A 72089-nucleotide genomic window follows, 5' to 3' on the forward strand; every position below is an offset into this window, starting at 1 on the left:
ATTTATGTTTTTGCTTTTTGATGACGTTATATCACCGCTTAATCAAAAACGTTAAATTAAATTTGAGATGACTCTCCGAGACAAACATTGTCTTTATAAACCTGTTTTGAGAACTGAGATAAATAGACTTTGTATATGTAAACATACAGGATATTTATGCCCAACTCCTGTTACACTGCATTTATCTTTGTTCAAATACAGAATATGTTTAGGCTACTTTGAAATATTTGCACATGTTCCTGGCGTAAAGTATATTGAGCAATGAAAACAAATACATCAACCGAACATCTTGCGAACGGTATTATCAGATCATCTACCTGCCATATTAGGAAATCTGTACACTCAGTAACATAATCGGTCAACTACCCGTCTCTTTACGGACTACTTTTGTATATGCGAACGACCAGCGTCCGTTTAATGCGACACGTAAGTACAATTCATAACTGTTGCTTGGGATTATATATCTCGCACAAGCCGAAAGAAGATCAGCATTAAATGAAACAAGAAAGATTTCGATCATTACGCAGAGAAGGATTTCTTTTTACGCAATGGCTGCATTTCCCCACAACTGTGTCATAATTGAATCATTCAAATATTCAGCATTTGAGTATTAATTGTTTTTACAAATGCGAAACGTCTAAAAGAATTATTTTAAAAAATCCCTGTACACTTACATAACATGATGTATCGGCTAAAGTAAAATATGCTCATTGTCTTAAGTATACTTTTCCTGTTTGTTAGACTAAATGTGTCGTTCATTTACAGTTATATCTGGTGATATAATTTTCAACACTTTTCCCAATATGACTGTGGGTTTTTTGGGACGTTATTGTGTGACTGAACTGATTTTCTTTTTTTGTTTGCGGAGATCATATGCACGTTGTCCGACACTAGAGATCGGAAAAAGATCGCTCGTCAAAATCAATGATGACACATTTTTGTTCTGGTTTGCTTTTCAAAATTTTGTCGTGTTGTCTGGTTTTTCCGATGTTTCCTGATGAGAGAAGGCTGCGTTAACATATCCGTTATTGTCAGGTTCGTATGATGTATTTGTTCCCCCATTCGGCAGCTCGGGTGCGGAAGGTTCTGTTGTAGTTCGAGTGAAGGCACCATTCCCGTAGCCGCGTGGTTCTCCTGGTTCAAAAGATATGACCTGGCCTTTTGGCTGATATACGCCTCCCTCCAGATCTACAGGGGACATCTCGACCGTTTTAGAATATCTTGGACCGGTTCTATTTTCAGGAAGAGCAGGTCCCCATGTACTCGAAGGCGAATTGATTTTTCGGCAGAGCTGTAAACAAAGACACAATTACTTCCTGTGAAATTAATACATCATCGTAAATGTGGATACTACTGAAAAACTGGACAAAAATATATTTTATAGTTAAAAACACGTTCTACAATATACTCTAATGCGAATTACATGTTGCAATACACATTGAGAATTAGGTACAGTATAGAGAAATAAAGACACAGACTGATTGGACTTGTCAGTGACGTCAGGGCATAACTGTTGAAGTCTAGGTGTCAATTTAGAAGACTCTAAATTGGTCAAAAGAAATAATGTGACATTGATGTGGAAGTACATCATCCGCATATATAATCACTTTCATGATTCCCTGTCATATACACTGTACAGTAATGAAGTTATCATACATTATCAATTAATAAACTGCTGAATAGTACTGAATACAATTATTCTTGTATATAAATGTATTCTGATATCGCATTTGGTTTTCCCTTGTAAATTATATGTTTGATTACTTTTTCCCAGTGGTACCTATTGTGAAACTACCATGTGAATTGAAACAATACTAATTCATTAACTTGTTTTCAAATTTATTTATAGAAACAAAATGCATTAATATTTTTGATAATTCAAAATGATAATTGTATGATGTTTTGAAGGAGAATATCATTAGTCCAAATTGGCTTGTGTTCTTTTGATAAATGACATTTATTTCTACCTCACTGGTACACTTACCGAACCCAGACCATTCCTCCACAAGTATACAATATACCAAAGGGGCATGCAGATAAGAGCGGCAGCAACGATCATCCATCCTATGGCCTGGGCCCAGTCTGGGTACCGATATCCGTCGGACACAAAAGGCTCCGACTCAATGATCTTCGCTATTATAACCGTCTGTAAAGCAATCGTAGTCAGGTCATGTCAAACTTCTATACATATATATTTAACTTAAAAACCAATTTGAAATTTAAAAAGAAAATAACGGTTTTTCATAATGTAATACAGGTTTGAAGTAAAAAGGATAAATACTTATTAATAGCAATCGTAGTCAGGTCATGCCATACTTCTATACATATATATTTAACTTAAGAAGCCAATTTGAAATTTTCAAAAATAATAACGGTTTTTCATAATGTAATACAAGTTTGTAGTAAAGAGGATACATACTAGTATATTAACGTTCTTATTTCAATGGTATTAGAATTAGTGTATTTTATTACTCAAACATCTCCAATTTACAGTACCAAAATGTAGCAGCAAATTACATTTATTAAGGGTATTATGTGCACCGTTAAGTGCACTATGTGGGATATTTGTTTTGAGGATACAATAAATTAAATATAATGAAAACGAAAACGATCCGGATACCAATTTGTCATACACTGTTAAGCAGGTAGATGTTATTGTATAACTGTAACATAAAATGATTTAATTTTTATATGAACTTACCGTCAAACCTATAGGAGAAACAACACACCACATCAGTCCAAAGAAATAAAAACTAATTGTGACACAGATGTTTCTGCCAATCATCATTTCAATGTCTTTTTTAAAATTCCCAAATCCTGAAACCGATTTAGAAATAAGAGCTTTAAACAAAAACTACAAATATTTCTTTTCAAAATGTATTGAAATCAGAGATGAAAGTATCGCTCTTGGTGATATAATTTGATGGGTACTGGTACTATTTGTCTTTCATTTATGACTAAAATTATAGAAAGAGATAAAAAAAAAAGCATAACTTGATTAAACGATAACACGTGTCTGGAACAGTTAAATAACGTCTGGCGCATTTAATTAATTTATAATGTGACGATTGAGTATAAATCTTTTAGCGTTCATATGTGAAGACATAGTCATGAAAATGATTAACTGAGAAAAACACCTCCCACTCTTATCCCCCAAAATAAAACCAATATAAAAAGTAAAAAGGAGTATTTTCAATAAAGCATGTTGAAGTTAGGAACGTTTTATGGTAATCGCAATATTTTCATTATGAATATCAATGCGTGGTGTGGATTTCGAAGTGGCTGAGAATCGTTAATATTTTTTTCTTTTAATTATGTTTGCCTTTGTTTCGTCGATTTTGTATTAACGTGTCTATGTGTCATTAATCAGATTCAGTAATGCGTATGTAAAAACAATAAAAATCGACATTAAATATATAAGACGAGGTTTTCAATTAGGTATAAGGTTATGAAGATAAGTTACAGCACATACCACATCAAACATTAACTGATGATCAAATAATACCTACACTATCCAAAAATAAGTAGCATACATATATACATATGAATATGAATAATAATAATGTATAAAGATTACAAAGCACACACCTATCCTGTGAACAGTCTAACAAATACAAGTCATTAGTATCACACATTTGTAATACGATCTAGTGCAGCCTATTGGTTTAGGTCCTCTTTGCTGCCGTAATGACATCGTATTGTATCATATGTTTTTTGTTGTTTTGCAAATAATCCCCCATTAAGTTTCTGTATTAATGAATTTAAAATTTTGTAATATGTTCCAAAGAGTGAACTAGATTACTGAACTAAGTTATATGATAAACAGAGCATTACATTCGTTTCCGTTTCAAAAGAGATTTACAAACCTTGTGATGAATTTGACTTCGGAAGAGCATGTGTTAACTCTTAGACTTGTTTGAACAATCTCAAATGAATCAAATGAATGGCAAGGCACTCTATGTACTAATGTGTTTCATTTTTACATACCGTAAATATAATTAATGGCAATCAGCTCAGTAAGTCCGATGAAAAGCATGGGGAACCCACTGATGAAATGGTCTGTCAACTCAAACATGTAGTAGCCCCCCTACAAATGGAAATGTCAAAGTGATTGCAAAAGAACATTCACATATATTTGAAGAATAAAACGTATATTCTGTCTTAGAATAGTGCGGGAACACCACGTAAAGCTAATTTGAGTTCGTTCTGCAATATTAGGAAAATACCGACATATCAGCATAATCCTATATACTTTTCGAATTCTAAATTCTACAACAAAATATTGAAAAGAACGGTTTACAAGGAGACGATTAAAATGCTTTAAGGAGATTAAGACCTGGTGTTGATTTTTATATGACGGCTGATCGGTTATCATATTTGGAATCTTATTCGGTTCAACTATGAGGACATTTCAGTTAGTGATTTGTTGCAAATTTCGATGTTATAACTGGTTATCATAAGTCGCTAGACCAATATTTAAAAGCCATGTTTTCCTATTATCAAGTACTCAAAGGCCATAGCTTATATTTTGCACTTTTTGTTTACAAAAAGACTCCGTGGAATTCGCTTCAATATCTACTGTTATTAGCATTTTCTCGTTTCAACGTTTCTTTGAAGTTTGGTGTCTAGCAGTATTATGTTGAAATGTCGGTATTTTCCTGTTTAAGACCCCTGGATGTGTGGTTTTCAAATCGCTTTTGTTTGTGGTACGCTCTAAACATACGTGATATTTTTTTCTTCAGAAAAGCTACATTGGTCATTCTCAAATTTGTTATGTAGGTTTCCCTTGGTCCTAGTGGTGTTCCGTAATTTTGAGATTATTCAGAATAACAAAGACGACCATTTCGGATGCTGAAAGTTAATTATTTACCGCTGCTTGAAAACAGACGATCAAGCACAAAACAAGACACAACACAGAAGATCCAACATACGAAGAATCAGCAAAGCTCTTGAATGAGTCGGCGTCAACATCTCTTTTGGAATTCTGGTGGTTTTACATGAATAGGTATTTTTCCCAGAACATTAAATCGTATTGTTGCTTTGCTTTCAAGTGACAGTGTATTTACAATTCATGAGATTAATTAAGTACTTGTAACCATCGATTTTATGTATATTAATGTTTGATGCAATAAATTATTTTCTGTTTTTGCTATAAACGAATTTTTAAAAGACTAACCTCTGTAACCATTGGAAGTCCAAGCAAGAAACCTGTCAGGCATATCAACAACCGGAAACCAATTTTTCGCCACCGAGTGTTAAGGGTACGACTAAATTGATCCATGAGACCGGTTAAAACTGCTTCCACAATCGAAAACTGTAAAATAGATAGATGCAACTTTATCATGTCAATAATGATAATGATAAATACAAATCATACGAAACAACCGGAAGTTAGAATCAGTAGATAATACAGAAGCATCGTGATAACATCCGGAAATAGATAATGAGAATGTTAGAATGAATTAAATAAGAAAGATCACAATAACCTAAGAATGGGGAATATTTCTATTTTCTTCTCTATTGTAATTTTGTTATTAACGAAGTGGTAGAAAACTTTTGTGATATATTGAAGTGAAATTTGGTTTCAATTCCGTAAAATGCCGATAGCCTACTTTGTTCTCATAGTACTTGCCGCATTGACAATTATTACATGTATATCGAAAAGATAGAATATAACTCAATATATTTAGAGAATTTACCTGAGAGCTAAAGCCAAGGGTCATCATCATGAAGAAGAAGAGGATGGCCCATAATGTGGGTACGGACATCTGTGCAAGGCCTTCTGGATACACAACAAATACTAGACCTGGTCCTAAAGAAACAATTTTAGTCATTAATGTACGATATCCACATTATCATTATGAATATACTTTTCTCTCCTCTTTTAAGCTGATGTTTTGAAAGTTATGAAACAACAAGTCATTTTCGGGTAATGTTTTGATTACATTTTGTACCTGCATGCGGAATGATTTTCTACGTTGGTGTTTCAACATCGGTGAATGAAGATTATTATATTTAGGGTCTTTTCAAATATACCCTACTTTCCTCATTATCATGACTCATTAATACGTATGTCCTCAGTAGGACGTATGTCTGTCTTCATAATGTACCTAGACATGACATATCATTGACTTTTCCTTCAATTCCACATTTCATACATTAGCTTGAGAAAAATAAGATTGAATTGGATTATCATTGTATTTCTATGATCTGCCGCTTGGTAAGCACGGCCTGTAAGATTATTGTTACATTGCCAATTTATCATCATCATTAAAATCGGATCTTGTGTAACTTGACACTTACCTCCAGCAGCAACGTCAGCAACAGACACGCCTTTGGAATAGGCCATGAATCCCAGAACGGAGAAAATGGCAAAACCGGCATAAAAACTCGTCAAACAGTTGATGATTGGAACAATGAGTGCATCCCTGCAATAAAGCAATTACTTTATCTCTATTTTTGTTTTCCGTTTGTTTACTTATCGTTTGTGTTTGTTGTTTGCTTTTTGTTTGTGTTTTATATTTCAATTAATCATATACAAGTAAAAGAGAAATAAGCTGATATCTGTGCGAGGCAGAATAATTGGGAACCTGCTTTAAATTGTCAACACAAACCTTAGGGTAAGGTTGTTGAATTTGTTATAACTAGCCATCGCAATAAGTCCACCTTGACAAGCGCTGAGAGAGAAGAAAATCTGTGTGGCTGCATCGCTCCAAACCTAAAACGGTGGAAAGTAAACTTATCTAAAAGCTCACATCAAAACAATATTACTTCTTTATATTCGAAATTTCTTTTTTCCGTTATGTCACTGTAAATGACAATATATATATATATATATATTTCTTAAAACAAAACTATCGAATATAAATATGTCAAAGGAAAAACCAATGGTTATAGAGTATGTAAATATAAAAACCATAATATAAAAAATATATAAAAAAAACCCATGATTTGATATGATTATGTACACAACAAAAACACTTGTAATGTAATACTGGGATAATGGTGATCTTAATGATCTTTGTCGGTTGTCTATATATAGTATCTACATATAAATTTAGGTCTTTAGCATCATTGACGACTCCTTGAAGAGCGAAGCAGCTGTATGATGCAGTTAAATTCATGGGGTGGCTTTACTGTATCTAGCTAAATCAGTAAAACACAGTGCTATTCACTTGTGTGTCTTTTGTACATTCTACAAATAAACACAAATAATATTTAATGGAGATTTGAAAAAGGTGTGAAAGTTAATGAAAAATTTCTTTAAGTGCTAATGATACATATTATCTCTTTGAAAGAAGGTTGAGGTACATCTCTTATTCATAGCACAATTACTTTCTGTCGAAAGTACATGAACATATTTTATCCGCAAATAATATTAGAAAATTAACACATATATAATAAAAACGGCGGGTTTCTGTATGATTAAGAGATAAATATTTCTAAATAAGATAAGAAAGCTCACATTCGGATCGCTAACTTTATCCCAGTCAGGGGTGATGTAGAACATAACACCATCGTAGTAACCATCTAGGGTGAGTCCTCGGACTAACATAACTGTCAACAGGACGTACGGGAATATAGCCGAAAAATAAACAACCTGTAATAAAAACAGCCGACAAAATAAACAGCAAGTAATATATTAGCTGACAAAATAAACAACCTGTAATAAAACAGCCGACAAAATAAACAACATGGAATTTATTATTCGACAAAATAAATAACCTGTAATAAAATACAAGATGAAATAAACTATCTGTAATTAAACAGCTGAAAAACAAACAACCTCTAATAGAATAGCCGACAAAATAAACAACCAGTGATAAAATAGCAGATAACATGAACAACCTGTAGAATAGTTGAGAATTAAATAAAGTATTCCCTTGATCAATCTGCATGTTGGTATTACTTTTATTGCCATGCATTTCAGTACAATAGTGGGAAATCATGTGTCGTTCATCGGTCGTACATCGGTAGATTACACTGTCAAGAATAGTTTGAAATGTAATTCTAAATTTCGGTGTAGTTATAAATAAAATAACTAAAAATAAAAAACAAAACGAAAGCAAGAATCTAGATTTGTTAAAAGAATTTTCAAAAACAAGAAAAAGATTCTGAAGAATTTGAGAATAAAAAAGAAACAAAATATATTGTATTAGATCTTTATAAAAATTACCTTTCCCAGAGACTGAATACCCTTGGAAAGCACCAGGAAGACAATCAGCCATGCTAGCAGGTTACATAGCATCACGTCCCATTTCACGTTACCGGGTTCACCAACACCACCCGTCACTCCTAGTACCTTCTCGCTAAGTGACAGAACAAGAAAAACTACAGTAACGCTTGTATATTAACCAGTAATTCTACTTTACAGAAGGGAAAGAGGTATTTGTATGCCCATATATTAACAATAAACTCAATGAAATCCACGCATGAATTTTCATGTGTTTTTATCTATGTCTTCCATTTTCTATAAGATAGTGTGTGATAATTAAATCCTGATTTACTATTTCTACATAAAATACAACTATACAGGTGATTGTGTTTTTATTTAATATACATCTACTGGAGATATGATAATTAATTTTGATTTTAAATCGATGCGAATAAACATTTTATTATCTAAGCCTTTCAGCGATGTAAATATCTAAATTAGTAGAAATTCAACAAAAACTGACAAATAACATTTAGATGAATTTATACTTACAAGAAATATTCCTCGCTCGGACTCGATGTTTTATTGATGGTGTGATTTACTACAATGATAAGTACATAAACTGGTAACAACGCAATCTATATACCCATTCGTACGTTGTAGTTCCCAACCAGGAAATTTAACATGTTAGAGACTCGTCTTTTGGTGATCTAGAATTAACATATTGTAAACAACTACAAAAGCTGTGATTGTCGTACGGGAACATTGAAAATTGAAATAATCTAAACATTATATTCTAATAACATTATTTTTTTATATCAAATACTATATTTTACAAGAGTTTGAATTTCATTCTTAGCAAATACCAAGGAATAGTGTAACTTTAATGTTATTTGTTGATTTTTTCATTAGATTCACAATGAGAAATCATTCTGCAATTTTGGTATTAACAGAAGAACGAGGGAAACAAATATTTCTCCAATTTTCTTTGCTATTTCAAAGATATTGTTGGCATTGTTAGACTATTAAATAATATTGTGTTGCAAACGAGTGTAACCCCATATCTTCAACACAACATGAGACATACATCAGAACATAAGAACAATAATTACAGGATAAAATCTACTTACAGCAGTCCGGCCTTGAGCCTTGCCATGGATCACTTAGGGATAAATTTAATGAACCGTCATTACAGTCACATGTGTTCCAAGTATTGTCACACGCAACCCATGGAAGTGATGACGTCATCGACGCAAAGAAGAAATAGATGCAGTAAGCAATGACAACGTTGTAGTAAATGGCGATTATGGCAGGAACTATGACCAAACACATACCGAGACCTAAAAAAATAATGAAACAGATAAGAGAGATTTCGCATTATATGCCTACGAGTTATGATCAATAGAAGACGAAAAAGATTCGTTTTATTTAGCTTGGTTGTCCAAAACATTAAAAAATGCAATACAGGAATCAGTGCAGAAATACATGTTATATACATATGTTATTGCTGGATTTTGTTCGTTCAATTTCTCTGAATCTAATCATTAGTATTATTTTTTGCTTTTGGTTTGTTCAGTTTATCTATTTATTTATCTATTTTTGTTCATTTTTCTTTTTATCATTAGTATGTCTGTATACCTTTTAGTGACGGGTTTAGACTCCATACTTTTAGAGGTCCAAGGCTTGCAAACTGTCCCAAACTGAGCTCGAGATAAAATATAGGGATTCCAACCAAAAATAGACAGATGCAATATGGAATCAAAAACGCACCTGCAACGACAATGACAGCGAATATAATCTTTGACTTCCAACGAACAAACGATTAAACATCACTTTCTTCTATATCAGCTGTCAAGCTAAATCACTGGCAGAGTTAAACGAAGGGAAATAACTCTGCGATATCAAATTGCTTAACATATGTAAACAATACAAATTGTAATACAATTCTTCTCGGAGATACATGTATATCTTTTGTTTCCTTGCGAGGCCATACATTTTTAGGAAAATAAGTACATTCTACAACTATCTTTTCAAAACAAATACTCATAAACTGTTTAGACAAATTGATACCTACCTCCACCATTCTTGAAACATAGGTACGGAAACCTCCATACGTTACCAAGTCCAACAGCGTATCCTACACATGTCAGAATGAATTCCAACTGGTTAGACCACGCCTGTCGCGGTTGATCGGCCTAGAAAACACAACAAAGCATGAAGTTAGACCTTATTCAAGAAAGAGAAAATATTTTGTAACTAGATCCAATAAAGGAGACTTAATCTATGATAAATGAGGTCCAAGCAGCAAAACAAATACTTGAGCAATCAAGGATTACATCTTTGTAGCAACGAGTACATGAGAGATGCTAAAATGTTCTTCCAGGTAAGAAAATGGGTTCATCTCAGGAGACCGCGAGTACACCGGATAGAAAAGTAGCAGCGCACAGTGCATCTAATTAAGCTGACTGCATCCAAATAGTCAAAAGTACATCCTATTGAACAAGAATTACATCCTACTTCTCAGAACAGATTCAATCCAAATCTGAAGAATTTGCAGACTATGCAGAATTTGTTCTTTAGACCTGAAAGAAATTCAATCAAAAACATAATTTCAACAAATCGCGTTAACGTGATATTTCAATTTCTTGTTAATAAGGCAAACCTTCATGATTTTAATCAATACTTCGTTATTTTTTTATTTCAGTTTAAACTATATATAAAAAGCGTATTAGATTACTGAAAATTAGTTACAAAATCTAGATTATATGATTAAATATAGAGATTTCCTCAACAAATTAGAATTTATCAATGTATTGATCAAACATGTTTCTCTTGTATAACAAGCGGGGTCAAATATTTACAAGATTGATTCCTATATCTTATACATATAAGGAGAGGACAAAACTGTAATCTGATGACATGTTGTAAATAGAGAATATTTAATCTTGTCTTCAGTAATAACAAATATAATTCACAAGTGTGTCTAATATTTTATTATCAGCACGAGTGAATGATGCAAAAATATTAGACATACGAGTTAAATATATTTGTAACTACTGAAGACACTATCAAATATTTTATTTGTTTCATTTTCATAAGAAAATATAGTCTGTTTATATTACAAATCATCAAAAATATGAAAATACAAAAATTAAATTAAACGTACATTTATTTTTATATTCATATAGAAAATGTTACTTATTCATGACACTAAGAGTAAAAAATACATCCAAAGAGACATTGACTTGTGACAAGTTACTACGCGGCTGAAAATATGGCGGTTACAGATGTCGTTGTTTATAACACGAACCCCCTTGAAATGACAAACGTGTTAGCTCCACGTTCAAGACGTTTGGTTTGATATTTGATTTGACCTCTGATAAGGTAATTCACATTGCGTTGTTTGCTGACTTTAATGGAAATAAAAGTTTACAATGGAATTGAAGGTCATGTCACTATCAGTTGACTTGTGTTCTTTCTTTCCAATGGTGTAAGTCTGCAAACGTTTTATTTTTCACTATTGTATAATAACAAAACTAGTGAAAAATAAGATTTTTTATCCATGAGATATTTCCTTATATTTCGCTGGTAAAATTGAATTAAATACTGTTTTATTATAGGTTTTTTGCTCTCCTTGTTCTTCTAAAACAACTTGTTCATGTTGCTGTTTTGAACCACCAGAAAAACTTGTATCCATTCTTTGAAGCGCTAAAGACATTGGTCAGTGAACTGAAATAAGGAAACTCTGACCTTTACTACACGGCCAAACTTTCAGAACATTCTTGTTCGGAGTATTACTATCGAAGCGTTAATAGATATATGATAAACTGGAAAATCGTCTGCATCAGTGAAGTACACTCAAATAAAGTCACTGTGGTATTCAGTTCAAGATCAAATACCTGCATTTTTTAAATAAATAACTTTTGAAATAACAACTGGTAATATGCAGTGCAATATCATTGGGTTGCTATGACCTTCACTCAAAAATCAAAAGGTCGATTTGTACAAATTAAGCAGTATATTCTTGTCCGATGTGTAACTTTTGGATTTAGACAGCCATTGATATCTTTATATCTAGAAACATAAATTGATCATCCACAGTCAGTGTTTTGAAACTCGGTCAACACAGATCATTCCCCAAATACCAAAGTGGCTAGCTTGTTCAGTACATTTTATCTGTACCATAGCTTTCAAACCATCATAGATAACAAGTTGATAGAAATATATCTGCACTAACGCCAGATGGAATACTTTTTTAGGTCATCGTGAGCTTCAGATCAAGGTCAACGGTAATAATGATGAAGCCTTACAACACATCTCCATCCCTGTCACTGTCACTGTGATATTCATCCCAAGCTGTTAAGTGAAAATTTTTACCGTGTTACCTCTTTTAAATCATAGAGATGTACTGTTAAAATTGAAAATCACCTGATTATTAGTGGTCAAGATCAGGGCAAAGTTTTGAACCATTCATCGATTTAAAACTTATTTTGATTTCTATAAGTAAATTTTTGATATATCAAAATAGAAAATATGATCGTGTCAGATCAGTGGGGAATATTAAATAGATTCAGTTCTAGTTAAATACTAACTATCAATAAATATCCATATATGTCATTCTAACTCTGACCTCTAAACTTACGTATATCAATTACTAGAATGCATTCGTCTTACTCCAACGTTGCCATTTATGAACATACAGATAGTAAACCCCTAATCAATAGCAAGGTTAGAGATTAAGGCATGATGAAATATCTTATTTCATCTTGGGGTCACAGGTAAAATACGTTCACGGCATATCAATCAGAAAACCGGAAACAACTGCGACATGTGTATACAGTGACATTTAAGGAGCTGTAGAATTCTCACATTTCCACTTCATATGACGTCATACTTGACCCTGACATACTTTCCATGTGATGATTGCTTTTATAGTGTAACTGGGGACTTTTCGAATTTCATAGTCTCCTCATATCTTGATAATAACTCACAATATATCGCTCTCAAGAGCCGTACACTCCACTTATCTGAAGCGTACACACTTCATTCATTAAAAGAAACATATAGTCGCACATTGTCTCTCTAACTAGAGCCAGTCGCAATTTCAATGCGTTGCAATGAAGTTGTAAGTTATGTCATTTTTCAGTAACACGTGGAGAAATACATGTTTTTAAACACAACAAGAAAATACCAATATGTCAACATAATCGTAATCCAAACTGCATCATAAAGCTGTTTTGTCCTTTAGGACTCGTTATGATGCTACATTATACAACTGTTTTTGTTGTACTAGAACTCGTCAGTGATGCTACATCATACGCTGTTTTTGCTGTACTAGAACTCGTCAGTGATGCTACATCATACAGCTGTTTTTGTTGTACTAGAACTCGTCAGTGATGCTACATCATAGGCTGTGTTTGTTGTAGTAGAACTCGTCAGTGATGCTACATCATACGCTGTGTTTGTTGTACTAGAACTCGTCAGTGATGCTACATCATACAGCTGTTTTTGTTGTACTAGAACTCGTCAGTGGCACTTACGGTATATTTTGTGAAAATCTCCATAAATCTAAGTGACTACAAAAAGTTTGAAAATCTAGTTTGTGATGTGCCCTTGTCCCGTATTTAAAACAATTCGTTATTTACACGTTTCTGATCATTTTAAAAGAACCTCAAATTTATGTGATAATTCTGGCTTACAGGTTACTGCAAATTATATGTCATCTTTCTTATATAATATTATTCAAACAATTTTCCTCACAAGACGAGAATTCAGGAGATATGCCTATGGACCTCACGTTAAAATGCATAGGCTAAGCATGCTTGTACATAATGCACAAATACATTTATCCATTCAGAATAATTAAACATACTTTCATTTGACATACATATATGAAATAAAAGGGTTAAACTCTTAGATCTACTTTGAACAGCACATAAAACCGCACATGAATATTTATAAAGCATATATATCGGAGCAGCATGTATTACGGTTTTCCTTTTTAAACAGAGCGAAATGTTAATCCACCATGAGACATCACACACGAAATGATATTTCCAGATACTACTTTCTGACTTTAACATCAAATCTCAATTAGTTTCATATTTTTTCAATATTAGATGCTTATATTTTGATGTGTCCCAAATTCTAATGAAAGAAAACATGGTAAATTAAACATTAACACGCCGTGTCCATCCTCTGTGAATATCGAAAATTGTACAAAAGTCACACAATATAATAGCACCTTTCAAATCAAACTACATTCGAGCCAAACCATTCTTTAGCCCATCAAGGATTCTGAAAACTAACTATCTATCATGGTTTAGTTCCATACTGCTAACGTCTGGATACCAGCTAGAGTCATTTGGCCTCCCTTTGTATGACAGGTGAGGGTATATGTCGAGTGCATTCATGGTTGACTGACGAAGGCTTACAAGGGACATGAGCTTCAATCTAACTAGATCCTATCAAGTTGTTGGTAGGCATGTCTTGTAATATTGTTTAATGTGATTTAAGTTTATCTTATCAAATTCACCTTATGAACATTACTTTAACCCAATTCTAGTTAACAAGTTGACATGGGTTAACATTCTCTGCATCAGACGAAGAAAGGTATGGGGTTATCTGCCTTATCTCTGATAATTCCCCGGGGTTTTCCCACATTTCAGGACATAACGCGTTCCAATTCATACCAACAGGAGTCACTTGTATGGGTGTCAGCCTTCTACCGTAACATACTGTGTATCGCAGTTATTGATTTCGTAAGTGACTGTGATGCATCATAACTGACTTACCAATTTCCCGTATACTATGCCTGGACGAGAAGTGACTTTATCGTATTGGTAACATTTCAGTGTTTGACACAATACAAGCGCCCTGCAATTGTCTGTCCATATTTACGGACGTGAGCCTAGGTGACAGTATTATCTTCATTGTAAAACCGTATCTCTCGATCATAAGGCGGCAAGTAGATAACTCAAAACTTTTCTCCAAGTTAAGTATATTACATGTATAATCTTTCGTCTCAATCACACATGGTGTAAACATTCGATGAAAATATATATCTATTTATACATATATTTGCTTTTAATCGTAAATCTTGACTTCAATGTATTTGCTTAAAACGGCATATCATATTTACGTAACTGCTTAATTTTGTCTACGTTATCGTGACAAAATGTTTAAAAAAAGTCTTAAGAGACTTTTCATGTGTATTCTTTTAAACTGATAAAAAAAAAACTCTACATTTCCAAACGTGTTACGACGACAAGAAATACCGACATGTAAACAAAATCAAATATAAATGACGATTAACTATGAACAAAGGAAATATTTACACTCAAATAGAAATAGAACACATATACATCGTCCGCATCATCGACGACATTTGTCATGTACATTCAGGTCAATACAAGTAAAAAATGTCAGGTTCTGAAGTGAGAACAAGGGTTATAAGAACAATAACACTGCAAAATACAATAATCTTACCTCGGGATCTGGATCTTTTGATATAATCCGATGTGCAAATGTCTGATCAAATGTTCCAAAAGGTGTTGTTTTCTGATTACGAGAGTGCGTGAGCAAATTCTGTTCCGACATGACAGTCAAACACAGTCTCACGTAATACTTTGTACAAGTTATATGATGTCAATCGCGGTCGAAATTCCCCGTCTGTTTATATTATTGTGTATGTAACCGCTAAAAGATGTGAGAGCTCTTGATATGGACTATCACGCATGATTTAAGACGATATTATTAGTGAATGATTAGGACATCTATGACTCGGAATAAATAAACAATTGGTTGGTGAATAAAGTTTAGTTAGCTTGACTTCACGTTTCTTTGTCGAAAGTTTAACCTGCTGTAACAGTCAACAGTACACTGACTCTATTGTAAAATAAGATATTTTCAGGTATCGCAATTTTCGTTGTTTTCTAAAAACAAAAAATACTATTTCATGGATAGATTTAACTTGATCAGTCTATTTGTACTAATTCAGAGATATTAACACATATGAATTTGTTACCCAGAATACCCACGAAATGAACTAAAAGATTCTCTTCCAAAATTAATGATTTTCACAGAAAATAAAAATGATCCTTTTAGACTCAGAATCATAATGAATTTAGATTCTACCCGTCAATCTTATTGTTCTAGCTTTTCGCTTGATTTTGTTCGGTTACTTTAACTACGGCAGACAACTAACAGTCACTGGATAACAAGGGAGAACACTGCTCGTATACAGACAAGCTGCTGTATATAACATGTGCACATTAATCAAGATCTCCGATCGCGGAATTTGTCAACAACGGTGCAACTTTGAAGTGAAGGGGAAATTTGATTTAAAATATACAAGCATAGGTTCACACCTTTACTGAAATAACATAGGTATACAAACACAAATAACGAACCAGTGAAAGTTTTCTCTGATTCTCTTGGTAACAAGAAATCACCAGGAATGAAAATTATATTATTGTTGCGATTATTTCCAGATAAATAAATCCATTTGATACAGATACGAAACTTATTAAACTTGATTTTGAGTATTTGTTTCAAAATATCTGAATATTACTAGAAAAAACAAAACAAACAAAAACCAATTTAATAAAAAACCAAAAAAACAAAAACAAAAAACAAAACAAAAAAACAAAAAACAAAAAAACCAAACAAAAAAAAGAATGTTTAACCAAAACGTTTGATAAACTTTGAAAATAGTCAGGAAAAAAACCAAAAATACCAATGGATTGATACAAACGTTTCTATGTGTTAGACTCTAGGACATTTATAGATGTGCTTCCTTTAAACAAGAATTCGAGAGAAGTAAAAAAACTAGCACCGGTTTATTGCATTGATCTGTTAAGATACTCGATATGATTTCTTCAGTAAATTATCGCTTGCTTTCTATGAAAAGTTTGCATAAATTTTGTAGTTTATAAGTGAACAGTCTCATCTTATTTTTTAAACTTTTTTTAATCCTAGAAGTAAACATCTTGAGGATTTAGATAAACATTTTATGCAGCATAAACTCCATTCATACTTGAAAATAATAAATTTATTTTTTACAACAATTTCGAAACAAGCTATCACTTTCTGTCAATCACTTAATGCTTAAGTGGAGTTGAAAGGTGTTCTGCACCTGGATGGCCTTGGTAGCAAATTCTGTTTACAATGATAAAAAGAAAAAAACATCGTGAACTGTTTTTATTTATTTTTTTAAGGGAAGATAACAGGTTTGGTCCTGTCTTTGTGATTGTTTTACATCCGACCAGTGAGAGCTCTGAGTCAATAAAAATGGATTTATTTTGGATTTTGTCTGTACATATAATAAAATATCGAACCCAAGACATTGTTTGCTAACAACCTTGGTATCCTGCTGACATCTATTCTTTTCACAAAGATAGACATTCGTCTATTTTACCTGAAGGTTGGAATATGTTAATGACAACCGACAAGTGTCCAGGAATTCGGACAGATCAATTTCATCTTGACCCCTAAGGTCATAGCAGTCCGGCTGTACATCATATATATTTACATCTCGCCGGTTTATTAACTTTTTTGTACTTTTCGAATCAATCCGACATAAATTTCAATATGTAAATATGAAACGATATGCGTTTGAAAAACATCACATATAAAAACATGAAATTCACAAACCCCTAAACCTAACGTCCGATTTTTTTTGATAGCTGAATTTTTTTTAAAGTTCTGGTCTATCATAAACTAAACTCCTCTCAAATATGAGTCTATGCGTACACCTAAGTCATTTACACAACATCGTAGGAGCCATTCTGATAATCTCTTCCTTGGGAAAGAATGACTTAATGATTAGAATCAAGTGTAATTTTCATAAAAACAAAAACAAAAAAATATATCTTGTTATACTTATTGAATACATAATAACGAGCCATCGAGACATATCCATATATCAATAAGAATCATTCTCAACTTAGCGTAGTATTTGTAGTATTAGTGATAACGTTATTGACAGAGGGAGGTGGTCGCTGTCAACGAGTGCTGAGATAACCTGAATAGTTAACGCCATCCTTTAATTTCAGTTATATGAACAACGCGTATTATTCAGGTTTTATATCTCCGGGAGTGGGAGTGGAGAAACTTGTTTTGAAACACCATATTTGTGATACGAAGTGTTTTATGGTCTACGTCATGGAAAAGTACGCAGGTCATGGAATATTTTGGTGACCGTGGTGGCTTGTAAACACAAAATAGCTAGGACAGCAGAAACGGACGTAAAGAAGCGTATGGCAAATAGCCGTGTCAACAGGCATTAGAAGCAACGCTTTTAAAGACCAAAACTAGGAGTGGAAAATTTGGTAAAACTTACCGGATCAAGTTATATAGATACTGTGAAATCTAGTTTCATCTCTAGATGAACACAAACATATTTTTAAGTTCGTCTTTCAAGTAGAGAGAAATATATATATATTTGTATATATATATATTTGTATATTTAAAAAATATAGTTTCTTCTTTGCATTGTCAAGGAACAATTTGGCCGATGTCTTATGTATATAGACTAAAACTAAATTTTATCATACTTCTTGGCTTTATTTCGAATTTCTATCTTTAATTCATTGCTCTATGAATACGAGCATGAATCCAAGAAGTGATATCAGACTGTAAATGTTTATATATCAATATCAAAATATCATTTATTTGCAAAATAAAGTAGTGAAAATGCTTTTGTTTATGTCATGGTCTCGAATGCATTTAATTTCAGGATGGCAGTGGAAAACTGAATATACAATTAAGTGAAGTATTGTTATAATCAGTCAGTTCTGGATATCTACGCCATTTCTGCCATTTCTGTATATCGAAATATAATTAAATATTTCCTCGTTAATATCTAACTTTTAAATTCCCGGAAATAAAAGAGGTCGTTGGTAGCTGATAGCAATTAGTTTGTAAAATTTTCCAGAAGTTTCACAACTTCATACTTAACGCTTCCTCTTGGTAAGACTTAGTGTCAAATACAAATATGTTTGGTAGAACTGTTTTATCAAACTGCCTTATGCAGAATATGGGTTTGAATTGTCCAGGTATGTATCCTGTAACCTTACAATCTATCAGAGCCATATAAAATAAACAATTGGAGGCTGTGCTTATGAATTAAGTAGCCATCTACATATATCTGTCTGGTTCGTTAAAACTGTGACAAAAACGTTACCCACTTCGCAGAAAAGTTACACAAAAGCATTCAAAATCGAGGTAAGACAACGAGAACTGATGCTCGTCCCATCTCCAAAAATTAATTTGCATTTAAATCATTTCACTTGCAGTAAAATGAAGCTGTCCAATAGTACACTGCCCGATAACTTTATAGTATGTCTAAAGCTTTATTTCAACAACAAAAACAATTATCAATCATTCATTGTACCTCTCACTCAATACTCTTCTGTTTCAATTGACACAACTTATTTATTTTGATTGTGTTTTGTCAGTATTTTAACGTTTTGTGTATTTGATAGATTTGAAGAAATACATTATGTCACGTGTTCCCATAAATGTGTGTGTTTACTGATGAATATAGATATTGTGTTTTACAATTGCAGGGTGAACTATGAATGATGATGATTTACTGGCTAACCACATTTTGATTCATTCTAGTAGTAGCAAAGTTTAGAGTATGTACTTAACGCTGTTCTAAAATCATCTATTATATGAAAATTAAAAAAAAAAAAATGATAAAATATCGGACTGCTTGCTGCACCTCCCCGTCTAGATTTTGACTTTTCTGTCGATCACTTTGGATTATCCCTCAGTCGCCTCCTAGACTTCAAAATTTACTGACAACACCAAGAAGGACGAAACAGCTGTATAGTGCAGTTTAACTCGTTGTTTGGTTCTACAGTATCTAACTCTAGATTATCAAAAGGTGTTATTCACCTGTGCGTCTTTTGTTCATCATTCTATACTATAAGTTATGAAGTCAAGACCTCATGTGACAGGTGCTGTTTATATCGTGAACCTTAGTCGGGCACTGACATATTTTGTTTATCATGTTTATTTGAGAGAAGACTTTATAAGTTAATCGATATAAGATACCTTGTGTACACATTTTTATCAATGTTTATAAAAAATATATAATGTCCAGGTACTAAGGAAGCACACTCCTTTTCATAAATCAGTTGAATTTGTAATTTTAGGTGTGTGACAGAAAGATAAATTGAGAGGCATACGAGAAGGTTGATACAAATACAGGCATACGTAATATTTACCTTAATCTTAATCTGATAGTAAACACGGTGTAAACAGCGAACAGCAAAACATCAGATAAGTCAGGCTGTATTTGATTAATCAACCGAGAAAGAAAAGTTGTTTGTTTTGTGTCGGATTTGACTTTTTTTCAACATGTTTATTTTAAAAGGTGAACAGTTTCATTAAAACAAATGATAATGAGAAACATTACAATCATCCCTAATCAGTGACGTCATTGCTATGATGACAACATCGGACATCTGCGATGATTTTTGGTCGGGGATATGTTTCATTTTACTGTCCTTGAATCCAGTGTATCCCCCCCAATGAACATTCCGAGTGATATTTTGAATACTTTTCCTTTTTATATGATTTTTGTTTTCAGTAACATAAGCGACACATGGTTTCATATGGCCAGTTTTAACTTGGTACCTAGTCGTCAACCAGTATACATTAACAACAGTGTATTTGCTATTTCCAGTCCTTTTTCTTCATTAGTAAACCATTCTGATACTTCAAACATAAAACTATAGGTACGGTACTTTTATTACTATTTTTTACATCAAAGAGTATAGTAGAGACGTAGGGGTGAAAAGTTAAAAGAGTGTTAATGATTATTGTCTGCACGTGCCTTATGTCGTAAGCTCTTATCTTAGTATACTTAAGCTGTTCATTACATTTTAAGCTTCCTGTCTGATTCCACCATGTGTCTATAGCCACTAATGTCTTTAACCATCACGTGTCTTTAGCTACTAATTGTCTATATTTAATACCTCTCTATAACTACTACATGTATATGTTCTCCATGTGTCTATATCTAATACCTGTATATATCAACCACGTATCTGTAGCTACTACTTGTATATATCAACCATGTGTCTGTAGCTACTACTTGTATATGTCAACCATGTGTCTGTAGCTACTACTTGTCTATGTTAACCATGTGTCTGTAGCTACTACTTGTATATGTCAACCATGTGTCTGTAGCTACTCCTTGTCTATATCAACCATGTGTCTTTAGCTACTACTTGTCTATATCAACCATGTGTCTGTAACTACTACTTGTCTATATCAACCATGTGTCTTTAGCTACTACTTGTATATGTCAACCATGTGTCTTTAGCTACTACTTGTCTATATCAACCATGTGTCTGTAGCTACTACTTGTCTATATCAACCATGTGTCTGTAGCTACTACTTGTATATGTCAACCATGTGTCTGTAGCTACTACTTGTCTATATCAACCATGTGTCTGTAGCTACTACTTGTCTATATCAACCATGTGTCTGTAGCTACTACTTGTATATATAAACCATGTGTCTTTAGCTACTACTTGTCTATATCAACCATGTGTCTTTTGCGTACTACTTGTCTATATCAACCATGTGCCTTTAGCTACTATTTGTCTATATCAACCATGTGCCTTTAGCTACTATTTGTCTATATCAACCATGTGTCTATAGCTACTATTTGTCTATATCAACCATGTGTCTATAGCTACTACTTGTATATATTCACCATGTGTCTATAGCTTCTACTTGTATATGTTCTCACACTATCTATAACTACCACCTGTCCATGTCTATATTTAAAAAAGAGTGCATGGCTATAATTACATCTTATGTATAATTACTATGTGTCTATAGGCACTTCCGGTCTATTGCTTTCACCTGTCAAACTTCTGTTTTCAATGACTTTTTGATTATGCCAGAGTTGATAGTTATTGACAGGCTCTGTGGTCATGTTATAACACAAAACGGTGTCGGAAACATCTGCAGAAATAGTTTACTGTATTAAATGAAATCAAAATTATGTTAAATATCTCTTTCTGTGTGGTGAATATTTCCCCGACAATTGCACAGCAAACATCTGATGTTTACAAATTACATAAGATATTGTATTCAAATAAAAAATTACGTAAAAATATAAATGTATTAGAAGATACGTTGCACTGATTAGAAAACTCGACCGGACAAGACAACGCATATAAATTACTGAATCAGAAAGATTAAAACTCACATAACGTGACCAGCAATATAGAGAGGAAAATCACAACAATTGGCAGCAACTGAAATATGGCTATCCATTATCTACCGATTTTCATATTTCATTCAAACATTGGAAATCGATCGTTATCTGCAAATGATTATTGAAATGACGAGTAAAAATATTAGATAAAATACAAATAGCATACCTGTTTAACAGCCATTTCCTTATTGGGCAATATTCGAAAACGTCTCCGCGTGTTCCGCTGATAGAACTACTCTTCTACTCTGTAGAATGTCAACAACAACTGCGCATGCGTGCATCACCACGTGTTATCTATGGGTCAACGAGACTATCTGAATAGATTGGAAGACCATTTGAAATATTAAAGGATAAGACTACCCCTCTGTTTGATCATTGACATTCGAACGCTTACTCTTGTGATTGACAGGAGATTAATGCAGATTATTGACTTGAATAGTTGAAATCTTATCTTAATGTCAGTTTCCTATTTGGTCAGAAATTGAAATGGTCAACCGGACAACAATCTGACCATAAATGAGTAGGTAATTCAATTTCACCGAATGCTTAGTGATTTATCAAAAGGGATTATGAGTTCGAATTAAGAAAATTGAGTAAAGGGATGTTATATTGCTGTTTTCATCTCTACGGATTCTGGATTAAACCCTAAATAGCATACCAGTATTATCTCGGTCATTTCCTATTCAAGAATGTAATCAACAGACAGAAGACCCTTGAAAGTCTCACTTATAGATATGTCATGTATATATACACACATCTGGTGAAATAAACATAGTGATTTGGATTTTCTGTATAAGTTGATAACATATTAAACAATTAATTCATTGTTATGGAAATGGCAAAAACAACAAGATATAACCATTCTATATGGCAACATAAGCATAATTTAAACTCAAATACTACTAAATACACGGGGGCGCCTAAAACCATATAAAGAAATTAAGACCAGGTATTCTAGAATAGCAAGAGTCTTCGGAACTTCTTTTACACGTGTTATTTGCTTGTCTCTCGTTGATACAATTGTTTTAGTCAAAGCTGAAATATTTTTATAATGGATATATACATGAGATATGAATGGTCTTATTATCAGTGATAATAATAGATGTATTATGTACCTAATAATTGACGTTGTACTTATTCAGGTTCAGCTTTTTGACATAGTAAAAACTATTAGATTCCATCAGAGATATTTGTTTGTCGTGTAATGTACCGACAGCAGATTGCAGATCGTAACCAGTAGGTCCTAAGCCATGTTTTAATTATTCAAATAACGACAAGGTTCGGAATATGTTGTTGTTCTTCTAAAATTCTCAGATATATCGAAATTATGTGTTGAATTGTGGAGCTAGTGTATATAGCCATCTAGATAGCTTCATCATACCTTTGTATTTTTGATCAGTCGACTCCTAGATTTCAAAACTTAGGCCTTTAGTATCGCCAACGGGTCTTCAAAAAAGAAACCGCTGTATGATGCAATTTCATCTATCGTTTGGCTGTACTGAATGTTATTTTTATTCATTTGTATCTTGATTGTACAAAGTTTATCAAACATTTTACAAATTTGAGCCAGTATCGAAACATTTCGGTACTTATTTAAGATCACCTTCTCGTTATATTGAAAATATTTCTCAAAAGACATAGGTGAAGAGGAATAACTACTTACACCAGTAACTATTTTAATCTTATCATTGTTTCAAATTATACTGTCGCCAGTCCAGTGTTCTCGCGACCCACTCCCTTCCAAAACTTTAATATTTGCATTTGTCTTCTTTCAAAGTGTTGAAACAAAGAAGATGAGAAACATAGAGAAATCTAAACAAACGGCCATTGCTTCCTAAGAAAATGACCAAAAATAAATGTTATAAAGCTCAGAGACAATAAATCACAGAGAAAATATTTCTAATGAAATGAACTGCATTAATAAAATCCAGGTTTATCGTACTATCCTTTGCTTATCAAACATGATGCCCAGACCTCATGATTCTCCGTAATCAGGAAATGAGTAACGTATTTTCTTGGAATCTGTTTCCATATCTTTAAGATCTTAATGTTGTCCATCAACAAAAAAGGAGGGTGGGCAGGGGGAGGTGGTTTACAACTGGCTCGTACTATCTATGACGAAATAACAAAAATTGTTCTCTGAAATTGGTCATGTATTTAAATAACGAATGCTTGCTTTAAACATAACAACATAGTTTGGGAAAATATTATAAATAATGCCTAAAATTGAGGACTTCACCATGCATGCTAGGTAAGTGTATGTGATGGGTGCATGTGCTTTCGGGACGCTGCCATACGCGCTCGTTTTAGTCCCCTTGTGATATACAGATTTCACGTTGACCAAACAAAGGTATACTGCCGGAGATGTACTGATTAGTGGTAACTACCACAATGCCTTGTGTAAAGGGTGTTGTAACTACCATTTTACAAATCGTTTGCATATCTATACCAGGGACGAGAACCCAAACACTTCTTCAGAGGGATTAATGCGCAACTAAGGCCGAACGAGAGGCAGTGTAAAGAGAGACATTTTACAGAGCAAACTGCTATAGGAACAGACTGTACACAAACAGCATAAGCCCTGTTTCACGATAATTCACGTGTAATACCAATAGACATTATCTTTGATCTAACAATCTTTTTTTATTTAATTTTCACTTCAGTATCAAGTATTAGTCGATTCCAATGGTTTATCAAATAGGAAAATCTCAATATAACCTACCACTACAATGGTGATCTATTAAGATCACTTGAGCTGAAGGACAATGCATCCATTACAGTTAGACATGTTTGGTTTGATATTGTATTGATTAATGTCTATCAACATCTGAGATCATTCGAGGACATCGTCTCAATGCACGCGAGGTGAGAGCCTGTAGTATGTACCTGTATTTTGGATGACTTTTTTTGTTTTGTTGTCTTGTAGCGTTATGGCCCATCAACATGTATGGTCCTGTAGGGTCAGACAACACTATCAACTGAGGCTTACAAAACTAATAAGGTTAAAATTTATAAACCTTACTGCGGACGTCTTGTATGTAAGACATTCTACATATCATAATACAGGTCTATAGCGGGTAAATGATGAAAAAGATACTGTATCAAATATATATTCCTTATATTATATGATAAAATTTCCACGGGTGTGTATAAAATCAAAGCAATTAATCGTATGTATGTTCGTGTAAGCCTGCTTGTGAAAGTGCCGATCTAATGTATCTTTTTGATAGTGCCTAACTGATGCCTTACTGTGGTAGTAGTGTAGTGTAATCATACTGAAATGTACTGCTCAAGTCAATAAGCAAACAGGTCACCATATCCGGTTAAAAAAAAAACATATATAACAGTCTCGACTAAGCTTCGAACCAACAGCCATAACCAAGATCCTTGTTTAAAACTACGGTACCGTTAATATAATCAGCTTACATATCAATAATCCGGTAGGAAAAAGCAGCCGATAAATTTATTGAGTAACTTCCGAGTCGTTGAAAGCTATGCAATACTGACTCTTTCAAACTCGCATATGTTCTAGCGCAGGATGTAATGTTTTAGACAAAATGAGGGCTTTGACGAGCAGAGGACATTTGCAATGGAACATAACAATTAGTATTATTAAACAAATACTTATCTAATTAATACAATATTAAAAATATATATCATACATATATAACGAAATATAACGAACCTTTATCAAATTCATATCTACAATATATAAATTTCAGAAGTTTCCAATAGTTGCGTTTATGCACACCATATTTCATATTTTTTTACATTATTTTAAACTTTCAATAATCGAGTTTTGTAATATTAATAGAGTCTTAATTCAAACTCATTATTGATGAAGCTGGGGGTCATATGTGAACAAAAGAAAAATCTTACGGATATAGAAATTGTATCGCAATACCTCCAAAAGGGAGGTAACCAAATCTGGACTCCTTCAACGGAAGACCATATATTTAATGTTCACGAAGACTTTCGATATGTATATATATTTGAGGATTCTTGTCTACTTAAATATCCATATATTGTCGTGATATTTCACACTTGAGTGCAATAAAGATATCATATACTGGTTACTTAGGCTACATTTACACCTCCTCGAGATATTTTCAAACCATACGACGGAGATTTCTTTATTGCCACTGGGTACTTTGGATTGCTTACTCGTTGTATATTAGATTGTAGAGCTATGATTTATGTGTTGTTTGTCAATATTTATGTCTTGGTGTGAAATGGTTATCCAGTGTTAGGCAGCAACTTTTATACAGCCCATCATAGTGTCGTTAAATAAAGATTTTGTATAACTGTAGCGATGAATTCGATTTTTAAGGATTGGTATGTCATATTATCTTTCAAGACCTTGACCTCGTCCGATCTCTAACATATCTTGTTTGTTTGTAGTTGAATTCCTCGCTAACATTTTTTAAAACTTGCCTGAATAGATTAACATTGCCACCGTTGGTCGAGATAGTGGCGATAATTATATTCCATATAGATTATAATAGCATTTCATTTATTAGGGCTGGAATGTGTATTAGTTCCATAACATAGGCGACCAGGGTTCGACCTTGATCGAAAAAGTGTGGATCATATGCCCAATTTTATTGATTTTCTTTGCATATACTTGTCCTCCAACAGTAATATTGCTAATTGGGACTTAACACTGAAAAAATATCAACATGTTAACATAATCATAATCCAACCTCAACGCCAATTCAACAAAGACGGAGCTAGATATGAACAAAAGACTTATCTACACAGAGAAGTGATTATTATATGTCGAGTTAACAGGTTTTCATTTTATGTACAGGTTATGCTCTTCCGAAACGTTGAGGTTTTTTTTTCTAAGCTCGATTGTTCGATCTAACGGAGTTGAGAGACGTAAAGGTAACATCAATTATCTTCACCTATATACTTTACACTACCATGAAATCTTACTTTAAGTTATCATTTATACAATAAGTAAAAGTCGCAACGTATACAGACTAAGGCACTTGGCCTACTCTTGCATGTTATTGTTGATGGGCAGGATGTCGTCTTAATCTATAGAAACCCTTCATTGATGAAATGTTTTTATTTCACACTCACTTACCGGCTTACCTTATTCTTACCGACTTCTGGTCTGTTAAGATATGTATACGGATGACCTTGGCTTCAATGGAATCCACAGGTGACGCTAGAGTGCGGAAATTTACTGTACAGGCAAGAATACAGCCTGGGTTATTTTTCAGCAATATCACTTACGAAGTGGCATATTACTAGCTCTCTTATCTATAAAGATTGTGACACAAAACACTCCTGTTTAAAGTGGAGATACCTTTGTAATCGTTTGACACACTGGATGTAATTTTGTCATTGAATGATTAAGGAGGAAATGTCTGTTCTACGCTTATGTATGTTTATTACGATGAACGTTAACAACGTTGTACTTGACTTAAAACGGCTGAAAAGAGCGACAGCATGACGTTTAAGATTCAATAGTATTAACTATATCTGTACGTATGAACGCTTTATTGATCAAAATGACCAATTGAATTGTAGCTTTTTCAGTGGATTACAAATGTTTTTAAAAACGACTTGCGTCTAATAGAATAAGTTTTGTTTAATTGAATCAGATTATCAAGCGTTGTTTGTGACGATCCGAAATGCACGTCTGCTATTTGTTAATAGTGCTTTCTTGAGACACCATAACGTGTCTATAAGTTACATTTGATTATTGTTTGCCTGTTGGTTCTGTTGTTCTATATCCTTTTCACATTTGCGAATGTGCCATTATCTACTTTGATTGACCAAGGTTTACAAGGCGAATGCCGTCGATGAAGCAGAAGACGCTTACTCTTCCGTAACACCCGATCTTATTCTTCTTGTACTTTATTTGTAAAATCTTCTATTTTCGTTTGTTTATATTCAGGCTTAGTTTGATTGAATTTGAGTTTAGATTATGATTATGTTGTCATGTTTTCTTCTTATTGTGTCCACAGCGGACCTCAATCTCTTGTTATTACTTGGTAGATATTGTATTAAACAACAGCAGTAGTTTACTTTCTACATATTTTAACAAAAAGTGTAAAATGCAATTGATGCTGTATACATCTTATTTTAAAGACAAGTTTCGATTAAGTTCCTCGTCGGATTTAAAATCTATGATAATGTCCACTTTGTATGTTTCGAGAGATTTTAGTTATTGACTTGTCGGATTAAATTCCTGTTTATATAATAGACATACTATATACATTTCTATGATAAGGTACAGTTTGTATTAAGATTGTTTGGGGGAGATCTTTATAAGTTAATCTATATCTAGAGGTAGCAGCTGTCTATTACGTTAAAATTGATTTGAATCTTCTTGCCTGTTTGAGCAGCTTTCCAGTATCAGTGTTGTAACTAAATGTTCCTCTTTTCTTTTTCATGTAAATAAAAGATATGAAACACTCTCTCTGCTTTAAGTTTAGTCCTCTTTTTTTTTTTTTTTTTTTTTAAACATTCTTCTGACCTAATTATTGGGAAAATCGTATTTGAGGTACGTCCATGTTGTAAATCGATATATGCTGTGTCAAAATACTAGCCTCTTTTGGTCATCCAACGAGGAGAGTCCGCCCTACCTTTATCTGTCTGTATAGTTTCTTTCTTTACAGAGATTTATTCGTTCTAATATCTGTCTCTTGAAACTGCTTTAATTAGCTGAGAGCTCGCACTTGTGAGGAAGGCGATTAGTTTTGTCTCTTAGACTATCCATGATAAGTGAACTTAACTATATCTTGCTTCACGTTCACAGTGTTGGTATTGGATATTGAAACGACTGATTAGCCCAGTATATTGTAGTCTGGTGGGGTGTCATGCAGGGCAACCTTCGGCAGTATATTGTAGTCTGGTGGGGTGTCATGCAGGGCAACCTTCGGCAGTATATTGTAGTCTGGTGGGGTGTCATGCAGGGCAACCTTCGGCAGTATATTGTGGTCTGGTGGGGTGTCATGCAGGGCAACCTTCGGCAGTATATTGTAGTCTGGTGGGGTGTCATGCAGGGCAACCTTCGGCAGTATATTGTAGTCTGGTGGGGTGTCATGCAGGGCAACCTTCGGCAGTATATTGTAGTCTGGTGGGGTGTCATGCAGGGCAACCTTCGGCAGTATATTGTGGTCTGGTAGGGTGTCATGCAGGGCAACCTTCGGCAGTATATTGTAGTCTGGTGGGGTGTCATGCAGGGCAACCTTCGGCAGTATATTGTAGTCTGGTGGGGTGTAGTCTGGTGGGGTGTCATGCAGGGCAACCTTCGGCAGTATATTGTAGTCTGGTGGGGTGTCATGCAGGGCAACCTTCGGCAGTATATTGTAGTCTGGTGGGGTGTCATGCAGGGCAACCTTCGGCAGTATATTGTAGTCTGGTGGGGTGTCATGCAGGGCAACCTTCGGCAGTATATGGGGTGTATATTGTAGTCTGGTGGGGTGTCATGCAGGGCAACCTTCGGCAGTATATTGTAGTCTGGTGGGGTGTCATGCAGGGCAACCTTCGGCAGTATATTGTAGTCTGGTGGGGTGTCATGCAGGGCAACCTTCGGCAGTATATTGTGGTCTGGTAGGGTGTCATGCAGGGCAACCTTCGGCAGTATATTGTGGTCTGGTAGGGTGTCATGCAGTGCAACCTTCGACAGTATATTGTGGTCTGCTGGAGTGTCATGCAGCTCAACCTTCGGCAGTATATTCCACTTTTTGATAGGCCTATAAAGTCAGCTTCAGTAACGAATAGTCAAAGATGGTTAGCAGGGATATGTCGAGCCACCACTCCCCACTCCTCAATTTATATATAGCATGTGGCATCCAACGTAGTTCCATTTGGTATATGTTTTAAATTTAAAACCTATACCAAATGGAACTACAGTGGCAGCCACATGCTATTTTAGTAACCTATTCATTTCAGCAGCAGGCATGTAAACTCATATAATGCAATGCTAGTGTTATGATTACCAATATCCCGCTATAGTCTGTTGATAGATTATGTCACTTTATATATTTTCTAAGGCCTGCAGCTGGGCGAGTCCCGGTCAGATTTAGTCTTGACATCACTACGTTTGTAATATGGTACCCCGTGATTCCATATGTATAGTGATAATTGTCAAACATTCTTTTGATGCATTTTGTATAAACGATATGATTTTCGCTTTGGAATTAGCATGGGACTTTTGTTGCTTTCGGTGTTTTGTTTGTTTTCCGACTATTCGCCTGATGATTAGTGTCATGATACATACTGCTGATCATTGTAATTATTTGTTATAGGACAACAATATATATCACTAGAGTCAAGAAAATAGCTGATCTAGATCATTGCTGGAGGTCACTTTGTAGCATATTGTCATGCAGAATGCCACTGGGTCCTTTTTATGGTTTTTCTAATGTCATTCGCTGTTGGATTATCTTTTTAAGATCTCTGGGTTTTCGAACTACACGAGTTGATGTTTTAATTGCCGGTGTCGTCGGAAATATGACGTTGACTGACCTTCCGATATAAATAGGTATGTTCATTCTATAGATATTGAGTAGAAAAAGGTTTTGGTAGTAAATTATCCTGTTGTTTTCACAGACAATTTTGCTTAAAAAGACTTCAGTCCTTCGTCAAAAATTATAAACGAGAAAAAGAATTATATACTGGATTTTATTTTTAAATTGGTTATATCTGGGAAAGATACGCACAAAACAACGACGTCATCACTTTCCGTTACCGGGTATTTCCTCGTAAACAGGGGAAATCATATAACCAGAGAAAGTACAATAGACTTCATCATTGGCGCCGTATAGATATGTTGCGTAACCGTAGATAGGGTCAACTGCTTGTATATAGACTTCATCACCTGGTGGGATAATAAACATTCGTGAGAAATAATAAAAAAAAACCCGTAGATTGGGTCAACTGCTTGTTATAGACTTCATCACCTGGTAGGATAATAAACATTCGTGAGAAATAATAAACAAAAACCGTAGATTGGGTCAACTGCTTGTACATATACTTCATCACCTGGTAGGATAATAAACATTCGTGAGAAATAATAAACAAAAACCGTAGATTGGGTCAACTGCTTGTACATATACTTCATCACCTGGTAGGATAATAAACATTCGTGAGAAATAATAAACAAAAACCGTAGATTGGGTCAACTGCTTGTACATATACTTCATCACCTGGTAGGATAATAAACATTCGTGAGAAATAATAAACAAAAACCGTAGATTGGGTCAACTGCTTGTGCATACACTTCATCACCTGGTGTGATAATAAACATTCGTGAGAAATAATAAACAAAAACCGTAGATTGGGTCAACTGCTCGTGCATACACTTCATCACCTGGTGTGATAATAAACATTCGTGAGAAATAATAAACAAAAACCGTAGATTGGGTCAACTGCTTGTGCATACATTTCATCACCTGGTGTGATAATAAACATTCGTGAGAAATAATAAACAAAAACCGTAGATTGGGTCAACTGCTCGTGCATACACTTCATCACCTGGTGTGATAACAAACATTTCTGAGAAATAATAAGAAACCGTAGATAGAGTCAAATGCTTGTACACACACTTCATCACCTAGTAGGATAATAAACATTTGAGACAAATAAAAAGATGTCTCCATATCTAAAATGTCTCTCCAGTAATACAAATAATGGAAATGTGTTTATCTACAAAACTGTTAATAGATATACTTTTTCCATACAGATTTTCGTTATATTTTGGTAAGTCGTGTTCAAATGCAGCAGGCACTTATCTTCTTAATTAAAGAACGTCTCTCGTCCATAAGGAGTATTCCAATGATAATATCAAAACGACAAAGAGCGTACATTGGTCTGTCAAATTGAACGCAAATGTGTACAGGATTGGAATTGTATATACATGTACCCAAGCACCAATGCATCAATTAAATGAAGTTGTTCTTTTTTGATATTTTGTCCCAATGAGCTTGACCGATGACAACCAACATTGTAATCTGTTGCGGATACAAAGCACATTTTAAATGCAAAATGTCTTTACGTCAAATGCGATCTTGTGTAATTTTTTATCAACGGGGTAAACATCGAATATGATCAGAACCTCTTGTTCCAATATTATCGCGGTTATATAATCGTTACAACTGATATTTTCATTACTGGACAAACCAGGGACAAAATGCGTTATAACAGTATATCCTTCTTCACTAAAAATATAACAAAACAAGACATAGGTAGAAATGTTTGGTTGGGAAAATAGTATTGAGCAGAAAAATATTGAGACTAGACATTTATGTCAGGTACTTTTAATCGCATATGTAATATAGATTATATTTCAAATCATAATCATACATTATAATCATAACTTATCACGTTATTCATCTTTCTATTGATGAAAGTAAAACTACCTTCAAGCACTGAAGCTATGAATTACCTCCCTTTGGTGAAATTTGACCATCTAATTTTACAATGTTTTAATTAAATATTTCATTTCAATGAAATTAGATTGTCATGTTTCCATAATTTTATTAACTTGCATGATGTTTGTTTCCACTGCGGAGCTATATATAAAGCAGTTAACATGTAATTAATAATATGGCTGTTAGGGGCATTATTGACACTAAAGCATAGCAGTGTACCTATCGAAGCGATAGAAAATACATGACTAACAAGCGGTTACAACGTTAATGTGGAAAAACGAAGACAACATTTTCATTGAACCACACTCTTTTAAATAATTTGGAACATATTTGTTCCCAAGCTAGTTTTGAAGAATCCGTGAAGCCGAAAGTAGTCACGTATTCTTCTGTATACTTTTAAATAAGAATATATCAAAAATACGATGCGTAAAATCTCCATGGATGTAAATTTAGCAAATGGGTGAATTAGTGGTTCATTATTATATTAAGGATATCAAATGGATAATACAACAGGTTGGATTCATATGTCTTTCGAAATTTCAGTTGTCAAGGAGAAATCACATTTTATATTTTTGATTTATGTGATATAAGGTCGAAGGGAAACAACTTATGTTATGAAAAATATCATTCTCTATGACTTTGTGTCAAAATTGTTCATGAAACATATACCTAATCAGTATACTTACCATGTCTAATACAAGTCTATAGTATAGTATAGGTCTTGTCAATAAGCATTGATGTTGTTGTTTACAACAATCGGTTTACACATGTACAATGCAGGTCACCTGAGCTATTTCCAACCCTCTAATGCACATCCTCGATACTTCAGAGTACACAACTATTTCTCTCTCTGCACCAAACACAGGGTTATACGCTCTTACAATATCTGATTTTGCGTCTTCGAGATTCGTTCGATGTACATAAAAGGATCAAGCTAGTCATTTATTCCTGTCCACAAGGTGTCGCACATGGAACCTTCGATTTTGCCATGACCTGTCCCAGAGGTGCAAAGATCGACAATGATTGTAATCACTGGAGTATCGGGGATTGCTTATATATTGAAACAGAAAGTGTTAGATAATATTAATACTCTCACGATAATAACTGTTTATACACACAAGATTATAAACGTCTTGAACGATTGTTTATAAAATGAAAGTAAAATAATTGAGTTTGTTTCTTATTTATCTGTATGTACTGCATAGGAGGCCACGCAGGAAAATCCAAAGTGATCAAAAGAAAAATCAAAGTCTACAGGGGTAGATGCAGCTGCCAACTGTGCTTTTTTGTATTCTATTATTCACATCTTATAAAATATACAATAAATGCAGTTGATGCAGAAGACGACTTTATTACCGAAACACATCGATTTCTCTATACCCTGTAGAGTATTTATTGATTTAGAATTAATATAGAAATATGTCGTGATTTATACAACACCTACCTTTTGACAGATGTAGAATGACAGAGTTCCCTGTGGAGGCATAATCATTGACAGTATGTCCATATGTGGAAGCCACGTACTGGAAGTTCTTATAAAGCTGTAACCATGCCGCCTTGTTCTAAACCAATAAAATTGTCATTTAATTTCAAATTATTAGATAAGTAAGTGATGTGTTATTACTAACCTTCAACTACAGTATCAGTCTGTATAGAGTACAAAGCTTAAGGTCGAAATGGTAAACTTGTACATGAAGGACGTGCAAATGACACTAATAACATTCTAAAATTAAGGTCATTATTTTGGTCATTGCACACAACTACAGTACATCATAAAACTCACTGTTTCATTTGAAGGTTACGCTGGTGACTTTTGTTTATAGAGGCGGAACTTAAAGGAGACAAAACTTGTTTAGAGAAATTAAAATATCTTGGATTGGTGGCGCTTTGTATGATGTTGACTTGCAAGTCTTTGACGTTGTTGGAAATGTCTTAGCAAGACAGTATAATGCATTAAATTGTACTTTGGATACCGAATGCAACAAGTTTTTCTTGAGTGAAAATGACATTTCTTATACACTTCACGAAAAGAAGAAAACATAGTCAAATCATTCATACAAGTACAGAGATCCGTGCCGGTGTCTTCTAAGAATGCGATGAAAACACCAGTTTTATTTGATAATAAGTTGATGTTATAGTTATGCACACATTGTTTCCACGCTTTGTATTCATCTATGATATCGCCTTGTCACAATTGTAAGTTGTAACATAAGACTAAACACTAAACATATGTCGTCTTTTTTAAAATGTTTTCTCTGTTGTTAAGCCGTACTTCCATGGAATTCAATACTTCAAAAGTGACCTATCATAACGAGTTTGCCCTAATTTAAAACGTGTACTTAAGCTATGAAATACCCCATATTTTACTCATCTGTTTTTTGTCATGTTTGTTTTCTCCAAAAAAAAAACAAAAAAAAAATTTTGCACACGTGACTTTGCAAGACACACCCTCCTGATTCCCAAGTAGGGACGGGGCAAATGATACTCTAGTTTATATAGGGAAACAACACATGTTAGTATGTTTTCTTTTTTTATTCAACGGGACATGATTTGATCTTGGTTAAGATTACTGTCCTCAGGTGTATAAGATTAGTAGTATAAAAAGACGTCGATCATACTTCTGTGTCCTAAATGGAGATAACAAAAGGGACAGATTCGCTTATACATGCATTTCTAATTAAAATTAAAGAATTGCCTTCATCTGGAGAATCAAACCTCTCCATAGACCGACCAGAATATCCTAAGGTGCTTGATCAAAATTGTAAGAATTGCGTTATTCAGGTCCCTCGTTTTCATTCTAAGGAGGGATTAAAGTTTACTATAATTTATATAGGGAAATAGTCCTTTTTTATATTTTGATTAGTTTTAATGAGAAATAATTTAATGTTGGCTAGAGTTAACAATGATCGCAATTTTGAGATATAAAAAATTCTGCGAACCCTGTCACTCGGGCCTTAAAGGCGGATCTCAAAGTGAAAATAACGTTGATTTATATTGTAATTATAGATATTCATTCATAGCTATTCAATGTTGTAAACATTTTGGTGTACTTGAAATTCACTCATAGGGTAACAATAAAAACAATTAAAGTCGAACCTCGTTATCTCAGACTTGTAAAGCTAGAATATCCTGTTTGATTCGAAGTATTTGGTTCGTTCAAGCAAAACTATTCATCAAACATTCTAGCTCATTTAAACCGAATTCACGGATAACTCTAAGAATCCCTACGATCCCCGACTTAGAAATAACGAAGTTCGCCTTTATTGTATTAGGACAATGTCATGCGTCAATAACTTTTGAGTAATTGATTTAATGAGATGTTTCCATAGTAATATTTCATTCGTTAGTTTATAATGATACTAATTCCTTTCTTTCGCCTTTAATGCGTTCATATTAGGATTTTTATGATTTATGACTTAAAGTCGTTGAAAGAGGTATATTTAATGTTATGGATTTGCAGTCAAAGCAGTTCACCTGATGAGCCACGGAATGGAACTGGAACACGTAAATCCCAGCAACAGGGCATTCGAATGTTCCCGTGTCACTATGGTAGCCGTTTCCGATGTTAGTGTAAATTCGGTTGTATTTTACTCGTTCGGTATGACTCAGTGTTAACATAGATGTCAGGCCTGCGGAAAAAGCCACCTCCCCCGGATCTGATGTTGCTCTGTTATCTAAACCAACAAAGTATGAAAGATGTTAAAGGCATCAGGAGATAATACAAAAAAGTAGATAAGAAAAACATATTCAAATGCACAGACGGGAAATCTAAATAGATGACAAAGCACTGGAACCGAAGGCGATAGACAGTACAGGAACAGCAATTACAGTGACATTAGTGGATAATGAAAACAATAAGAACACCCCAAGGGACAACAATATGAAAATAAAGTCAGCTTATTAAAGACTTACCACCATTTGTTGCAGCAATAGCCAGGAAGCCGAAAATGATCACGTTTGACAGCATCTGTAATGATACAATTTCGTCAGGTAGAAACATCAATAGAGAAATACCAAAAGAACAGAATCATATTTCAGCTTCAATTTCAGTAATAATAGGGGAAACTATAAAGAAAAGAAAACTTTACACGGGGATTTATGAAAGAAAATACGACAATGTGTTTCGGAAGAATAAGCGTTTTCTGCAACATCCGCCATGTAAATGAGAACAGGGTTAACAACATTGGAACCAACAGGTATATTAACAAGCATCAAACACTTCAAATTGCATATCTTTAAGGAAGCAATATATTTCTTAAAGAAGTCACTATGACGACCTAACAACTTTCATCAATCCGCATCTCTCGAAACGAAATCGGTTTCGGTATTACGTTGATTTTTTGTGTTTGTAACATGAGTGATTTTAAGTGTAAAGATTGCGCGTTTTTCTTCAATATGCAAAGACGCATTAGGCATTGCATGGTGCTACGGATTAAACTTTTGAGCAAATATAAATTATATCAACCAGAAATATAGATAAACTTTACGAACACCCCCCAAAAAATACAAGTTATTTTGTTGTTATCATGATCATTTACAATACATTTATGGTCCAATTAATATAATCATAATATATCGCAGGATATAGATTTATACCTTAACGTCCAGTCCTATATGTTCCTCGTGTGCCAATTTAGTCTATCTTCACAACTTTCACCTCTGATATCGGTCACCTGTACAATTCTCATGACCTATGACTTATAGATTTCTGTCGGCACATAAGGAACTTTTTGCTTAAGGTAAGCATTCCACTTATTTTGAATCAAGCTTATACAGTATATTGAAACATTTTACGCAAAATAATATCATTAAATTTTGTCGAGTTCATTTGCAATAAAGCGACATAGATTAAGGCTACTCTCTAATTCCCTATATGAAGAATATTCGAAGAATGCTTTCTCGATAAGACCTTCATGATCTTTGAAATTTCTTGAAGTTATTTTTGGATTTTTTTTTCTTTTTAAATTACTTCTTCAACACATTACAAAACAATCATTGTTAGAGCACGAATATTGGGGATTTCTGTTAATGATTGCGTCGATCTGTATATAAGCGTCAGATAATAGATATCTACTTCTCGTTCTGTTGTTAACATATAAGTATCTTGCTGCAAAAATGTAATTTTCAGGAATATATCTTGTTTCCAATTTGGAATAAGTTGACACGTATATCGAACTTAGATGCTTGATGTTTTTAGTTATTTTACAAGGCCTTCATTTTATCATAGGGGGTATTTATTGTTTTCGACAGCAACCACGTGCCATGATTGAGAAGACAGTGTTGGTTGTAATCGTCAGCATTGTCTGTGTGGAATGTTCCTTACCTCTAAGTGAGTTTATGTCCAATTTCCATAGGAAACCACAAAAATGTTACATTTATTATGTTTTTAAATATTCTTGTCAATCATATTGGTTTTGTCAATTATAACACATTAAGCAAATGTTTTATCATTCAAATTCCCTTCATTGCTAGAGAAATTACATGCTTTATGTAGATTCATTTACAAGTAAATTAATTGTTTTCATAACGTTTAATTCTTGCAATGTTAAATGGGAGTCCCATGAAATAGGTACATTTGAGTGAGTGAGAGATATGCTGATTTCTGTGTACTGAGCATGATCTTTTCGGTGGGGTTTCGGTAATGGTTTTTTTGGTTGAGATCAGTTTTGGACAAGCCTAGACTTCATCCGACCGAGTAGGCGTGGGGCATGCCGATCATAGTTGCTGTTGCTATCTCAACAACACACAAAATTACATTGCAGACTCTTTTTTTATCTTTTTTTTTATGAGAGATTTCTAGACATTTTACTGTTGGCATCAAGTGTAAACACCATTTATAATGCTTGAACGTTTATATCAAGTGTCACTTCGGTGTACCTCAAGTATACCTATTTGGATCCCCTTTTGATAATTCCAGACATTCCTAACTACTTCCCGTCAGCCTTAAGGAGGGCTGGCGGCGGAGGAGATACAGTCATCGCATTTTCTGCTGGACTAACAAATGGGACAGAGTTGCATGTTACAACGAACATGACATATGACCGAGTGTTTGTAAACTCCGGGAATGGTTATAACAATTCAACGGGAGTCTTTACAGCACCTCTTGGTAAGATACAAACACGAGAATGCTGACAAACGTAAAAATAACGTGTAGCTGTAGTAGTGGCAGTTTTGTATGGAAAGATATAACCATAAAGTCAATGAAAAAAAGACAGATAAATTAATTTATTGCAGAAAAAAATCTTTAAACTTATCGCTAGCGACTTGGTTTGTTGTTTTTATGTCTCATCAACTACAGGCATTTATGAGAGTTTTTTTTTGAAAGAGAGATCATGTATTGATGAGTTGTAAATAGTATGTTCATGTAGATCAAGTAAGTAAGTTTTTATAATCTACAGGTGGAACCTATGTGTTTATGTATCACGCCCTTTCCCAGGCAAACCAACAACTCTGGTTAGATATCTACCATAACAGTGACTATATAGCCACGGGCTATGCACATGCAAAAAACGACTACGCTTCATCATCGAACTCTGTCGTTCTTACAATTGCTCGAGGTAACAATAAGTGTTATTTAATATGAATATTATGTGAATGTTTTACGATTGTCATGATGTTCTCATTGAAACATAATCTTTGATAAAATATTTCTTTTTGTAATATGAAATATGACGTGTCTGATGGTAATTTACCTGTTGGTTCCGTTGTTGTATACCTTGTTCGCATATTAATGATACAATACTTAGATTGACAAAGATGTACATATCGAGTGTTACAAAGAAATAGAAAACGTTTGCTCTTCCGGAACATCTGGTCTTATTCTCCTTGTACTTTCCTCCTCGTATTTTCTTTTTATTTTGCACTATTTTAATCAAATTCTTAAATTTAATCAAATGAAATTTGATCATGATTCTATTCACATGTTGGTATTTCTTCTCTTCGAACTGTCCTTTTTGTTTTCAAAAATCACCTGATGCCTGAAAGCAGTAATACTATGGTACAATGGTGTTTACATGGATATTCTCATTTTGAAAATATTTAAGCATTTTACACATTTTGTCACCATTTCTTCTTTTCCGTGTCACGTACATTGTTTTCATGTCAAATAAAAGACATTCATACATATGCGATAACTTAACTCTAAAATTCATGTTAATAATCCATTCCAGGTGACGCTGTGTATATTCGAGCTAGGGGAGATAACTTCGTTTACGGCCAGCCAGATGAAGTGTTTGCGACGTTCAGTGGATTTAATTTGTTTGCTGCACATCCATAATAAACGCTTTGGACATTTTTCCTCAAAAGATGTTTTGAATACATCGTATTGATCTGAAAACTTATCATTGTTTTACTTATTATTGTAACATTCTGTCCAGATGATAAGAACATTTCTTGTCACATGTTTTTTGCCATTAATGTTGTAAGGGAGATAACTACGTGCTGCGTTCAGACGTTTTTAAGATTATTAAAGAGGACTGGGATTTAATTTGTGCTTTTTGTCCATTTCTTACCAAAAATTGCCAAGGTCTGGTTGTTCCAACCTTTTAAGCTAACGACATAGTTAACTGTTCCGAATTGTTTACTTCTAACCATGCGTTAGTAAATTACTGTACTCAATCTTGTTGTTTAAAGATGTTTAACGCAGTCGTTAACTAACACAAAAACTTCATCATTTAACCTGAACAGTTAACACTAGTGATATTTATTTTGTTACATTGCACTTAAACGATGGCTGCTAAGGAAAGGAAACCAAATTCTATTTCACGTGAGCACAATCTAAATAATAACAGAGCTGCAGAAACGGTGGATATCAAGAGAAACAGGAACTCTAGTGACCTTACAAATATCCAGAAGCGAGAAAGTGAATATCCTGGAGTTAGCCTTCAGTTAACAGGAAAAGGTGAGAAACCGCCGGCTTAACATGTCTGGCAATGGGAAGATCATATTTACCTCACATCGCATGAAGAGGGCCTCCACTGGCTGCGCTGAGCAAAGAATTGATGATGCCATGCATGGCATTGTATCATATACTGAGGTCCACGGTAGACAGAATTCTGATGTTAAACAGCTTAATTGTAAGTTCATTTGATATCAAAATGTTTGGAAATAATTGGACAATATGTTATAAAATATCATGATGGTTATTCAATAAGATGCTTTTTTTACAGTGTGATTTCAGTCACTATAGTATTGCTTACTGTACGCAAGCTTACATTGAACAGCTATCAATGATTTGTAAGACACTTGAATAGAAATAACAAATATTAACTTAACTTTTGAACATGAAACTGTAAAAGGATGTGATCAGTGTATACCTTCACGGTAGAACATGTGTATAATATCATACGCACCGATTAATATTTTCATAGACTGATAACGGCATCGTTTCATATAAATATTTACTCATAATATAGTAGCTTTTGAATTATTTTATCTTACTGATGCTGTTAATCAGGTAAAATCTCAATAATGCGCCAGGATCGTTTTGACATTTGACTGAATTGTCATCTGCTGTCACAATTGCAGCGTCTTTGGCAACAAGTAAGACACGTGGGACTGACCGCCTGTTCTGAATATAGCATTATTTATGTCTGATGCTGAAGAAGAATTATCCCTTAAAAACTCGTATCGTTTTGAATCATCGGAATATAGTATATATAACCTTTAAACAAACCTGTAAACATACCAGAACGTTTATCAACCTTTTTGAATGAAAATGGTTTAATCTTTTTTCAGTGACAATATAGTCTGCACGATGCAGACCTGTCATTTTGTGTCCCTTATATTCATGCAAATAATATCAATGTCAAAAAAAAAATTTGCAAGTATCAATACATCAGTAAATTTGGTGCCATATTAATACACAGCGATAGGGATAAAACTACATATGTCTTGTAATATGTTTAGTAGGTTATAGTCTATTTCAAAATACAATTACACGTATTTTCTGCAGAGTTAGCTCTCTTTATACATATATAGTTTAACTACAAAAGAGAGAGCTTTGGATGCTGCCATAGGACGAGTTAGGGGACAACCTCCTGACCACTTGTTTGAGGATAATCAGAGGGTACAGCAACGCCAGCAACATCACTAGCTACATCATCCTTTGCATCACCTGTACAAGAACAGGAAAGATATCCAGCAATATGGAGATTCAACTGGTGGTGTCGACAGTACAGACTATTGGCCCTGTGTAACCTGCCTATTGAAGCAGCATCTCTACTATGTCATTGGTGATGATCCCTAGAATATAATATATTTGTATGTACTGTTGTTGAATTTACTATGACCCACTCATTTTATGATTTAACCTCACAAAAATTTCAAAAACAAAATTTGGCAAATGTTTTTGTCCATCATCGGGGTCAGGAAAAGGCTCTCACAACCCTTCCCTCCTTTAATTTATATAGACTCAAGATATGTTTATGAAACACTATGTCCCAGGTTGCAACAATATTATGAAGTGGGACATTAAAACTGTAATTGCATGCACACTATGTGAAACACTTATCTCTTCATTGTGGCGACGATTTAAAAGTTTTAGTTCAATAGTTCAAAAGTCAAAGTCAAGGTTACATGGTCATGAATTTCGGTACCACCGGAAAGGTCTTGTCACAAGGAACACACATGCCAAATATAAAAGCTTATCGCAGATTTTCTGTTTTCTATTTGACATCAATTTTTCAAATAAAAATTGATTTTTAACAATAACAGTTGCAGGGAAGAAGAATATTTTAACTTTTTGCTGATAATGTTTATCGGCATATTCTGATATTTGATCCTCCTGTGTAACATATATTACTATTACTATTATTATTAGCATACCCTGTATGGGCACTCAGAACACATCGGGACACCGTTCCTGTGGCCAATCCTTTTAGTGAAATAGCAAATAAGTTACATAGCATACAGTAAAATAATTTTAACCAAATAAAAAAGATGGATTACAGCTGTGACTCCAAAGTTAATGATTCTGACATTTTACGTTGTAGCTGCATCATGTTTATAAAATACTGTGTAAATTACTTTTTATTTTTAGTTTGGTGAGTTTCCATATACATGTTCTGTAAAACGGGACATTTTTTTTATGAAAATACAGCTGGACATGCATTACAAGTCTGGGTCGGGTTTCACGAAAATTCTTCAGTACGTTCTCATGCTCAAATTTGAGAACAGCCAATCAGAAATGACGTTATATGATCTACCGTCATTTCTGATTGGTTATTCTCAAATTTGAGCACGAGAACGTACTTAAGAATATTCGTGAAACCCGACCCTGAGTTATTTACTATTTTCAACATATCAATAAAGTGCAGTTAAAATAAACAAAGGTGGTCACTAGAACTGTGAATGATCATGATTTTATTAGCAATTATATATTATATTCCAACTAATAAGCATGATTAATGGTTTATCAAAATACTAATTCTCCCAATTAGCTGTCTTGTTTCCTACAATTTGCAGGAAAATACCACTAGCGTGAAACCAGTAGGTATATACCGTCTGCTGTTCAACTGAGATTTCCTATTTAGTTTTTCTTTAAGGAGATGCGTGAGAAATAGGGTAGTATGGCGTCGACATTTATATCTCTTCCTCAAATTGTGGTCTGTGAATGTTCCATCAAGAACTACCTTATGGACAAAAACGCGTTCTGTCTTGTACGGAGGGGCAACAACCAGCACTTATGCGTCGTCATTGATGTTTCATCAGAAACTTAATCAAGGGTACATGAATGACTAGATTATCTAGCAACTCATAAAATGTTGGTGTTTTTGACAACAATAACAACGTCGTTTTCTCTAAGCAACTCGCGATTTGTTAGGTGTTGAGTTTGTTTATTTTTTTAAACAAAATTTAATGACGTCGTATCACTTAAAGAGAGTAAACCCGGCTCAGGTCACATATACTTCAAAACGGTCGTAGAGTCATTACCATCATTTAACTTAAGTGAAACGTTAAGCAGAGATTAACAAGAAAAACGTTTATTATAGAAATTGGGAAAATTTTCGTCTCTCTTAACGATCATGAAATGGGAACAACTTGCATTATATTAACGTTTCGTTTACCTGATAACGTCGTTACACCTTGTCAAATGCTGTGCTTTACAAACTATTTCATTGCTTCATAATGATTGCGTATTCCAATGCGAGGTGGAAACACCTTAATGTGAACAAGTGACAGGAAAATAGTTCCATACCTGTGATAAACATTAAAGTTACGGAAGCTTTTTCGTCAGGTACTTGCAATATCTTTCAAAAGAAGGAAAGAAAATATTTACATTTTTTATTGGGAAAATTGTAACTGTGCCCATGATATGTTCGACATTTTCAAAGAAAGTTTCATCTCAAATCATATAAAAGATTAGTTCAGTATGTCAATGATGTGTAATTACCATCATTTTTTTATCACACATAATAAAAATATCAAATAGTGGTTATTCATGAAGTAAAGATTAGCAATATAAATGGAATCTTGATACAGGACAGAAACAAGAACTCTTCACAACCATCTGTCTGTGTAAGGTAAACTGCATTATCTTGTAACAGTGCAGCCAGACAAAGAAACAAGTCATTTTTCCCAGTTTGAATCCTTACTCATGCAGGTAATGCTATATGTACAGACACGTCTGTGTGCTCTGTCGATAGTAATGATCAGACTGACTCAGTCCTACCGGCAGTTTTATATCTACAATTATTCCTACACATGCACCATTGAAAACAATAGGTATCACCAATGACCTGCACCAGCTGGTGTTCGTACTATCGTTATGTAGGTGACACTTATGGAACACAATCATCGCTTAGTATAACTAAACATTGTCATACTATTTCATAATGAGGAACGATGCGTAACTCATTCGATATTCAATTCTTTTTTTCCTTTTAATATGTCATCAACTAATACCTTGTTGTTTGAAGAGGTGCCGGTTGAGGAAAAGGTTGGGGAGGTTTTACACTTGTCATAGTGAACTCATTGAGAAATATCCTATTTCTTTTCACAATATGAAGCATTTTGCCCAAATGTTATTGAATTCGAGTTTGGATTATGATTTTGTTGACGTGTTGGTATTTTCTTGATGTTTTATTGTATACCTTGTTCTCATTTGAGTTTGACCAAGATTTATATGGCAGGTGTCGTCGGTGTAGCAGAAGACGCTTACTCTCCTGGAACACCTGATCTTGTCCTGCGTTGTCCTATAATCTACCCTTATTTAGTTCATAAGGAGTAAAAAAAAAATGGCAATCTAAAGCGATCATCAATTGCAAATTAACAACGATACTTTGTTACTTTTAAGGCAATTGTAACAGATGAAATTGAAATAATCTATTTAAGGATTTTTATGTATACTTTTAATGGATAACATTAGATAGAATTATTGTAATCAGCTACTCAGCTGAAACCTTCTCATTATCATTGCGCATATAAGACATTTGTAAATCAAAATGTTCTCACGTTTAAAACAATTTACAATCATACATGTTCGTATAAAAGACACACAAGTGAATAGCACCTTTTTACTACAAATTTTAATAAGATAATGAAGCGAAACAATGAGTCAAACTGTATCATACAGTTGTTTCGTCCTTCTAGGACCCGTCAGTGATACGAGGCCCCATGCGTTTTCGTACATGTCATATATATAATATAGGACCTTCAAGTGGAACAAATAAACTGAAGACAGGAATTTTATCACACGAACGCAAATTTATACCTCGACATGTTCTGAACATCAGTTTATGCCATTGCCATACCGGGTCATTAGCATATTTTAATATCACAGTATCTCTCCGCTGGGTCGCAAAACAAGATGAAATTATCTGGATTATAAAACCACACCTTATCGGAAAAAGAACATAACACAAACATCTAAATGTCATCACGTACGGACAGATTTGCCCAATATGTTTGTGTTTGATGCTTTGAGGGTTTGGTTTATATACATGCCTATCAAAACAGACAAACAAAACCTTTGATATATCTATATTGTTTATCAAAGAACACGAACATTTCGTTATTCACGACATGTTCAAACACCATGTTTGTACCTGCTGCACCAATTGTTTCGTCGTAAGAGGCGATTATATGAACTTTCTTAACAAACATTTACATGCTAATGTCTTCCCTGACACTGCCTCACGTTTGGCCTTCACTTGAACGTTGCCCCCTGTGGGGAAAGCTTTCATCTGCACCCTCTCACTTTCAGTTAGGGTAATGACGAGTTTGTCGGTACAATGTAACTGGGTATGGTGTCTTGCTAAGGGCTTCAGTTCTGCACCTTCACAAAAAGGCTTACATGAACAGCTCCTTGTAAACACGGACTCAACATAAGAACTCACCTCGCACTCATAGCATGGCCGGTCAAGGTGAAAGCTGTTGAAGCAAACACACATGCTCTCACCGTGCATTCTTTGACAGACCGTCCTTAAATGATTGTATACGTCTATAGGACGTCAAACGATATGAAAATAAACAACGAGTAAACAGGATCCGGAAATACGCATAGTTTATAAATAAGAAATTAATTTTCGTTCAATAAAATACCAAATTGAAATCTAAAACACAGAAACTTGAAACTGTTATTTTAGTGCACCTAAAGAGTTTTTACGTCGATTTCGTTATTTTAATGTATTAAGTGGTTTGGCGTCAAACGTATTTATTTAATAGACATATTTGTTATTTCTGAATATTGGGCTACACATATACTTGTCACTCACATACAAACATCCCGTTTATTTGCTCACTCTACGGATTGCGAAATCCGCATTACAAATTCGGATTAATGTTGTTTCTCATTTTGTAATTCATTGGTTTATTCAAACAAAAGATGAATTTGAAAGTAATACATTTCGAGGACGCCACAATATTGACAGTGTTAGAGGATTATCTGCGCCGGACGTTTTGTTTTTTCAAAAAAATCTAATTAAAATGCATATGTTTATTCTCGCTCCGTCATCTATTTGATTTGTTTCACGTAAGGTTTCAACTTTCAGTTGTTGATGGCAGGCGTGACCGGAGGTCATGGCAAGTATAACAAAAAGCGTAAAAATTACATTTCATGTCTGTGTAACATATGATTGATAAAGGACATTAGTATTTCAATGATTGTTTTATATGTTAGATAGTCTCAGTGGTATTGTGGTGCTTAAAACAATATTGACTGACGCGTATTAACACTTGATCCATAATGAGTTAAAAATTCGCTAAATTAGGTTTTATTTTTTTGTCAAAAATACTAAAACTTATGAGAGTTGACAAACATTTAGTGGGCAAGTTTTAATGAATAATCGCGTTATCGTCACCATGACTCACTGGATACATCTACTGGAAGGTGGGTATTGTAACAAAGATATGAAAACGGTAATGCCAGAAAAAGCATTGAAATGAAAACAATTTTAAAATACAACATGTGTGTTTGTTTAATTTTGTATTTTATCAATACTGCAAAACTTTTACAAAGGATGATACTATGAAGTATTTTCTTCATCTATTTGTATCATCGTCACAATCAACATCGAACAAACTGGTGGCTCAAGGTTACCATTCAATGTTGCAGAGAAGGATTTGGAGAGTCCGACACCATATGTTGAAATGTTACACTGTGTCTCTTTTCTCCCGTGTGAAATTTTGATCCATAGTCAGTAACCAAGATCAAACTATCTTAATGGAGTCGCCTTTTTTACCTTTCATCACATAAATGCTTGCCCTCTCTGACTTATGGCCCTGGACTTATTGTCCTTGTGATTTTTCAATAGTCGCCGTATAAAACTTTTCTTTGTTCATATTTCACCCTAGTGAATTTGTGTTTGGATTATGATTATACTGACATGTTGGTATTTTCTTGTTTTTTCGTGGTTTTTTTTTTTTTTTTTTGTGCTACTTTTTAAAATAGATTTTTACCGTCATCATACAAAAAAACTTTTCATTTAGCTATGTTTTGTGCAATAGTGAACATGATAAAGACTATATTCGTTTATGTTGTTCCTTTTATCTTAACTGAAGTAAATGTAAAGTTTACATAGCAAAAATCGATGTTTACGGCACGGAATTTCGAGTTGACGAGGTTCGCATCATTTCAACTCCTTCTTTTTCTGCTTAAAAGCATCAAACTTCCCCTGCTCATTGTTATAACTCTAAATTTAACAATTGCATGAGTTTAGTGAGTTTCAGCCCAACGACCCGTCTCTGTTGACGCAGTCTGTTCCTTTTACGACGAAGAACAGTAAAATGTAACTTGTTTATTTGAATCTTATTTCTAGAAGTCATCAACCATTTTCAAACTCCACGTCGATGGAACTAGGACAAAAATCGACAAAAGAAAAAGTTTTGCACAGATTCCTTGTACGATTGATATTTTGCCATAATTGTCTTGAATTAAAGTTTGGATAACATTTTTTCTTCAAATGTTGTTATTTTTAGTTGTTTAAACAATAGGCAAATACTGCTGCGATTACAGTTTTCAGTGGATATCAATGTAAGGATGCTAGGTAACTCAAAGTTGATTACTTTGTCCTGTACGGTTGTATAAAAGACATGCCAATGAATGACAATTTCCAATACAGTTTTAAGATAAAATACAATAGAACAAACACATGTATTATACTTCAACACACACCTGTTTCATCTATTGGGGATTGTCATTGACACTAAGACTCAATAATGTTGAATGCCAGAAGATTGCGAAAATTCAAACTGTTCAATATCATTGTTAACACTCAGATGGCGTGGTACACTTACCCCAAATTTGAAAGGTTGAATTATTAGTCGCAACAGAGGGTTCACATTTCGTTTTGAGAGCTTTTTCAAGTCAATTTATTTTCAATGTTTCAATTAATAAATTCCGCAATGAGATGGTTCGGAGGAAGATATTGTAAATCGACGGAAAACATTTTTATCTAAATAGTAGCATTTGGAATACATAATTATACACAAAACTCTTGGGAGATATATTTACTGTGAATTTCCTAATACAGTGTACTATGTACTATCTAATACTATGAGATTTTGTTTATCGATCTGGATTAATCTAACCTATTTTTACAAGATAACGTTTGAACAGCGGGACGTCTTGAGGGGGCGTTGATAAATTTCCATGTCGTATGCCTAATCTCAAGCTTAATATTTTGGCAATAGATATGTTTAAATAAAACAGCATCTGTCATAACATAACTAAATACCCTTGTGGTTATCAGGCGGTGTTAGGTGGTCAATGGTTTCCGGCAGTTCAGTCTAAAATTCGCCAACATTCTTGTGAAATTGTTAGATCTATCACGTATCAGTTATGAAATTTGTTTAAAGATCAAATGGATTTGTCAGTAAGGCACGAGACACCTCTCGAAGAACTTTCAACCAGTTTGATATCTTACACCTTACCTAAAACGTTTCCTACAGGCAGCCGTTGTCTAGGTGCTGATGTCCTTTAGCACTATATTTACAGTCTACACGTTTAACATATTTTGAAGCTTGCAAATGACAATAAGTTATGTATAATTTACTGTTACAACGTTCTGCAAACAAAACAATCCCATCTGCATGTAACTGTTCCTTTATCAACCCGTGTCGCAGTTTTTCGACATTAATTTATGGTCAGTTTTCCCGCCAAATATATATGTAAAAGCATTGTATTAAGCTGACAAGGCAAACAACTAACCGTTCTAACCTCTGCATTCTCCAATCACGTAACAACATGCCGTAGTCAAAGAATATATGGAATTTGAATATGGCCCACCCACTCTTTACAAAAAAAAAGTATCCATGTGTATGTATTTAAGTGACTGCCGCGCCTCGGAGTCGTCAACACAGTCTTACCAGCAGCAGCTCGAAGCAACTTCACTACACAGGTACAGCCAGGTAAGTTCTATTGTTAATGATGACTTAGTTAACACGTTTGGAATTGTCTGATGCATCATAAACTTTTGTCGCTATTTCTTTTTTTTTTTTATTGTTACATTCTTCCTAAAGTATGAACAGCTGATTATCCAATCTGAGGTTACAAATTTACGAAAACTGCTCTTTTACGCATGTCAATGATATTTTTCATTTATGCTATAAACAAAATGCACAATCTCTTTTGACTTGACTTTTTGAAATATTGCTATTTTTGAAAATCATTTTTAAGTGAAATAAGTTCTTCCCTGTCAAAAAAGTTATCTTATAAGTCCTAGAAATCAAATGAGCCTGTAAAAGACAAAACACTTTTTTGTTAATGTTTAATAATTCCTTACCATGTTATATACAAAACGATACACAGAAATACGTCGTGTAGCACAGTGTTGACATTATACGAATCACACTTGCATGATGGCTAAGGACTGATTATTCATTTTATTTATTTATTCTTTGTGTTTTTAATTTTATTTTTATTTTTTTATTAATTTGATAGAATTTTGGGCTAGGTGAAAATGTTATTGATGGTTGAAAGGTTTTGTGGAATTTTTTTTACTATACATACGTATTCAATATATAATACATATCATGGTCCATACATATTTGTATAAGTAACTTATTACGCATAATAAGAATTATAATAATCAGACTGGCAAGTAAGAACTATGCAATGTCAAAAAACCTAAAAACCTGAAAAAGTACACTTTTAAATGGAAAAAAAATCTGTATTTGTGCTTCAGTGCATATCACGATTTCATTGTTTTTAAAGTAATGTGTGTCATTATATGAAAAAACTAAACTGAGTTTCAATATTTACAGAACACAAGTCAAGATGAATCCTCTCATAGCTTCACTGAGTGTGGTCTTCGCTGCATGCCTAGTAAATGGCGCACCAACAGGTAAGGTAATTCAGTATAACATGTTTCATGTTGTTTGACCTGAAATATATGATGCCACTTTAAATTGTTTGTTAAACGTAGATTTTATCTCAAGACGAAAATCGTTGGAGGATATCAGCACTTTTTACATGCAGTCCAACCTGTGTATAAAGACCACTCAGGAAAGCACATGTGGCCTTTATACAAAGGTTCAATTACTATGATTTACATTACACAGGGAACCCAAAAGCGGCTTTTATTCACAGGTGGCCTTTGTATAAAGTGACCTTAATCAGCACTACGACTGTGTTGTTTTTTTTATCTATAGAACAGTCACAAATCTTCAAAATCAAAAAAAAAAAAAAAAAAAACCAAACAAACAAAACAAAAACTAACAAACAAAATATGGAGGTAACCATAATCCCAGCTCAGATTCAGTAAAACTAGGGTATATTTCAACAAAAGAAATATATAAATGGAGTCTCCTGATAAAATGCAAGTGTCCCGGAAGAGTAAGCGTCTTCTGATCCACGAAATTCCGATATAAGTTTAAAATTTCTTCATTTTCTTTGCTAAATGAATGTTGCTAACTTATTTTTTCTCCCTTTCTTAAATAATCGAATTCCACATTTTGCATGAATTTATTCACTTTTGTCGGCACATACGTTTCCGTCACTAAAGCTTACAAAATTAACTTATACTAAACGTTATGTCAGATATTTAGAAAATGTACTAATTTATTCATATATAAATTTACGGATAAATGAAGGCAACGGAAATACTTGAAGGAAAACAAAAATAATAAGAAAAAATGAAAACGTCCCACATGTTAAGATTAAGTGCCTAAGTCTGTACTTTTACGAGTTAATATGCTTGTGTAATCATTGTTTTGAATTGCATGGACTATTATCTGACAGGATTAGTGTTAAAACACATTCCTTTCATAACCGGAATCCACTTTCTATGTATACAAGTTACATAAAGCAAGCCTGACAGATTCGTAATATATCAGAGTGTCTTTTGTATATGTACAATAGGTATGGAACTGATAAGAGATATTATGTAAAACGTTAAAGTACAAAGTTTTAAAATTAATTTGAAGGTTCTGGTGAACGTGCATATTTATCAACTGGTACGTAAATACGTTCGAAATTCTTACAAAAGATATATTGACACAACGAAGTTTAAATTAAAAAGTGAAACTTTTATGATATCTTTTGTAATAGATTCCTGTAATTTGTAACATATTCCTGTAATATGAGGCGGCTGTTTATAAAATAAATCATTGCGGGTCAAATATCTTTGTAATTTCCACATCTGTTTCAAGAATATATCAAAATATAAAATAAATGATATCAATTCTAACCAATTACATCTCTGCGTTGGCCCCAAGTTGTATGCGTTCTAGTCTAATATATTGCACCCTGTCGGTTATCAATGGTCGTGTTTTTATCAACAGGATAACTAATGGGATATTTTACAGAGAAATTGTATACACAGCTTGTTACCCAATTTCTATTAAATCATTATGATAAAATTAAGTATTTTGAAATGAAATATAATAAAGGATTTGAACACTTCCTAGAGAAACAATTAAATACCAGTTACTCTTATATAATTTGTTTGTATCGGTTTTTTCGACGGCAAGTTAAAAATTTTAACGTAAGTTGGTAGGAAGAGATATTAACTTTTTTATTATTTCATTATTATTGAATATTGCAAGTACACTTGTACTTAGATAATTAAAAGTCTCGATAATGATACTGAGAAAATTAATTTGCTACAACACAAATAAAAAGGGACATTTCGTTCTGACTTTGTTTTGGTCTGTCATTCTCGTGCTGTAACTGCTTATAGCTACATATAGGAAATATCAACGGTGGGCCTTGGTTTGGAAAAGCGGATCCAATATTTGCCAAAAATAAACGATGTTTTATAACATGTTATTTGTAAAACGGCTACATTAAAAATCAGATAAAAAAAATCTTTTATTTATAAATATTCATCCGGATTAGTGACATAAAAAGGTTTTGAAGTAAAATTTCGCAGATTTAAAAAAGAATTTCCAGGGTGTTGATTTAGTTATGAAACACCTCGAGTGCAAAGATTGTACAAATCAATTAGCGTATTTCAATATGTATACAGAATTAATCACAAAGCTGACATTTTACACTTGTTCAGCCAATGCTATTTAGCATGCAAATTTTCCTGCTAGTAATAAAGGTGACGCATTCTTGAAACACAGCTTATTTTGGCTTATAATGTATGTTTATATCACAACAGTCTTAAATGTCGGAAAGATGTCACACAAGTTTAACTGCACCATGATTGTGAATCAAACACAATCTTTTCTATCTGAGGATAATTCATAACGGTAACTAAACTGTTAATTACGACTGAAAGTTCGTGATTATCTACGTTTAACGTGCCAGTTGCTTTGGGAAATATACATGTATATCTAAGGTTATGATAACTTTCAAGATGCAAAATTGAAAGACAGAAAAAAACTTCAAAATTTGATAAGCCGTGTGTGACCTCGTTTTATCTTTAAAAAATCTACACAACAATTTTATTTATTTATTTTTTTTTTTAATTTTTATTTTTTGTAATCCTGAATAAATCTATAGATATTATTATACAAAATTTAACATATGATAGATTCAAAATGACGGCCTCGTGGAGACGCATCTGATGTTTAACTGGAACGAAATTTACTTTATATCGTAAATATCACAGTTCAATAATTTGGACAAGTGGATTCAGGAGTGTTGTGCTGAAAATAATGTAAAAATAATGCATTCAAGAAAAAACAGTTGAATGGTTGATCATCACTGTCTCATTTTGCACAACAAAGATAGATTTGCTAATAAAAGAAATTTAGATGCCCTTCGATTTTAAACTAAAATCACTGATGAAACTCGTATATAAAACTGTTTTTACAGGTGACGAAATCGTTGCATTCTCTGCGGGCCTGACCAATACCGTGTCCTTGTCTTCAGGGGAGACAATTCAGTTTGACAAAGTATTTTCAAACGTCGGCGGAGGTTATGACGTGTCAACCGGAGTATTCACAGCTCCAAAGAATGGTATCTATGCTTTTACCATCCACGGTTATGACGCAAACTCGGATAAGGCAATGTGGATCGAACTTAAGAAAAATGACGACCTCCTGGTGTCCATTTCCGGTTATAATAGCCATTCCTCTGCAGGAAACTCTGTCATTACCTATCTCAGTGGCGGAGAAAACGTGCACGTGCAAGCAAGACCCAATCAGTCGTTTTCCCTATTCGGAAGGGTCGATCAGGTGTATGCCACCTTCTCTGGGTATATGATTGGACAGATGGATCGTTCACAAAGTGATTCTTTCAATATCTTCCAGAACTTCCCCGCGGCTGGGCGATAAGAACATTGACAAAATGCAAGGTGTTGGGCTATTGGAATATAATGGTTTCAATAATAGAAAATGATTGGTAATGATAAAAAAATCTTCATGTACATGGCACAGAAAAAGGTTAACTGTATGTACACTATCAAAGAATAAATAAAATACACTAAATCATATGATTTGTATTTTAGTTATTACACGATATAGACAAAATAACACATATTAGTGAGATATCGTCCTGACAAACACCACAAAGCAACTGCAAACCATTGTTTAAATCTGAAGGTTTTCAACCCTGATAATTTGGCGTGCAGTGTTATCGGCAATACAAATGAAAACCATTGAAACACTTAAAGACGAAATGTTCAGGTTGACATACTGAGTAAAGACTGAACCATTCTGGAGTCACAATGTCTATATAAAGTTACTCTCGCGATCAGCTGGAAACAATGGCCTTTTACTTACTTCAGGAAGCAATGTTTTGACCATCGTCTATTTTTTTTTTTTTTTTTTAATTTTAACGAATCGAGGCATACATATATTTGTATATTTAACTGGCGTAGCGTTTCTCGAAACATATCATATTATAAACATGTTCCAGTTTTTTGCTTATGAACTATTGAAATATGTATGTAATTGTGAAATTTTAACAATTTTAAAAGCAACAGGTAATGCAGGAAGAGAGAAAAATATTTTGATTTTAATAATAAGTCTAATTTTAAGGCAAAGTAAAATATTTGTCTCTATCGGTCTGAGATGAAAAGTCCTGCCAAAGAGAATTACCAGCCTATAATGCCTGTAGTTTAGTTAATTGACACTGTTTTCATTTTTTCAATGATCAATGTTATATAATGTTAGCTGATCGCTGGATTCCTTGTCCGTCAAAATGACTTCACAAAACCAGCTTCCTAGATAAAGTTGTTGAACCAACACACTCGTATAAACATGCAGATAGTGTGATAGGAAAGACCTAGAGATAAAAGGTTGTAGGTATCAGGATATTACATATAGACCAAGGTATTTCAACACATCTAACGCTTAATGGTGTAATCAGGAAAGTTAAGTTCTGAAGTAACCTTGTACTTGTTGTAGCAACAGTGCCATCATGGGAAATGAGAGATAGTTTCATTAAATGGGGGCATTACGTCGTTGAAACGAAGTTACGTTACAAAAATAGAACTAAACGGGACATTGGTATACTACACTGACATGGCAAACAAAATCCAAATCTTCGTTACAAAAATATAGGAAATTCTCAATTCAACTCGAACTACGAAGATTGATCTAATTAAAATACGGACATGCGCAACCAACTTGCTGTAGTTTACGAAAACAAACGATAGTTGATGATAAGGACGCTCCGATTCATCAAAATAATTTTTCGCTAGAAGATCGTTACTGTCTAGATCAACTCAAAAACGAAAGCAATGAGCGGGTTAGTGAGCGACAAAAATACCAAATCATTGTTGGTCATGCCGGAAAAAAGATAGCTGACGACAAAAAGTTCAGACTAACACCGAACATGTTCACCACGGTTCCTAATGACGTCATGTTGAGAGTTACACTCACTAAAATTCAGACATAAAACTAGTATTTATACTTAAATGACTTAACAGATATCAGATCTCTCTAGCACAAACGACACACAAGTGCATTTACAAAAGATCACACGGTAGTGCCAAATAATGGATTAATCTGCATTGTACAGCTGTGTCGTTCTTCTAGGATTTGTCAGTGATAAGAAGGGTCTTGAAATATAGTTACCGTCTGTTTGTATGGTACGTGTTTTGTGTAATTTGCTGATATAATCATAATTATCCTGATGTAACAGATTGATGAAAAATCATGAAAAATAAAAGCCCATTTCATTTTGTCGTTAGAGCGAAGAAATTGTAGTATAAAACTGGAAAGTGTGGGAAAAAATGGAGATTACATCATTAATTCTGTCGTTTTAAAAATGGATTGCATACCACCCCCTAAAAATAAATTATGATGAAATTCACTTACTATTGAAAGAAGCGTTATCTTAGATTCGTTTATTTGTTTACAACACAACAGCATGGGTCATTTAAAAACGTGTTCACAAATGATTGGGCCATGGACAGAAATTTATAGTGTAATCATACTGTAATATCACAACAAAGATACTGTAGCATGAAACTTCTACCACACAAAGGATTGAAAAGATACATATGTATGTGTATATAGGGATAGAAAAAATAAATAGAGACAGAAAAGGTAAACAGCGACCCCAAGTTTAGTCGCCTTTACGACCTCTCAAGGACGTATCATTGAACATTCAAAGACCAAAAGATAAAGATGGTACATTCTTTTAGAAAGAATGCATTACCAAAATAATCTTATTTAAAACTCAAACGATGGAAATTCGAACAAGAACAACTTTACAAGATTTCCCCTAAAAAGTACAAGTAGAATAAGACCATATGTTTTGGCAGCGATCGTATTCGGCGATTACAACTTTCGGTCAACACAATAAAGTTATATCACGACAACGGAACCACCAGGGATACTAACCAGCCTCCAACACGTCCAACTTCACATTGCACAAGGATATAATACTATATTTCCAGTCTAGAACATAATGACGACCAGAAAACTTCCCCATAACCTTTATCGATCTGCATCTCTCGAAGCCCCGTGTTGTAAGGTGATTTGTCAGCTGTCGACATCTCTCACGGAATTCATGAATATTGAGATCCATTGAAGATCTTTATAAATTGTAAAACTTATTTCCATATCCATTTTCAATTATGTGTTTGATATTACTACTGATGAATAGAAATGAAATAAAAGATGTATAAAAGACTCTTGAAAAATGAATTAGAGAATTGAGACGTTGGGAAGTTGCTATATATATCCAGAGATGGAAAAGTCAAAATAGTAAGAACGAAATCTTCATGTTTGTAAAGCTAGGAAAATATTCCTATTGGGAAATATCGAGGTACGTGACTGATGTAGAACTCTGTCGTGCCCTTGATTTCTAATTCTGTTCAATATATAAATTACACATGATCATATTTGATAAATCTCTGGCTAATTCAAGACAAGACGTTGTCAATATGAGTTATAGACGTAAAGTTGAAGGACTTTGTTTGTTGTCTCTATGAGCAAATTTAAAATAGCATGAATGGGGTACAAATTGTTCACATAAGTATGTCAATAGGCAGTTGGAAGGTCTTATCATCAAACTCAGTCAAGATAGCCTGTATAAGATACTATTTCATGATTTCACAATTTTGTGTTTGTATAAGATTTTCGCAAAGTACACTCGTGAATTCCTGTGTTAAGGAAGCTCGCATACAAAAATTATGAGGTTCGTTCAATTTCGATTGGGGTTTGGTAGCGTATAGGGCAAGGAAAATCCTTTTTTTAATGGGAGTTTATCTGATATCGGCCAATAAATCAAATAAAAAAATCCAACGACAAGATTTAAATGCGTCATTACCAATATCATAATTCCAGAAATTACCAGTCACACATTTATCAGACCACTGACCAGTCACACAGTTATCAGACAACTGACCAGTCACACAGTTATCAGAACACTGACCAGTCACACAGTTATCAGACCACTGACCAGTCACACAGTTATCAGACCACTGACCAGTCACACAGTTATCAGACCACAGACCAGTCACACATTTATCAGACCACTGACCAGTCATACATTTATCAGACCACAGACCAGTCACACAGTTATCAGAACACTTACCAGTCACAGTTATCAGACCACTGACCAGTCACACAGTAATCAGACCACAAACCAGTCACACAGTTATCAGACCACAGACCAGTCACACAGTTATCAGACCACTGACCAGTCACACAGTCATCAGAACACTGACCAGTCACACATTTATCAGACCACAGACCAGTCACACATTTATCAGACCACTGACCAGTCACACATTTATCAGACCACTGACCAGGCACACATTTATCAGACCGCTGACCAGTCACACAATTATCAGACCACTGACCAGTCACACAGTTATCAGACCACTGACCAGTCACACAGTTATCAGAACACTGACCAGTCCAACAGTTATCAGACCACTGACCAGTCACATATTTATCAGACCACTGACCAGTCACACATTTATCAGACCACTGACCAGTCACACATTTATCAGACCACTGACCAGTCACACATTCATCAGAACACTGACCAGTCAAACAGATATCAGACCACTGACCAGTCACAGAGTTATCAGACAACTGACCAGTCACACATCTATCAGACCACTGACCAGTCACACAGTTATCAGAACACTTACCAGTCACAGTTATCAGACCACTGACCAGTCACACAGTTATCAGACCACAAACCAGTCACACAGTTATCAGACCACAGACCAGTCACACATCTATCAGACCACTGACCAGTCATACATTTATCAGACCACTGACCAGTCACACAGTCATCAGAACACTTACCAGTCACACAGTTATCAAACCAGACCAGTCACACATTTGTCAGACCACTGACCAGTCACACAATTATCAGACCACTGACCAGTCACACAGTTATCAGAACACTGACCAGTCACACAATAATCAAACCAGACCAGTCACACATTTATCAGACTACTGACCAATCACACAGTTATCAGACCACTGACCAGTCACACAGTTATCAGAACACTGACCAGTCACACAATTATCAGACCACTGACCAGTCACACAGTTATCAAACCAGACCAGTCACACATTTATCAGACCACTGACCAGTCACACAATTATCAGACCACTGACCAGTCACACAGTTATCAGACCACTGACCAGTCACAGAGTTATCAGACAACTGACCAGTCACACAATTATTAGACCACTGACCAGTCACACATTTATCAGACAACTGACTAGTCACACAGATATGAGACCACTGACCAGTCACAGAGTTATCAGACAACTGACCAGTCATACATTTATCAGACCACTGACCAGTCACACATTTATCAGAACACTGACCAGTCACACAGTTATCAGACCACTGACCAGTCACACAGTTATCAGACCACTGACCAGTCACACAGTTATCAGACAACTGACCAGTCACACATTTATCAGACCACTGACCAGTCACACATTTATCAGAACACTGACCAGTCCAACAGTTATCAGACCACTGACCAGTCACACAGTTATCAGACCACTGACCAGTCACACATTTATCAGACCACTGACCAGTCCAACAGTTATCAGACCACTGACCAGTCACACAGTTATCAGAACACTGACCAGTCACACAGTTATCAGAACACTGACCAGTCACACAGTTATCAGAACACTGACCAGTCACACAATTATCAGACCACTGACCAGTCACACATTTATCAGACCACTGACCAGTCACACAGTTATCAGAACACTGACCAGTCACACAGTTATCAGAACACTGACCAGTCACACAGTTATCAGACCACTGACCAGTCACACAGTTATCAGACCACTGACCAGTCACACAGTTATCAGAACACTGACCAGTCACACAGTTATCAGACCACTGACCAGTCACACAGTTATCAGACCACTGACCAGTCACACATTTATCAGACCACAGACCAGTCACACATTTATCAGACCACTGACCAGTCACACAGTTATCAAACCAGACCAGTCACACATTTATCAGACCACTGACCAGTCCCACATTTATCAGACCACTGACTAGTCACACAATTATCAGACCACTGACCAGTCACACAGTTATGAGACCACTGACCAGTCACACGTTTATCAGACCACTGACTAGTCACACAGTTATCAGACCACTGACCAGTCACACAGTTATCATACCACTGACCAGTCACATAGTTATCAGACCACTGACCAGTCACACAGTTATCAGACCACTGACCAGTCACACAGTTATCAGACCACTGACCAGTCACACATTTATCAGACCACTGACCAGTCACACAGTTATGAGACCACTGACCAGTCACACGTTTATCAGACCACTGACTAGTCATACAGTTATCAGACCACTGACAAGTCACAGAGTTATCAGACCACTGACCAGTCACACAGTTATCAGACCACTGACCAGTCACACAGTTATCAGACCACTGACCCAAATATCTTAAGCGGAATTACAGCGAACCTTGTTGACTTGAAGTCCACCAGCAGTGCCTACCACCTGCAATTTATAGACGTAGAATCCCAAAGTGTATGGTTTACAATAATGTGTTATAACGTGAACCAGTGACCGTGTATGTCGGATCACGTGAATGTTGCTTACTATTTTTTTAATTTCTACATCATTATTTGCGATGGGTTTCAGCATATTTGATCCGTTTATCTTCGAATTGTTGTAATTCATTGTAATCACATGTAATGCAATGACAGTTTTCATTCGTTGTTGAACTGTTTGAGATAACAAATCTCTTTCTTCTATAACACATTTGCGCCTTATCACATTAAGAACTCAACACATTATATAACTTGCAAATGACCGACCGCGTCATGAACTGTTTATAACACACAATTATATAATACTATACATTTTATCAATACAACCAAAAAGTATTACACCACAAACACCATCCTCTTTTTCCCTCTAGACACATGCCAAAAATAGCATTCACGAAAAAAATATCTAAGGGTTAGGTAATTTGAAAATATACCCAGGAACACGTCCACGTGGTCCCTCTGAATGACTTCAAAAGAAATTTGCACGTGCATACATAATACAACAGATCCCCGTGTCTGCACTTATCTCAGACAGGAGAAATTATTTTCAGTCTAACCCGTACTATAAACGAATGAGATAATGTTCAACAGGCATAGTTAGTCTCTCTCTTGACCATGGTGAGGATATCAATTCCCATTTAATCGTAGACCATTATAGAATACCTATGCTATTTAATTGTTTATCCATCTAATTGATTTCCATTCTTCGGGTCTCCCTTGAACCAGTCTTCATATTACCAAGTCTGATGAAGAGACGTGAGTTCCCGTTAAACAAACCTTTAGCCATTGTTTTTTTTTATAGATCAGCAATCGCGGCCGCTTGTATTCCATATCGAACATAACCTTAACTTTTGACTGTTTTTGCAGAGTTTAAAGTAAAAGAAAGAAAAAGAAAAACTCTTAGTGATGTCGTCGTAATTTTCGTCGCAGACTATCGTCAAGCCGAGGGCGTACGTGAGTTGTCTGTAGACAATCACGGTATGGACCGTACGGATTTTAGGGTTTTCTGAGTTCTAGTTGGGAATTATAATATCCTCTAAACCATTCTGAGCTAGTCCGAAACTTTTATACAAAATGTTAGTCACATTAAAGAGATTTCAAAGAACACAGATAAAATTTAGAGGTGAAAATAATTTTATTATCGTGTCACGTTGTCACACATAAACACTTGTGAATAACGGGAGATAACTCTTACAACGTGTTTGGCATTCTATCATTCTAAGTGATACAATGAAACAAAATCACCTGGTCAAAACCGATAAGTATTATTAAGTAATTCATCAAACCCCATTTAGCTAAGAAGGTATATAGGTGTCACATTGTCTGTGCGTCCGTGTCTGTGTCTGTTTGTCCGTAAATGCATATCTTGCATATACGATATCGCTTGAACCCCTTGATATATTTAATTAATATTTGTATCTCATAACTCATTAGTCTTGCACATGCAAGTAATCAGAATTTTAAGGTCAAGGATGAAGGCTAAATATCACCACTGATCTCTTTTGAAATAAAAAAAGAAAATACTTAAATCTTGCGAACAAGACATCTCACGAACACACCAGGAGACTTAAAAGCTAAAAGAGAAAATGTGAGAGAATCGTCTCGAACCCCTGACCACTGTTTTTGTTTCTTCTGCATGAGTCGACAACGTCAATTATATTCATTTTGTCAATGCAAACTTCTGTAGAACGAAGTGCAGACATAATGTGACTATATCACATGTCAACAGCCATACCTTGTAGGCTCATTCTGAGAGTTGGCAGGATATCAAATTGCTGGTAATGATATTTAAAGTTGTATTCATACTTTGACTCCTCTACCTTCATCACCAGTCGATTGACCAGTCGTCGGTGACCATGAAAGATCACGAAAACAAACAATTCGTTTCTTATTTATTGTTGATGACACATCCGGTTGGTTGAATAAGTTTTGTAGTCAAGTGTCACAGTGGAAACCCACTCGGCTTTCACCTAGGCGTCCGGGGTGCACTTCCCGGCACGGCATATCGTGAAATATTAACACTCCCGCGAACTTGAAGCGGTATTGAGTTGTCGTTCTTGACTACTACGCTAAGTGAAGTAATTGTACTGTTTTTATATTAAAAAATTATTCAAAACTCATATGCGCTCATATTTTAGCATGCGAAGCTCTGGATTTGTCGTGACAAATACCGGGGTAAGAAATTCCCTTTGTTGGAATTTCCCCGACTCTAAATTAGATCGAAATGACGACATTTGCTTTTTCAAGCGATTTCATTGGTTTGTATAATAAGATGATTGATAATCGTCCTACGTCATTTTAAAAGTAATATGCGATTGGCTGAGAAAAAGAAAAGATATAAACGCGAAACCAGGGGAACCCCTGCAAGGCGTAATCTCGGTATACAGTCACGGATTATCTCCTGACCTTTTTTGACGGTGAAATTCCCTTTGCTTTTAAATTAGAATTAGTTGTACATTTTCATGAATACTTCAACTATAATTCGCCGAAAATAATAGAGCTAATTTTTCATCGATAGCGAACAACGGACGGAAAACTCAACAAACACGGGCTTTCATGCACAAGAAACTGTTCACTCGCCAAGAACAGTAACTCTGTATATATCTCAAAGGACAAGTATTTCCCGCTATAATGTGAAAAGCTATGGGGTCATCTGCCCGTCCACGTGGGTTTTCCCCAGGTACACCGTTTTCCTCACACAATAAGACACCTTGTGCGCTTCCATCCGTGCCTTCAAGAGTGGTTGGTTGATACAAGTTCAAAGCTTGTTTTGCAATTGTTTTTTATTTTTAGATATTTACCAATTTTGTGACAATTTTTTTCTGTGATCTTGATTTTTTATAACTGTGTTTTTTCCTTATGTTTCCGTAACACTGCCTGACTCTTTCATTAGTTGAACGCTCGCTCCTCTATTGTTAAAAGACTTTCACAACCATATGGCAGTGTCTCAAAATCACGCGCACTCATATGCATTTAGAGTCTATCCTAGATAACGATAAACCACATACGTTAACTGGACGTTAACCAACATAAAACCAAACAAACCTGCTGGTTGAGTATAAGAACTTAATCTTTATAACATTGTTGAACAATTTATAATAAAAATTGTTTCCCTATCTGTTCCCTCCCACCGAAGGCATCGAGTAGTTGTCTTATGTGGGTTAAATACGACCTCCCGAGCGAAAAATTTCGACTTTTCTCAACTGACCGAACCTACCTTTTTCCATCAGATGGTGGGGCTATATAAATCGCCCTCCGTCCGTCCATTCGTCCTGCCTTAAACAGTTTTTATTGCTATATTTGGAAAAGTTCTTGATGAATCATTTCTCCAATTTCAATTTGTCAGTTTGATTTGGTCTCTAAGTGGCAGCAATAATTTGTCAATACTATTTCTCGAGAAGAGTTTGACGGATCACTCCCAAATTTCATACGTAGTGTTGCCTTGGTTCTTTTGTTGGGTATACCAAGGACGGTTATCGCTATGACTGGAAAAGTATTGGATGGGTTATTTTCGAACTTCATATATAGGTTCATCATTATCCATAATTGTATAGCTCTGACTTTGTCGATTTGGAATTGACCAGAAACACAAAATGGACGACGGCGGCAATCTTCGATTGGAATTAAATTTTCCATTTTTTGGAGAGAAATTTCCCTGAATTTCCATCCTATGGTGTTATTATGTCGCATTTATTTCGACATTAAAGGAATTGTTCCCATTATTACGATATAGGCAACTGAAAAATTCACAACTCAGGGTTTCAAGAGATTCGCGAAATGCAGGTTGATGAAAATAGTGGGGTAGTTTTAAGGACGTCATAAGATCTTATTGGAAAATATCATATTTCTTTATGCGGCATGAAGTGTGAAGTGTTTACAATGCGTTAGTATACCTGGTGATTCCGTTGTTCTCCTTTTGGGAACCTGATATTACTTACTCGAATGAACAAAATTGATGTAGACTCTTACTGTTTGGGTGAGCTTTCAATTTTCCATACAAATCGATCTTTTGGTCACATGTTACCATCGTTTCATTGACTGGATCATACCTTTGTATTTGTAGTAAATGTGGTAGATACTATATTTATTATAGCTTCTGTGATATTGAAGAAATTTTGAGTTAGTAAGTCGAAATTTCGAGTTGCTATCTCAACGTTTCGCGTTGCTATCTCGAAATTTCGCGTTGCTGTCTCGAAATTTCGAGTTGCTGTCTCAAAATTTCGCGTTGCTTTCTTGAAATTTCGAGTTACTAACTTAAAATTTCGAGTTGCTATCCCGACATTTCGAGATAAAATAACACACAACGTGGCCGGAATACGCTTCGGTATCATATGGTTCGACTATAAGTTCGTTTTCAGGTGTCTTCTCGAATCCACTGAGAGTTTATATCTCCTTTTGTGCTATAGGTGTTATAGTTAAGGCACACACTTAACTCATTTTACTACAAAAATATTTGGTGATCAATTTACATCAAGACAATACTATCTATCAGTAAACCTGTCTATCTTTTAACACCAGTCATGGCACACGGTACTATACTATACAATATACTTACGTACGGCGAGGGTATGGACACGCTTGAACGATCACGACTCCGAAACAAAAGACTTCTAAGGGAATTAACCGATATTAGAGCATATCTTTAGGTTAATTCAGAATCGCTAAACTCTTATATAGGTCTGTGGAATCGGATATATTATTCAATCTTAATGTACATATCGGGGGAACAATGGACACGTCTATATAAAGTGGCTATTTTAATTACTACAGATAAGGTTTTATTGTATCAGATTTATAAATACTGGATTTATAAAAAAGTTGGAGATGTCAACAATAAGGTAAGTATATTTTTGTATACAAATTATCTGATTTCATCCTTATACGGTATTATCACCTCATTAAGTATTGACATACTCTCTGTTATTGTCTTATTTGCCATTGTCTTATTTGACCTGTTTCACGTTATATGTTTGGTTCGATGTATTAATATTTGTTTGGTTTTACATTATGTCTTATTCTTAAAGTATGGTATATCAATACTTATTTTTATAATATCTGTCTTTCTTTTCGACTATATATATTATCAGATATTCGTTTATATGTATATTGTATCAATATTTATTAGGTGTCATCAATCTTTTATTTTCTCTGTATATTGCATCAGTATTTGTTTGATATAATCACACCGATTTCTCCAGTATAATTGTATCAATATTTGGTATAATCACACCGATTTCTCCAGTATAATTGTATCACTATTTGGTATAATCACACCGATTTCTCCAGTATAATTGTATCAATATTTGGTATAATCACACCGATTTCTCCAGTATAATTGTATCAATATTTGATATAATCACATCGATTTCTCCAGTATAATTGTATCACTATTTGGTATAATCACCGATTTCTGTATAATTATATATTTGGTATAATGTCCAGTATAATTGTATCAATATTTGGTATAATCACACCGATTTCACTTGTATAATTATATCAATGTTTGATATAATCACACCGCTCTCACCTGTATAATTGTATCAATATTTGATATAATCACACCGCTCTCACCTGTATAATTGTATCAATGTTTGATATAATCACACCGATTTCACCTGTATAATTGTATCAATGTTTGATATAATCACACCGCTCTCACCTGTATAATTATATCAATGTTTGATATAATCACACCGATTTCACCTGTATAATTGTATCAATGTTTGATATAATCACACCGCTCTCACCTGTGTACTTATATCAATGTTTGATATAATCACACCGCTCTCACCTGTATAATTATATCAATGTTTGATATAATCACACCGCTCTCACCTGTGTACTTATATCAATGTTTGATATAATCACACCGCTCTCACCTCTATAATTATACCAATATTTGATATAATTATTTCCTTGGGGTTGTATTTTTAAATATATATCTCATTGATTTTCATTACATAAAGAACCAACACACATGTAATTGTTTTTTGTTAACACATATTACATTGGGCTGCATGTAGCACATGTTAAACCCATGTTGTAAAACGAATATGGACAAACATTTCAAATTGACTGAAAGTCGATGAATGTGTGATTCTAATAGAAACTATACATCACCTGAAAGTTTCAGCGGTATAATCAATGATCAAAACCTGTATATGTTCTATAACAGTGCAATATCAAGCTTTTATAAAATCTACTGCATAGGATGGCAGTATGTTCCTCTGTATTAAATTATTCGTTATCTGTACATTTCTGTAAAATATGACGTTATATCTGTATAGCTTGTATTATCGAATGCTGGTTACTAAAGTATAAAGATTTATTTCTATGTTTTAAGCCAAATTCTCATAGTTTATTGGATATCATAACCTTTATGATCAATAATTTGCATACATATGTAAATTCAGTACAGTTTATTGAAATTATGATATTTTTGCCGTATTTCAAAATGGGGAAGTGAAGATAACAGATCACAAATATTGTATATAAAATGACATTGTATGGTCGTGTTAATATAAAGACCTCAATTTTGCTTTGTTTTTGTTTTTTATAAATTCCTGAAATATTAGACATCACAACTAAAGCTAAAACACTGTATTGAATAAAGGTAGCAATCAACGTATATGTTATTATGTAAGTATTCAATGCGATGCAAATATTGTTATCTGAAGCGCAGGGTCCACGTAAGTATACTTGGTGTTCGATATAAATATCGGATTATCTTCGTCATATTATCAAAAATCTAAACCGTTCAAAGCTAAGCACAACCGTAAATGCATCAGTTGACACCATATCTCCCGTCAGTGACGTTACCTAGGTCAGGACACATGTGTAATATCATCTAGGGTTTGGCACGCTGTTGTCAGATATGGCAACCAACAATTATTCTGAAAAAGTTGCTAAATTAATTTACAGTATGTATGTATTTCATGCTTGCTTGTTTTTTGACGGACATATACACAATTAACAATGGTGTTACGTACGCATAATTTACATTTAACTATAATTAAAAAAACAATAATGGACAATGTAAAAATATAATATAATATGCAGTCCATCATGCATGTTAAATACAGAAACAAGTACTATAAAGACGCTTTCAGGAGTGAAATTTGTATACACGGTAAAAGTATTTGTGCTCGCTGTGCTGGTTCCAAAAAATGATAACTCATTGGCTGATCTTAAAACTCAGTTCTTTTTCCAAAGATGCTGCAGATATACATGTGCATACTGTATCGTGAACATAAAATTGCGAGTAATTTTCAATTTATTAAATGACTAGAGATTTTTTTTCTTCTGTGTTTTCTAATAAGGCTACATTGCACATTGAAGTGACCAAAATAGATACGAAGCCCTTTAGATCTATCTATTTTCCCGTTTTGGTGTCCGTCATGAGAAGAATAGGGAATTTGTATCAAGCATTTGCACCGTAAAACCCCTCACATCCCAATCCTTTGATAATGTAAAACAGTACATATTTTAAGTATTCACATGATATAGTGTCATTAACATGATTACATTGTAAAAGTTAAAATACGTTGTATATAATCAGATACCTAGTGTTAAGTAGGCGATGGCTATGTGATCGCACGTTGTAAACGTGTGTTTAACTAACGGTGTTAATAAATTCTTGTAAAGTCCTTTGTACTTAATCACAAAACTAATAAACACTAAAGCCATTAAAGTGATGACAGGCAGTGATAGGCAAGTCTTTATTTAACATCATGATAGTCAGTTAATAGTAATTGTGTACTTTAACATGTTAAAATACTGATATATGGGGCATCAGATACAATGCATGATATCTGACCATTCCTGATGTCTTATAGCAATATGGTACTGTCCTGTACAGGTGTGCGTCAATAATGAACAGGTGAAGAATCTCACCCGCTGTTCTTTTGTTAGTACCAATAGCATTAATGTTTTGTTATTAGTACAAATGTATATCATACGTGACCCTCTACATAATGAGATACAAATAACTGTATGGTTTAAGAAAAATGTTATTTATAGTAATTTATTCTTAAACATTGCCGTTTTTAATATTTGCTAATTACAATAAAGAGAAAGATTTGACTTAAGTTAACAAATAAAACAATATAATGTTTTGAGTAATATTTGATATATTATATATGTCAGTTCAGTTTGAAATATATCTTGTAAGTTATATATAGTTATATAAGTAAGTTAACAATGCTTTACTTATATTGGATTTGACATTCGTCATAAATATATATCTACAATATGTACGTAATATAATCCGCTTTATCTATATTTCTGTGTATATGACACGGTAGAGTACATCTCTATCTATTCACATAGAGTACACTAAGACATATGTGTAAGCCGTTTACCAACAGTAAGATTTTAATCCCTTTGTTATAAGGAGCGATGTGTCGTTAACACTTTTTTGTCATTACCTTTTATTTATCAAATAACACAAATATATTAATTATTTTGCTCTGTAGTGTCCTCATGTAAATCTATACGTTATGGTGTTATTTACTTTTCTGTCTTATGTGTACAATATTTGAGATCGTAAATATTACGGCCCACAATGCAAACATTGGAATGAGGGCATAATTCAGAATATACGTATGTATATTGCATAATGTCCGTTCGAAATAATATAATATAGAAAATTATGAAATAAATCGCATTTTTCAGTAAGTTCATCTCCTCATTTAGTTTTTGCAATTTAGATATTACATTGTACCAGGTCGCATCCTAGGTATGGACAATTTAGGCCCTTAGTTTGATTTACCAGTCCTAGAAGGCGGAAGTAGCTATATAATACAACTTAATGTTGAATTCAATTTGGCTTTACTGTATCTAATTATGAATTTGTATTGAAAATCAGCTATCTATTGTACCTTTTGTACAATCTTAAATTAGCGATATTTTAGATCTTCAGCGTTCATTGGTGTAACTTATAAAATACTTGTGTTCGTTCATTAAGCAAAAGCATTGACTGCTATCGACATATTCAATCTATAATTTTACAATATGATTTCAATCCATGAATTTATCAGCTAAACGTTATATTGAATTTCCATTGCATAGAAATAATGTTATCTTAATCAGTTTACATGAGTGGGTTCATGTGGTAAATGCTGATCTGATGTTTTTATTCCATTGTTAAAAAGAGGCTTGCGAGAGGCATTCCTGTATTTCGATAGCCGTTGTTGTGTCTTAAACAATGAATAGTACATTTTGACAGCTAGAGTTAAAAATGCAAAAGATTTACCTCCCTTTGTCAACATTTCTGCGAAAGAATTACATATGTCAGTTCATTAAAAGGAACATTTCAGGATCAGGTAAAATATACGGTAATCTAAGAAATGAACATATCAATTTTAATAATCTAGAAGATTATTGAAAACATTTAAGGTCACCATTTAACATCGAAACATCTAGAAATACAAATTTTACCATAATTTTGATTAATTTAAAGACTCGTCAAGGAACTGGATCAGGTATGGCATACCAATATGAATTTACTACCATTTAATCATATCACAGGCTTGGGATTACATATGAAAACGACATATGTTATTGACGTTCATAGTCTCTATCGTCATTTTCGTTATATCAACGTCTGCTGGTTTAATGTCGACAAAACATTATACAAACATATATTTATTTATATATCATGGAGATCTTAACATGAACTATCTAAAGCGTTTACCTGCATGTTTGTATATTATTTATTTATTTATTTATTTATTTATTTATTTTTGTTCTATTTGATCAGATTGATAGATGTGCTGTAGTGTAAATAGAATTTCAGATTTGTGACGTGTGTCGGAGTTAATCCATTATGACAAGTATTATAAATCATTATTCAAGGAAATGTTTTAATTACCTTTAACCTGTTTATTTCATCAAGGGAATATCTTAACCAAATTTAACCTGTTTCTTTCATCAAGGGAATATCTTCATTAAGTTTAATCTCTTTATCTCATCAAGGGAATATCGTAATTTCATTTAACCTCTTAATTTCATCAAAAGAATATCTTAGTTAAATATAACCTGTTTATTTCATCAAAGCATTTTCTTAATTAGATTTAACCTGTTTATTTTATCAAGTGAATATCTTAATCAAATTTAAACTGTATATTTCTTGAGGGAAATATCTTAATTAAACTTGACTTGTTCATTTCATCAAGGGAGTCTCTTAATCAAAATTAACCTGCCTGCGAAAAACAGTCGACTTTTTATTACTAATGTACAAATATCCACTTGAAATGAACAATGATTCTAGTTGCTATGAAAACTACTGTAACAAGACAGATTTATGGTAAACAAGTCTACGTAAGAGGCGAGTCATCGTCACATGGTTAGGTGGGGTAATGTAAAAGTTTTAATGTTTAAAAGCAGGTTTATCAGTTAAACTGCACACCTGCCAAGTAGAAGATAAGAGTACTTGTGTGGTACCTAGATGAGTTATAGCGAAACTCGCCACCTAAATTGCTTCTCGATCATATTGTTCCATTAACAGGCCGAATTTAAAAGTGCAGGATCAAGATCGAAGTTAATATGAAAAAATCTTTAATAAATGCAGCTTGAATTGTTTGCGATGGTGTTGAGCATGTATCCTATATTTGCTGACACGGAATAGCAAAGATAATAAATCAACACCAGCACGAATTGGACGAATATCTGTCTTGACAAGTGCGATCATCCGAAAATATTTCTAATTCGGTTCATAACAGGGTGTTACTAATGTCTCCCATTACTTACATGTGTCTCTGAATAGATTAAATCGTGTGAAATGCGTTAAACTCCTGTAGAAATAGATATTAGCGTAAGTAGAAAGGTTTTATACAGGAAAGGGAATTCGTTGAAACGTGCGCTAATTTGACATTTAAATAATTTCATTGATTCTTAGCTAGATCTATTAAATATCTGGCAATGAATAAGCTATTGACTAACTGTACATTTTTGTATCACTCAGTCATTTTCATTATAAATCTGAGCAAAGACTCTTCGGCCCTGCAGTCAACACGTATCTCACCAAGGGTATGATTTAGGTTTTAGGTTAAACCAATTTTTGAAAGCAAAAATGACAAATTTATGACAGATATTATGAAGTGGACTGTGATTATCTCTCCTGTATAAATACTTTGAAAAGAGTTTTACAAATCAGTAAATTTATTGGTTTAATCCACTTGTTGTCTAGTTTACTTTTTTATTGTTTTGTGAAGCCCTGTCCCTCGTAAACCGAATAAATCAACAATGAAACGAGTATCAACAAAAACGAATATAAAATTCTATTCATCACATACAGAATGTAATAAGAGCAACATAATATACCGATATGTTAACAAAAAATTTAGTTCAAATTCAACGTAACTAGGCCAAAATATGACAAAAGATTTACAAGACAAGAAGTCTCCTGAAAAAAGAAGGGAGAATAAGGCCAGATGTTGTGAGTATAACAAACGCCTTCTGTTTAATTGACAAGACTTTCATGGTGTATGCTAACTAAGTAGTGTTCTGTTCCAATGTAAGAGGAAGGTAAACAACACGTGTAAAATCAGTAAAATCAAACACGTCCGACCTCCTATCGCACAACGAAGTAGACTTTCTAAAAGACAAGTTTACAAATACACATCTCCCTCTATGAAATGGAAATATGCCATATTTACGATTGACTCAATGCCAATAACACTAGTGTTTTCACAATGACATTGGTGGGTCTCTGACACCATTATGCTAATTTTGATATAATATTTTATAAATGAGCCTACACCAATTACACCAAACTAGATTTTTTTAAATGAATGTGTATGAATCTAATAACAGATAATTTGTGATATGACACTATAAACGAGATCACGTGTTCCTTCATTTTGTACAAAAACCCGTCTTACTTTACACGTGAAATGTGTGCTATACGGATTCCTATTGTATGTTGATTTGA

General features: G+C 34.1%; 5 protein-coding genes across 5 annotated transcripts; 2 read left to right on the forward strand and 3 right to left on the reverse strand.

The window, feature by feature from the left end:
• Window positions 1-955: 955 nt before the first annotated feature.
• On the reverse strand, window positions 956-15754 carry LOC132543751 (sodium- and chloride-dependent glycine transporter 1-like). The gene is made up of 15 exons (XM_060207274.1): window positions 15644-15754; window positions 10230-10350; window positions 9794-9925; window positions 9286-9495; window positions 8708-8756; window positions 8177-8309; window positions 7466-7600; window positions 6615-6718; window positions 6304-6428; window positions 5700-5812; window positions 5177-5314; window positions 3988-4087; window positions 2702-2817; window positions 1985-2146; window positions 956-1291 (listed from the first exon to the last, which is right to left on the reverse strand). The coding sequence occupies exons 1-15, from the start codon at window positions 15752-15754 to the stop codon at window positions 956-958; spliced, it is 2085 nt and encodes a 694-aa protein (XP_060063257.1).
• A 13449-nt stretch (window positions 15755-29203) lies between these two features.
• LOC132543752 (uncharacterized) lies at window positions 29204-30916 on the reverse strand. Its single transcript, XM_060207275.1, has 2 exons — window positions 30891-30916; window positions 29204-29834 (listed from the first exon to the last, which is right to left on the reverse strand). Exons 1-2 carry the CDS (start codon window positions 30914-30916, stop codon window positions 29204-29206), a joined length of 657 nt encoding a protein of 218 aa, XP_060063258.1.
• Window positions 30917-31099: 183 nt separating this feature from the next.
• On the reverse strand, window positions 31100-36761 carry LOC132543753 (complement C1q-like protein 2). The gene is made up of 4 exons (XM_060207276.1): window positions 36707-36761; window positions 36269-36468; window positions 34239-34356; window positions 31100-31242 (listed from the first exon to the last, which is right to left on the reverse strand). Exons 1-4 carry the CDS (start codon window positions 36759-36761, stop codon window positions 31100-31102), a joined length of 516 nt encoding a protein of 171 aa, XP_060063259.1.
• Window positions 36762-38056: 1295 nt separating this feature from the next.
• Window positions 38057-40280, forward strand: LOC132543768 (C1q-related factor-like). The gene is made up of 4 exons (XM_060207289.1): window positions 38057-38123; window positions 38712-38900; window positions 39193-39351; window positions 39964-40280. The coding sequence occupies exons 1-4, from the start codon at window positions 38057-38059 to the stop codon at window positions 40068-40070; spliced, it is 522 nt and encodes a 173-aa protein (XP_060063272.1). The 3' UTR covers window positions 40071-40280.
• Window positions 40281-40522: 242 nt separating this feature from the next.
• On the forward strand, window positions 40523-53959 carry LOC132543754 (cerebellin-2-like). Its single transcript, XM_060207277.1, has 4 exons — window positions 40523-40694; window positions 49564-49642; window positions 50498-50577; window positions 53499-53959. Exons 1-4 carry the CDS (start codon window positions 40523-40525, stop codon window positions 53957-53959), a joined length of 792 nt encoding a protein of 263 aa, XP_060063260.1.
• The last annotated feature ends 18130 nt before the right edge of the window (window positions 53960-72089 follow it).

The sequence above is a fragment of the Ylistrum balloti genome, unplaced genomic scaffold (genome assembly GCF_031769215.1).
Source record: "Ylistrum balloti isolate Yb309-2 unplaced genomic scaffold, AGI_CSIRO_Ybal_v1 Utg369764, whole genome shotgun sequence".
NCBI lineage: Eukaryota > Metazoa > Mollusca > Bivalvia > Pectinida > Pectinidae > Ylistrum > Ylistrum balloti.

Excerpts from the sequence above, each read along its gene's own strand:
- LOC132543752 (XM_060207275.1), bottom strand. The coding sequence starts at position 30,916 with ATGAACATACCTATTTATATCGGAAG. Across the intron at positions 29,835-30,890 it reads ATACCTATTTATATCGGAAG|ACTACAATATACACCCCATA; the intron begins GTCAGTCAACGT and ends ACACCCCACCAG.
- LOC132543753 (XM_060207276.1), bottom strand. The coding sequence starts at position 36,761 with ATGCTGTCAAACGTGATCATTTTCGGCTTCCTGGCTATTGCTGCAACA. Across the intron at positions 36,469-36,706 it reads TATTGCTGCAACAAATGGTG|ATAACAGAGCAACATCAGAT; the intron begins GTAAGTCTTTAA and ends TTGTTGGTTTAG. Across the intron at positions 31,243-34,238 it reads CATTCTACATCTGTCAAAAG|GTGATGAAGTCTATATACAA; the intron begins GTAGGTGTTGTA and ends TTATCCCACCAG.
- LOC132543751 (XM_060207274.1), bottom strand. The coding sequence starts at position 15,754 with ATGTCGGAACAGAATTTGCTCACGCACTCTCGTAATCAGAAAACAACA. Across the intron at positions 10,351-15,643 it reads CAAAAGATCCAGATCCCGAG|GCCGATCAACCGCGACAGGC; the intron begins GTAAGATTATTG and ends TGTGTTTTCTAG. Across the intron at positions 6,429-6,614 it reads TTCAACAACCTTACCCTAAG|GGATGCACTCATTGTTCCAA; the intron begins GTTTGTGTTGAC and ends GCTTTATTGCAG.
- LOC132543768 (XM_060207289.1), top strand. The coding sequence starts at position 38,057 with ATGATTGAGAAGACAGTGTTGGTTGTAATCGTCAGCATTGTCTGTGTG. Across the intron at positions 38,124-38,711 it reads GGAATGTTCCTTACCTCTAA|ACATTCCTAACTACTTCCCG; the intron begins GTGAGTTTATGT and ends TGATAATTCCAG. Across the intron at positions 38,901-39,192 it reads AGTCTTTACAGCACCTCTTG|GTGGAACCTATGTGTTTATG; the intron begins GTAAGATACAAA and ends TATAATCTACAG.
- LOC132543754 (XM_060207277.1), top strand. The coding sequence starts at position 40,523 with ATGGCTGCTAAGGAAAGGAAACCAAATTCTATTTCACGTGAGCACAAT. Across the intron at positions 40,695-49,563 it reads CCTTCAGTTAACAGGAAAAG|TGACTGCCGCGCCTCGGAGT; the intron begins GTGAGAAACCGC and ends TATGTATTTAAG. Across the intron at positions 50,578-53,498 it reads AGTAAATGGCGCACCAACAG|GTGACGAAATCGTTGCATTC; the intron begins GTAAGGTAATTC and ends CTGTTTTTACAG.